Source organism: Anabas testudineus, chromosome 10 (genome assembly GCF_900324465.2).
Source record: "Anabas testudineus chromosome 10, fAnaTes1.2, whole genome shotgun sequence".
Taxonomy (NCBI): domain Eukaryota; kingdom Metazoa; phylum Chordata; class Actinopteri; order Anabantiformes; family Anabantidae; genus Anabas; species Anabas testudineus.
Window position 1 is genome coordinate 17591139 of NC_046619.1, and position 63360 is coordinate 17654498.

The 63360-nt window shown below is 39.2% G+C and overlaps 8 protein-coding genes and 3 pseudogenes across 9 annotated transcripts in view; 3 read left to right on the plus strand and 8 right to left on the minus strand.

Moving 5' to 3' along the window:
- Positions 1 to 3073: 3073 nt before the first annotated feature.
- Positions 3074 to 6096, minus strand: LOC113160955. The gene is made up of 5 exons (XM_026358421.1): positions 6048 to 6096; positions 4181 to 4510; positions 3646 to 4002; positions 3361 to 3492; positions 3074 to 3265 (listed from the first exon to the last, which is right to left on the minus strand). Exons 1-5 carry the CDS (start codon positions 6094 to 6096, stop codon positions 3165 to 3167), a joined length of 969 nt encoding a protein of 322 aa, XP_026214206.1. The 3' UTR covers positions 3074 to 3164.
- An 8623-nt stretch (positions 6097 to 14719) lies between these two features.
- LOC113160098 lies at positions 14720 to 16767 on the plus strand. The gene is made up of 6 exons (XM_026357161.1): positions 14720 to 14796; positions 14902 to 15234; positions 15332 to 15676; positions 15916 to 16044; positions 16212 to 16285; positions 16424 to 16767. Exons 1-6 carry the CDS (start codon positions 14754 to 14756, stop codon positions 16559 to 16561), a joined length of 1062 nt encoding a protein of 353 aa, XP_026212946.1. The 5' UTR covers positions 14720 to 14753; the 3' UTR covers positions 16562 to 16767.
- A 1635-nt stretch (positions 16768 to 18402) lies between these two features.
- LOC113160956 (signal-regulatory protein beta-2-like) lies at positions 18403 to 20851 on the minus strand. The gene is made up of 6 exons (XM_026358422.1): positions 20816 to 20851; positions 19452 to 19668; positions 18987 to 19343; positions 18712 to 18825; positions 18572 to 18621; positions 18403 to 18489 (listed from the first exon to the last, which is right to left on the minus strand). The coding sequence occupies exons 1-6, from the start codon at positions 20849 to 20851 to the stop codon at positions 18403 to 18405; spliced, it is 861 nt and encodes a 286-aa protein (XP_026214207.1).
- A 941-nt stretch (positions 20852 to 21792) lies between these two features.
- LOC113160097 lies at positions 21793 to 23997 on the plus strand. Of its 2 annotated transcripts, none has more exons than XM_026357158.1 (6): positions 21793 to 21868; positions 21979 to 22311; positions 22409 to 22753; positions 23153 to 23281; positions 23449 to 23522; positions 23661 to 23997. In XM_026357158.1, the coding sequence occupies exons 1-6, from the start codon at positions 21826 to 21828 to the stop codon at positions 23796 to 23798; spliced, it is 1062 nt and encodes a 353-aa protein (XP_026212943.1). In that variant the 5' UTR covers positions 21793 to 21825; the 3' UTR covers positions 23799 to 23997. The 2 variants fall into 2 exon arrangements, with proteins under 2 accessions (XP_026212943.1, XP_026212944.1); XM_026357159.1 differs by having other exon boundaries at positions 23449 to 23567; positions 23661 to 23768.
- Positions 23998 to 29227: 5230 nt separating this feature from the next.
- On the plus strand, positions 29228 to 31961 carry LOC113160102 (annotated as a pseudogene).
- Positions 31962 to 32413: 452 nt separating this feature from the next.
- Positions 32414 to 39138, minus strand: LOC113160957. Its single transcript, XM_026358423.1, has 7 exons — positions 39096 to 39138; positions 38667 to 38979; positions 33745 to 33761; positions 33018 to 33380; positions 32768 to 32881; positions 32631 to 32677; positions 32414 to 32554 (listed from the first exon to the last, which is right to left on the minus strand). The coding sequence occupies exons 1-7, from the start codon at positions 39136 to 39138 to the stop codon at positions 32414 to 32416; spliced, it is 1038 nt and encodes a 345-aa protein (XP_026214208.1).
- Positions 39139 to 41204: 2066 nt separating this feature from the next.
- Positions 41205 to 47864, minus strand: LOC113160958 (annotated as a pseudogene).
- A 1910-nt stretch (positions 47865 to 49774) lies between these two features.
- LOC113160959 (signal-regulatory protein beta-2-like) lies at positions 49775 to 51404 on the minus strand. The gene is made up of 5 exons (XM_033326192.1): positions 51361 to 51404; positions 50908 to 51234; positions 50430 to 50783; positions 50159 to 50287; positions 49775 to 49881 (listed from the first exon to the last, which is right to left on the minus strand). Exons 1-5 carry the CDS (start codon positions 51401 to 51403, stop codon positions 49775 to 49777), a joined length of 960 nt encoding a protein of 319 aa, XP_033182083.1. The 5' UTR covers position 51404.
- Positions 51405 to 54039: 2635 nt separating this feature from the next.
- Positions 54040 to 56001, minus strand: LOC113160104. Its single transcript, XM_026357168.1, has 6 exons — positions 55944 to 56001; positions 55479 to 55802; positions 55001 to 55348; positions 54769 to 54879; positions 54588 to 54634; positions 54040 to 54506 (listed from the first exon to the last, which is right to left on the minus strand). The coding sequence occupies exons 1-6, from the start codon at positions 55984 to 55986 to the stop codon at positions 54375 to 54377; spliced, it is 1005 nt and encodes a 334-aa protein (XP_026212953.1). The 5' UTR covers positions 55987 to 56001; the 3' UTR covers positions 54040 to 54374.
- A 1902-nt stretch (positions 56002 to 57903) lies between these two features.
- LOC113160107 lies at positions 57904 to 59584 on the minus strand (annotated as a pseudogene).
- Positions 59585 to 62012: 2428 nt separating this feature from the next.
- The window catches only part of LOC113160960 (signal-regulatory protein beta-2-like), a 1452-nt gene continuing 104 nt past the window's right edge, over positions 62013 to 63360 (minus strand). Inside the window, exons 2-5 of the mRNA XM_026358425.1 lie at positions 62961 to 63284; positions 62460 to 62801; positions 62180 to 62290; positions 62013 to 62092 (exon numbers count right to left, since the gene is read on the minus strand). Coding sequence (XP_026214210.1) covers positions 62013 to 62092; positions 62180 to 62290; positions 62460 to 62801; positions 62961 to 63284 — 857 coding nt within the window. The remainder of the gene's footprint in view (positions 62093 to 62179; positions 62291 to 62459; positions 62802 to 62960; positions 63285 to 63360) is intronic.

Genomic DNA, 63360 nt, shown 5'->3' on the forward strand with positions numbered 1-63360 from the left:
TTCTGTATAGTTAAAAGGAACATTTAGTATATTTAAAAGATGATCAATGCAGCCATTTCTGTGAGTGATACACAGAGACACAGGAGCCATATTAAACACTGTGCTAGTCAACCAACTGAGAAGTTCCACAACATCAGTGAGGACACTCCTACTCTTTGTTCAAGTTCCCTTCAGCACGAAGAACAGGGTTTAGGACGTGGTTGTGGTCACACCTCCATCCTCTATACTCAGAGTGCTGGTGAAAGGCATCAGCAGAACATCGCTTACACAGAGACTTGTTATTGCAAAGGTGATGAAGAGTTTGTGATCTAACTGGAATGTACTTGTGTACAGTAAAGCAATAAAATGACCAAGGTGATTAATCTATAGAAATCTGGGTTTACTCAATGTACAGTGAAGCACAGACTCTTGATAACTCGACCAGTTGACAGAAAGAACAAGACACGACTATGATGGGTTCAAAGGTTTATCTTAAGAGATTAAGCTAGGAAAAAGCAGAAAACAGAAAACAAACAGGAAACAGGAACAAGACCTGTGAGCCGGGTATTCTGGGTAATGAGTGCAGGACCAGGAGTGAGGATTCTGGGAGATGTAGTACTGAGAAGTCCAAAACAATGGAGTAAACAATAGGAAGTCAGGAGAAAGGAAATTACAAGTGAGTGTAGAAAACAAGGTCACGGGATTGAGCAGGGGATGCTAAGAAATGTAGTCCAGGACACCTGAAGATCTTGAATGCAGGTCAGGGGGCTGGTAAATGGGGGACAGAAGTGTAAATGAGAAAAAGGGGAGACAGAGGGGTCTAGGGCAGGGGTATTGCAAATGAAATCCAAATCAGAGTTCAGGTCCAAAACTAGGTAAAAACCGAACAGAACGAACTACCTCTCCAGGTGGACAGATGACTGCCCCATCCCAGGCAGACGGCCCAAAGGTGGCATATGATGAGACAGTACTCACAGTCAAAGAAAGTCCAGCGTCCACAACCCAACAACCAGAGTCAGGGGGAAGATAGCAAAGGCCAGAATGGTAATCAGATCCACAGTCCACAATCCAAAAGGCTAGTCAGAGACAGGTCAGGGTCGGAGTCCAGGTTTCTGAGCAGACTTACAAATACAGAGTATGAGATAAAGTCAAAGGCCAGGTTCTGGTCCAGGGTCTGGTTTATGATGCAGACAAGTTGGAAACAATAACTGGAAAGTGGTTTCTCAGGGATTGTGACATATGTACATGAGGTCAAAGTGACTTTGACCTTTGGCCACCAAAAACTACAACAACACAGAGACATTAAGTTAAACACAAGCTAAACATGTTGATGTCAAATGTTGCTGCATCTGGTTTTAAACATACTTAAAGTCATGTACAGTTAAATGTACAGATAGGTGCATATATGTGAGAACACGGAAGTGCTAGTTATTCGCTTGTCCCAGAGTGATCTTCTTGGTAAAAGCAGGAGTCTCAATTGTGATTATTAAGAAATATTTTTTACAGCCTGTGTTGTAACGGAAACCAGTTGAAATGAATGGTAAATAAATCAATACAATAAATACATGTATATGAAAATTACTACAACCATGACATAATATGAAGGTTTTATTTATTATTTTAAGAATGTAGATGCACATGGTTGTAGTATGTACATAGTTGATTTTCTTTAAATCTTTAAAAACAGGTTAAAATGTTTACTTAAATTACTTTAAACATGCACATTAACCTGAAAGTAAAATGGAAACAATCATATCAAAGATAGAATTAAACTGTTGAGCCTCATACAACTCTTCATTACAAATCTTGTCGAAGCCCCTAGCAATGTCTGTTTCGAGTAAGAAGATGAGGAGATGTCACACAACAACTTTTGTGTCCCAGTCTAGCTTTTTTATGTATTTGTTGATTGTTCTTTTAACAGACCTGCAGCAATGTTCAGCATAAGTTTATATTCTATTATGCAGTTTACTGTCCAAACGACTAAATGCTCATGTGTCTCACTTTATGTTTCACATGGCAGAATAGTGGTGAGAAACCACAGCTAAAGATAACTTCTTTAAAATGGTAAATAAAAACACAGGTTTTACATTTATTATTACTAATTTCTGAACAACAAGACATTACATCACCTGTGCTTTTCCTAGTATGACAAACAAAAGGTCTGTCAAAAGGTCAGGGATCGAATTGTGATCATAGACTAGTTTTTCAAAAAGACAGTTCACATTAGCAACAAGTTTGACACAAATACATTTTATTTACATGATCAGAAATCACAGCACAAGAGTATACAGTACATCTAATTAGAACAGTTTTATTAACATGTGGCCTCTATATCTAAACATAACATCCACTGTAGTACTGATCTGAAATCAGTGCTCATTTTCTCCATATATATAAAATCTATGAACTCAAGTCAAACACAAAGATTGTATATGTGGTGAGGTTATCCACTCTGTCATACTATTGTGCAATTTGACAATATGGCACAAAATACAGTGGGGTGATACATCTCCAGTCTCCTCTATAATCTAAGCTGACAAACTTTGTGAAAAATCTAGTAAATTCTATAGCAATAAATGCACAGAATTAAGGGAATTATACTTAATGTGCAAAGCACTCACTTTTATTACATGTACAGTAACAAATGAAGTATAACATAACATAATAAAATCTAAAATCTCTGCTCACCTGGGCTTCCTCTGTTTCCTCACTGTAGCTTGGCTTTCACACAGCTCCCTACCCTGTGTGGTTAGGTTCAGGGCAAGATAGGGTTCAGGGTAAAGTAAGGGGATGCAAGTCTCTGTAGGTATGCAGAACTCTGCATAACACTGGCATGAGTGTAAACACCAGTCACTGCTGTTTAATTAGACCGCTAATAACAACATATTATAGAACAAACTCTGACTCGTAACAGACATCAACTACATCTTACAGCACTAACTGCTGCCAAACAGACCTGTTAATTCACTAATCCAATCCAAAAGCCTTCACAGAAGCACGCTGCTTCTCTCTTTTTACAGCATTTACGTCCTTTATTACACCATTGTCAGTATTAATCACGGTAAAGATGACAGTAGTATAAGCCCATGTGTTCTCTTCTCTCTGAGGAAAAGAGAATACAAAGTTAAAAAGGAAAATGAACTTTTGTCAATTCAAACTTTTAATTGCTACCTGTTCTATGTATACTATATGCAAGTATCTTTTTCTATCTCCATTTGTTCCCTTACCTGCTGACTTTTCTGATTACCACCAAATGTTGCAGCATATGTTTGGAGAGTAAGTGCAGCTGAATTGTAAAAATAGCACATTTTAGGTAAAGGCTGATTAATTTACATAGAGCAGTTATAGTTGGGAAATTGATTGATGATAAAACTCTGTTACCATTGCGGCTATCACACGTTTTCTTCTTGATGGCATAAATCAGGAAGGCAATAATAATTAGACTTATTGCCAAAATAGTGCATAACAGAAGCAGAACTGTACTTGTTGTCTGCACATCCCACATGCTGAGTGCTAAAAAATAAAACAAAACAGTAAACAAACAAAATGATTAAAATTAATTATTTAGATTTTTTATTACACAAAATTTTATAAATTTAAACAGATCCATAATTAAACAGACACATATGCAAATTTTAACACAATATAGAAGTTTTCTGTACTTACATTCAGTGTCCAGTTTTGTTCCATTTCCAAATAATATCTGTCCACATGTGGCCACAGCACAGTAATAAGTCCCAACATCAGAGGAGCTGACGGTCTTAGAGAAGTGATAAACACAGCTCTGTGAAGAAAGAGGCTCAGGACTCTTTTCACATTGATAATTACTGTTTCCATGAGAGTAAATGAGACTGGGATGAGATTCATCTGATCCAGCTCTGAACCAGTACACACTGTGATCTGTTGGACATGATTTGCTGTCAGGGTCAGAGAGAACTGAACACTGGAGAGTCACTGAGTCTTCAGGACGGACTGGATCAGAGATGGGGTCTTGAATAACAGCAGTAACATCTGGTTCTGGACCTAAAAAATACAAAGATTAACCATAATTGATCTAAAAGAAGCTTGTTCAAATACTAATGGATAGACACTTTTCTGTAAATTGTGGAAATGTGTAATTTTATATTTATACTATACATTTGTAATTAAAGTAAACTAATGTGGAAGAAGACAAATTATTTGCTTGCTCTCTTTTACTTACCTTTAATTTTCAGAAATATTGCTTTCATAATTTCCATATGAAGGTGCTTTACTTTCATACAGTAGTAAAGTCCAGTATCACTTAGCTCTGTTTTACTGATTTTCAGAATAAAGGTTCCAGGTTCTTGTTTTGCTGTAATGCGAGTAGTTTCATTACCATCAGTATAATTAAAGGAAAATGTTCCTCCCAGGAATTCAGGCAGGTTTCCAGACATGAGCCTGATCCAGTACAGTTTAGAAGCAGTATCAGAGCTCTGCCGAGGACATGTGAGTTTGACATTTTCTCCAACACTGACTGTCTTTGTCTCAAAGGTCTGATCACCTGTGCATCCTGAAAAATAAAAAACATCAAATTATCAAATCACTGATTATTAAAAAGCATCATGTCTTTTGTATTAGGTTAATATTTAGATTTTTACAAAGAAAATCAAGGCCATGACAGTACTTACAAATACTAAATATATATCTGCAGTAATTCTGAATTTTCTGCAAATACTTACGTCCCACACTGAGCATCAGCAGTACAAAGAACCTGACCAGCATTTTATTTATTTATTTTTTTTCTTTTTTGATGAATCACCTGACGACTGAGTTCAATTTGAAGGATATTAGAAGATGATTCACCTTAATGTAACTTTATGAAGTGGGAGGGAACAATGTCAGAACAATCTGATTGGCCCGTCATGACGTTGGCCTTTAACTGTACTACCACAGTGGAAATAATATCAAGCTTCTTTCCAACACGAATATATGAAACAACAGTAACTCGCAAGTGTTTGTTTCATGTTTCATGGTGGGTTTCCATAACTGACACTAAGAGTAAATGCAACATTCACGGGTACCATAATAATAATTGATACTTTATTGATCCCTTTGGGGTAAATTTTTTGTGGACAGACTGCCCCCTTGAGGAGCCAATGTTTTGGGGTTCAGTGTCTGGTCCAGGGAATCAGGGGAAATCGGCAATCAAACCACCAACCCTGGGGTTCACAGACAACTGCCCTACTAACTGTACCACTGTCAATGTCTCCTTTACTTTACTGATGTTATTGTTTGGTCCATCGACTTTTTCAGCATCTGTTTCAAGACTAACTGCAGCTGGATTATGAAGAAGGTAAAGGGTGATTATCTACATAGAGCAGTAATGTCAATTCTTCAGGGTTAGAATGTGTCAAAAATACACAAAACTCTATAAATTCGGAGAGATCCTTAATTAAACAGACTTTGCAAATTTTAACACAATATATCAGTAAACCAGTAAAACTCAAATAAAAAGTTGAAACATTTTTTCCTTGATAATTCCTATGAATGATTTGTCAAGTGTCTAATTTTAGTATAGTTAAGGTTCTCACTTCATGTTTTTAACACTGTCAGAGGACGATGTATCCACCCTTCTCTCTGGATCCGATCCCCTCTAATCTTCTTCAGGCTATTGCACCAACACTAATACCAGCCATTACACAGATCATCAACACTTCTCTCACAACAGGCACCTTTCCCACCTCGTTCAAGCAGGCCCAGATTACTCGACTGTTGAAGAAGCCTTCCCTGGATCCCTCCCTTGTGGAGAACTACAGACCAGACTCTCTTCTTCCATTTCTGGCCAAGACCCTGGAACGTGCAGCCTCCAATCAACTCTCTGACTTTCTTTCCCGGAACTACCTCCTCGATGTCAATCAGTCTGGCTTCAAGAGTGGTCACTCCACAGAAACAGCACTTCTGACTGTTGTGGAATCCCTACGCGTGGCAAAGGCTGCAGGTAACTCTTCTGTCCTTATTCTATTAGACCCATCATCCCATCATTCATTCACATGGCTTTTCTTATCACTGCTATGCAGATGACACACAGCTCTTCCTGTCCTTTTTACCTAATGACTCTACAGTCTCGTCTCGCATCTCTGCCTGTCTCTCTGACATTTCTGCTTGAATGAGAGAAATACACCTTCAACTTAACATTTCCATGCTGAAGTTATAGTCGTCCCTGGAACACCTTCAACACAACAAAACATCAGCAAGACAGCCAGAAACCAGCCACCTCACTTTCAATATTTTAAAAACGGCTGAAAACAGAACTCTTCCTCATCTTCCTTTGCACTTAAAAAAAAATAAAAACAACTTTTCTACTCTTTTGTTCTCACATCTCTTGAAACAGAAACACTTTTCTGATAACACTTTGCTCTGATGTTTTTTCTCCTTGACTTAGATTTGTTTGCTTGCCTTGTTCCTCGGTTTGGATAAAAGCGTCTGCTAAAGGACTAAATGTAAATGTAAAGGTTAGAAAAAAAATCATGGTGATGAAAAATTTAACTCCTTCATACTAAAAGTCTCTTCTCTGAACTACGTAGGCATGTACAAACTACATACCTCACCTAACCTTCATTTGACTTGAGATGTACTCAGGCATAGATAAATACATTCACAGTATTATGACTACGAAGGGCATCAAGTCAAGATCAAGTTTTTTTTATCATCCTACATGAATTACACACTACAGTTGCTCCTACATGGCCTCCAAACTTCAGGTCTTACTATCAACGATGGCTCTCAGAATCATCTCTCTTCCTAGAATCATTGAACTGCATCTCTGTAATATATTGATGAAGACAGTATGTTGGTCTACTAGTTGTCTTCAAATCAGAATTAAAAACATCTACAATGTCATTATTACTATACAGTTAAACTGGAATGTTTTGTGTATTTAAAAGATGATCAGTGCAGCCATTTCCGTGAGTGCTACACAGAGACAGAGGAGCCATATTAGATGCTGTGCTAGTCAACCAACTGAGAAGTTCCACGTCATCAGTGAGATCCCTCCTACTCTTGGTTTAAGTTACCTCACCAGGAAGAACATGGTTTAGTAAGGGAAGTAGTTGTGAAAGCCATAAGCAGAACATCACTCTCGACTCGTTACTGCAAAAAGCTGATATAACTAGTGTGAGTGAATAAATTCAAGTGAAACTGGAAGAAAACAAGTAAAATAACCCAGCCGAGGCATGAACCCAAGACTTTGTTGTGAGGCAGCACAAGATAACTTTCCAAATAGTAATAGAAATGTAGTTTTACTGCAATAAAAAGTAAAAGGCGATCAATAAAAACAACCACTGTTGATGTGTTTAAATGGTTCTGGAACAATCTCTCCCACTGTGTACTACTAAGATCAGAAATAGACACAGAACCAACAGGGTTAAATATGAAGAGACATTTATCTGACTGATACATTCTGGTTTGTGGCCTTCATTGAGGTAAAAACATTTTTGACCACAAGCTGAAAATAAAATTGTTCTTAATACTAAGCTCTCACACACAAACAGTTTAATGTACATAAAGGCGGAAATAGATAAAATAACAACTAAAAGGTGCAGTTTAAACCAAAAGTCCTGCAGTAAATACTTTGATGTACTTTGTGTCCTGTTTTGTACATTCACACACAGACACAAACAAACACACTATTTAACAAATAATGCATGGAAAGCAGTGCATGCATCATTCAGCCATGTTGTGGTTGGGCTTTAAGACAAAGGTGTGAATACAGATCTTTGTTTGTACTTTTAGACCCAGGAAGCTGTTTTATGTTTTCACAACGATGAGACTCATTTAAAATGAATGGCGAATCAATACAAATACCTCAAATATAAACTAAAATAACAATGATCTAATATAGAAATACACATGAGCAATGAGATGAGTTAATCTAAAACAATCATTTCAAAGTCCTATATAAATCCGCCATTACAGAAACGGTTGAAGTCAGGTCTGTGCTCAGAACAAGGGGCACAGAAGTGGCTCACCACAACTTTTGAGTGTCAGTGTAGCTTCTGCCTGTGGCTGAGCTTGTTGTTCTCATGAGAGACTTGATGAATTGTTGTGAGACCAGAAAGGCAGAGTCGTTTCTTCATTTATGTGTCTCTGCCTTAATAGTTTCTTTACAGTGGGAGTAGAAACCAATGTGAAGACCTTTTGTACACATGTGAAAGAAAGTCAAAATGATGTTAAAGTGTAACATTATTAATTGCTGCAGTGCGTTACAACAACGAGGAATGACACATTATAAAAAAGAAACTGTTGACACTAATTAACTTAATCTGTTAAACCCCCAAAAACTTTATCATACTCTTGACTTTACAGTTAATATTTAATATAATAAGTAAATTCAGCAATTTAAGGTAAATTTATTTGCACAGCAGAAAGTATTAAAAACATAAGGAAGGAAATACAGTCATGCTATTTTTATGCCTTTCAAATTCTACTCGTAGCAATTCATCCTTGTGGTTTTGACCCTGCAGCGGTTTTTCTTGCTTTCTCGTGCAACTGTCCCTCAAACTCACAGACCCCACCTACAGTGTAGGTGGCTGTGACTTAGTGTATCTCGAGTCGCCTTTAGTGTTGATATGGATAAACAAGTGAAGGCAACATCATCACCTTTTAAGACTACATCTGCAGCCTTTCTGACACGTTTGATCTTTGATTTTTAAAAACAACAATGTTGTACTGTAAAGATGTGCACAGTACAGTTTGTATGTGTTTAAGAGAGGATGTGTATATAACATTTACATTTAGGTATTTGGCAGACGCTTTTATCCAAAGTGACTTACAGGTGAGGTACAAAACAAGCAAGACCGAGCCAAAGAGGAGGAACTTTAAAGTGAAGTCCTCTAAGAAGGCTCTTTCAGTTGCATGGGGTATATGTGCAAGATTTCTATTTTTATTGTTTTTAACTGCAGAAAAAGATTTAAGTGCAGAGAAAGATTCGGAAGAGTTCTTTTTTCAGCAAGTTTTTGAAAATTGAGAGTGAGGCAGCTGAGCGTGCAGAGGTGGGTAGGTCATCCCCCCAGCGTGGAACCACATAGCTGAAAAGTTTTGCCTGGGATCTTTTGAGGTGAGGTGAGGGAACCACAAGACGTCTTTTGCTTGCAGAGCGCAGTAGGCAAGAGGTGTTGTAGACCAGGATGAGGAAGTTCAGGTAAGCCAGTGCTGATGTGTTGACTCGTCTTTATGCAGGAAGCCAGTGCTTCCTGTAGCTGCTCGCATCAGGTTGAAAGCCCTGACCGTGGTGTAACGTGTCCTTTTTGGCTGATCAAAATGAGGCGTGGATTTCAGATCCTCTAGAGGGGTTTGACGGTGCATGCTGGTAACCTCGTAGGTACGACATTGCAGTACTCAAGCCAAGATATAACCAGAGCCTGCACAATGAGATGGACATGTGGCCAGGAATCAGGGGGAACCGGCATTTGAACCACCAACCCTGGGCGTCAACGACAACTTCCCTACTAACTGCACCACTGTCGCTATCTCTTTTACTTTACTGATGTGTAAGTTTGGTCTATAGTTTGGACCATTAAACCAGTAAAACTCAAATAAAAAGCTGAAACACGTTTTGAGAGATAACTCTCATGTTGAATAGCGATGATTTCAAATGTCTAATTTCAGTGTAGTTTAGGTTAGAAAAACAATCATAGTGGTGGAAAATGACCTGCACATGAAACCCGACTAGAGATGTACTCAGGCATAGTAGATGAAAGAAGGACATCAAGTCAAGATTATGTTTTTTATCATCCTACATGAATTACACACTGCAGTAGCTCCTACATGGCCTCTAAACTTTACCTCTTACTATCTGGCTCTTATTTCTAGAATCATTTCACTGCATCTCTGTAATATATTAATGAAGACAGTATGTTGGTCTACTAGTTGTCTTCAAATCAGAATTAAAAACATCTATAATGTCATTATTACTATACAGTTAAACTGGAAGGTTTCGTGTATTTAGAAGATGATTAATGCAGCCATTTCCGTGAGTGCTACACAGAGACAGAGGGGCCATATTAGATGCTGTGCTAGTCAACCAACTGAGAAGTTCCACGTCATCAGTGAGGACCCTCCTACTCTTGGTTTAAGTTACCTCACCAGGAAGAACATGGTTTAGTAAGGGAAGTAGTTGTAGTCACACCTCCATCCTCTATACTCAGAGTGCTGGTGAAAGCCATCAGCAGAACATCGCTCTCGACTCGTTACTGCAAAAAGCTGATATAACTAGTGTGAGCGAATAAATTCAAGTGAAACTGGAAGAAAACAAGTAAAATAACCCAGCCGAGGCATGAACCCAAGACTTTGTTGTGAGGCAGCACAAGATAATTTTCCAAATAGTAATAGAAATGTAGTTATACTGCAATAAAAAGTAAAAAGCGATCAATAAAAAGAACCACTGTTGATGTGTTTAAATGGTTCTGGGACAATATCTCCCACTGTGTACTACTAAGATCAGAAATAGACACAGAACCAACAGGGTTAAATATGAAGAGACATTTATCTGACTGATACATTCTGGTTTGTGGCCTTCATTGAGGTAAAAATATTTTTGACCACAAGCTGAAAATAAAATTGTTCTTAATACTAAGCTCTCACACACAAACAGTTTAATGTACATAAAGGCGGAAATAGATAAAATAACAACTAAAAGGAGCAGTTTAAACCAAAAGTCCTGCAGTAAATACTTTGATGTACTTTGTGTCCTGTTTTGTACATTCACACACAGACACAAACAAACACACTATTTAACAAATAATGCATGGAAAGCAGTGCATGCATCATTCAGCCATGTTGTGGTTGGGCTTTAAGACAAAGGTGCGAATACAGATCTTTTTTTGTACTTTTAGACCCAGGAAGCTGTTTTATGTTTTCACAACGATGAGACTCATTTGAAATCAATTTGGCGAATCAATACAAATACCTCAAATATAAACTAAAATAACAATGATCTAATATAGAAATACACATGAACAATGAGATGAGTGAATCTAAATCAATCATTTCAAAGTCCTATATAAATCCGCCATTACAGAAACGGTTGAAGTCAGGTCTGTGCTCAGAACAAGGGGCACAGAAGTGGCTCACCACAACTTTTGAGTGTCAGTGTAGCTTCTGCCTGTGGCTGAGCTTGTTGTTCTCATGAGAGACTTGATGAATTGTTGTGAGACCAGAAAGGCAGAGTCGTTTCTTCATTTGTGTGTCTCTGCCTTAATAGTTTCTTTACAGTGGGAGTAGAAACCAATGTGAAGACCTGTTGTACACAGGTGAAAGAAAGTCAAAATCATGTTAAAGTGTAACATTATTAATTGCTGCAGTGCGTTACAATAATGAGGAATGACACATTATAATAAAGAAACGGTTGAGGCTAACTAAATTAATCTGTTGAACCACCAAAACTTTATCATACTCTTGACTTCACAGTTGATATTTAATATAATAAGTAAATTCAGCAATTTAAGTTAAATTTATTTACATAGGAGAAAGCAATAAAACCATAAGGAAGGAAATACAATCATGCTATTTTTATGCCTTTTAAATTCCACTCGTAGCAATTCATCCTTGTGGTTTTGACCCTGTAGCGTATTTTCTTGCTTTCTCGTTCAACTGTCCCTTAAACTCGCAGGCCCCACCTACAGTGTAGGTGGCTGTGACTTAGTGTATCTCAAGACAAAGTTGTTTCAGTTTCATAGGGCAAGATGTGCAAGATATTTATTTAATTTTTTTAAGTCCAGAAAAATATTCATAAAAGTTATTTTTTTTTTGCACGTTTTTAAAAGTTGAGAGTGAGGCAGCTGAACGTGCAGAGGTGGGTAGGTCATCCCCCCAGCGTGGAACCACATAGCTGAAAAGTTTTGCCTGGGATCTTTTGAGGTGAGGTGAGGGAACCACAAGACGTCTTTTGCTTGCAGAGCGCAGTAGGCAGGAGGTGTTGTAGACCAGGATGAGAGAGTTCAGGTAAGCCAGTGCTGATGTGTTGACTCGTCTTTATGCAGGAAGCCAGTGCTTCCTGTAGCTGCTCGCATCAGGTTGAAAGCCCTGACCGTGGTGTAACTTGTCCTTTTTGGCTGATCAAAATGAGGCGTGGATTTCGGATCCTCTAGAGGGGCATTTGAACCACCAACCCTGGGCTTTAATGACGACTGCCCTACTAACTGCACCACTATCTCCTTTGCTTTACTGAAGTGATTGTGCAGTTAGTACTGCCCTACTAACTGCACCACTATCTCCTTTGCTTTACTGAAGTGATTGTTTGGTCTATAGTTTGGACCATTAAAGCAGTAAAACTCAAATAAAAAGCTGAAACATGTTTTGCTAGATAACTCTCATGTTGAATAGCGATGATTTCAAATGTCTAATTTCAGTATAGTTAAGGTTAGAAAAAAAATCATGGTCATGCAAAATGACCTGCACACTAAACCTGACTAGAGATGTACTCAGGCATAGTAGATGGAAACATTAACAGTATTGTGAGTGTAAAGGACATCAAGTCAAGATTATGTTTTTTTTTATCATCCTACATCTTTTGCACACTACAGTATCTCCTACATGGCCTCTAAACTTTAGCTCTTACTGTCAACGATGACTCTCATTCCTAGAATCATTGAACTGCACCTCCGTAATATATTGATGAAGACAGTATGTTGGTCTACTAGTTGTCTTCAAATCAGAATTAAAAACATCTACAATGTCAGTGTTACTGTACAGTTAAACAGGAATGTTTTGTGTATTTAGAAGATGATTAATGCAGCCATTTCCGTGAGTGATACACAGAGATAGAGGAGCCATATTAAATACTGTGCTAGCCAATCAACTGAGAAGTTCCACGTCATCAGTGAGAACCCTCCTACTCTTGGTTCAAGTCATATTACCAGGAAGAACATGGTTTAGTAGGGGATGTGGTTGTAGTCACACCTCCTTCTTCTTTACTTAGAGTGCGGGTGAAAACCATCAGCAGAACATCGTTCCCACATGCAAAAGACTCGTTATTGCAAAGGTGATAAAGAGTTTGTGATATAACTAGTGTGTGGGAAAAAATCCAAGTGAATCGGGTTATTTTACTTGTGAAAACAAGTAATGCATGGAAAGCAGTGCATGCATCATTCAGCCCTGTTGTGGTTGGGCTTTAAGACAAAGGTGTGAATACAGATCTTTTTTTGTACTTTTAGACCGAGGAAGCTGTTTTATGTTTTTTCTTAAACTCACAATGATGAGACTCAGATTAAACCAATACAAATACATCCCAAAATATAATAATCAATAAACTAAGTGAATCTAAAACAATCATTTCAAAGTCCTATATAAATCCGCCATTACAGAAACGGTTGAAGTCAGGTCTGTGCTCAGAACAAGGGGCACAGAAGTGGCTCACCACAACTTTTGAGTGTCAGTGTAGCTTCTGCCTGTGGCTGAGCTTGTTGTTCTCATGAGAGACTTGATGAATTGTTGTGAGACCAGAAAGGCAGAGTCGTTTCTTCATTTGTGTGTCTCTGCCTTAATAGTTTCTTTACAGTGGGAGTAGAAACCAATGTGAAGACCTGTTGTACACAGGTGAAAGAAAGTCAAAATCATGTTAAAGTGTAACATTATTAATTGCTGCAGTGCGTTACAACAATGAGGAATGACACATTATAATAAAGAAACGGTTGACGCTAACCAAATTAATCTTTTAAACTCCCAAAACTTTTCATGCTCTTGACTTCACAGTGGATATATACAGTGTCTATACAAGGTATCTACCGCCTTGGATGTTTCATCCTTTTACTGACATTATAAATCAATCATGGTCCATAAAAGATGCCGACTTTGAAAAAGAAAAATACCTCATTAATATAAAAGTGAAAACAGGTTTCTACAAAGTAATGTCAATTAAATTAAAATACATAAGGTGAAATCAGTGTTTGCATTAATATTGACCTCCTTCAGGTTAGTATTGAGTAGATGCACCTTTGGCTGCAATCACATCATGGAGTCCGTGTGGATAGGTCTCAGTTAGACTTGCACATCTGGACACAGGAAATTTATGCCAAATTTATGTTTCTTTGCAAAACTGCTCAAGCTCTGTCAAGTTGTGTGGGGATCGAGCGTAACCAGCCCTTCTGAAGTCCATCAACAAATTCTCTATTGGAATGAGGTCTGGGCTTTGACTCTGTCACCCCAGAACATTCACCTTGTTGTCGGTAAACCATTTCTGTGTAGCATTCGCTGTATGCTTCAGGTCATTTTCTTACTGGAAAATAAATGTTCTCCCAAGCCGTAGTTGTCTTGCCGACCAAATAAGATTGTCTTTCAGGATTGTTCTATATTTTGCCTAATTATTCTTACCGTCTACATTAACAAGCCTTACTTAGACGTTATTGTCACAAAGTGTCTACCAGTAAAATAGCATTAAGCTATAGGTAGATTATGTCTGTGAAGCTATCTGGAATTTGTCAACTGTGTACATTTGCAATTCCAGTACTGTATATTTGCATAATAATCCGAATTCCAATACATTTCCAAAGCACACCTTCAAATAATCACAAGGTGTTTCAGTAAAATGTTTGAGTGCTTTCAAAAGACTTTCAGAGTACATAAGTTCAGAGGAAAGACACATTTCTCATCAAATGTAAATGGATGACAAGTTTTCTAAATATAGAGGCTATAGAAGTTCATTTTCTGCATTTTAGCCAATCAGTCAGCCAGTTTGCAAACACTGACCACCATGTGACTAAACCTGCCATTAAGGTGCAAAGATATCAGTAGTGCAAGGCAAAGGGTGTTGCACCACAATGATCGTAAGACTAGCTGCTCTGATTCTTCTTGGTACAGTGTGTAAGTGCTGTTCTTAACCAGTGTGAGTACTTCTACCAGTTATTGTTTGTACTTTGTTGTACTGTAATATATTACTGAAACCTAAAACTTGTTTCCTTTCTTTAGTTGCAGAGATTCCTCAGCAGATCTCTTTGACTGTGGCAGACGCTGGTGATAATATTACTTTTCAATGTCCAGTCACCGATAAGGAAAGCAAATTCTTCTACTGGAATAAGGAGAGACTTGGACACACGACTCAAACTGTTGCAACTGTGACTCTTGGCAAAGTAACAGTTAGTGAAGAATTCAAAGACTCACGTTTCACAGTCAGACAAGAGGGGGCTCAGTATTTTCTTACCATCAGAAATGTCACTAAAGAGGATGAAGCAACATATTTTTGTCAAAACTGGCCAACGTATTCACGGACTTCCCTTAATGGCACCTTCCTGGCTGTAAACGGTAAAGTATCTTTTACCATGCACTCGACTACAACTATGATCTTTGTATGTTTTATTAATAATTTACATTATCAAAGAATATTGATGTCTTTTCACAGATCATAATCAGCAGAAACATGTCTACGTGAAACAAAGTCCAGAGACTGAGTCAGTCCAGCTGGGAAACACGGTGACTCTTAACTGTTCACTTCTCTCCAAGAACAAAGAAAAAAGAGTCCAATGTCCAGATGAACACAGTGTGTACTGGTTCAGAGCTGGATCAGAAGGATTTAATCCAGGTCTCATTTACACAAACAGGAAAAAGAGTCATAGACAAGGGCAAAGGAGCTGTTCTTACAGTTTGTCCAAAACTATACAGGACTCTTCTGACACTGGGACTCATTACTGTGCTGTGGTTACATGTGGAGAGATCCTGTTTGGTGAAGGAACAAAAGTGGAGACAAGTATGTATTTACAGTTTCATTTAGCCAAATAAAAAAAATGCTCGAAAATACAAAGATTATTAGTATTTCTTTAGTTAAGTAAGTTGATTTAGTACTATACTGGTTATATACAGATCAGTGTGAACACTGACTTCTTGATTGTGCTTATTTACAAAACATTAGTTTAATAAATGCCAATATGGCTTTAAAGAATGGTTATTATGTCCAAGAGTTTATAATAAATGGTTTTCATTACTTAGGAAATGATTCAGACTCACAACCAGAGCTGATCGTGGTTGTCCTTGTTTTTGGGATACTCTTGGCCTGCTGTGTGACTGTGATTGCCATCCTTATTTTGAGTCAAAGTGACATTTGTGAACATTGCAAAGGTAGGTTGTCCATATTTTACTTATCATTTGAAACTGTAAGAGTAAAGCAGGTTAACCCTGAGAGCTCAAAGCTCTAGCTGTTCGCATGTTATCATCAGAGGACTGAAGCATGAGCACATCACAGGTGAATTTATTGATAGATAACAAAAACACATCTTTTTAAACAGGAATGATGAGTGCTTTGGATCATCTGGGACTCGACAAGCCAGCTGTGGACCAATCAAGTCATCAAGTGGTTCTAGTAAATATGCTTCTAGTAAATAGTGGTGTGACTGTGGTGTATTAAGTATGAAGGTGCTAGATAGAGATGAATGTTCTTTCTATACTTACACTTTTTACATTTGTCATTAAACCATAATCAACAATGTATTCTCAACAGGATGGCAAAGCAAAGACAACAAACTACATGACACCATATTTCTCCACAAGGAGAAGAATGAAGATCTCGTACATGCAAGAGTGTGTGTACTCTGTTGTGAGAGCAGATTACCACAACCAGCACCATCCCTGTTTATAGGCAGAGCAGGATCTGAGCATCACTCCCCAGATCCCTACAAAGCTGCTCAGTTTGAGAATGATTTATTTGCAGCAAACATCACAAGACATAAGAAGAAACAGTGGTTCATTGTAAAGATTTGTGCATAAATCAGAATGATGAGTTTCCTGTTGTTTTATTAATTTGTCATATGCAGTATATGATAGTCCCAGTATTACAGTATGTGATTATGGGTTTTGTTGAGATTGAAATGTAGCTTATATAATTTATCTACCTAATATAACTACGCACATGGAATAATTCAATTTTAACATGTAAATTGTAAAAATCAATGTTAACAAATTGTAAGACAGTTGAATGAACTATATCTATTTAATGTGTGTGCAGTAGTCAAAGGTTGTGAGAGTTTGTCTTGATCGTAGTCCTTGAAAAGAAGTTTTCATATGAAATATATATGTAAAATATGTGAACTTATTTCTCTAACACTTAATGAACATTTTCAAACACCAACTGTTACGAACTAACAAACGAGCGAGGGAGAACAAGCATAAGGACAGGGGACGCAAGGAACTACCAAAACTAACTAAATATCAACTTAAAGAGACCCGAAAACATGGTGGGAGAATACAAACAAAATCATAACCTGACACATAAAGTAACAACTTAAAACACTGTGGTAACACAGGCAAAAATACCAACTAGAAACTAACAAAACAAGACATGGCACAAACGCTAATGGAACAACAAACAAACTCATGAATAAGAAACACAAAGTACCAACGAAAAACACACTGCAAGAGGCAGGCAACTCACAAACGAAACCAAGGTCCAACAAACTGAAGTGCAGCTCGGGTTGAAACAAACGGAAAGTCCAGAGTTATCAAAAAAGACTGTGTGACAAAGACCAACTAACAAACAAACGAACGAACGAACAAGAGGAGAAGATCCACGTGCAATGTGACAAACCAGCAATTAACCAGAGGACTGAGGGGTGATTATAAAGCAAAGGGACGTACAGGTGAAACGAGTCAGTAATTGGTCCGGTGAGTGGAGAGTGGAGGAAGAGGAAGTCCATATATGGGTGTGGCAGGAGCGTGAGCAACCAAAACAAAACAAAACAAAACCCACAGACAGGGGCAAAGGGAGGAATCGTAACACAAACACTTGTAAACTTGTTTAGATTGTTTAGATTTTGACCTTTAAATGAAGCAGACACCAATTGCATCAACAGTATATTTCAATTTACAAAGGGCACAGACAAAAAACTAACAGTAACAATAACCTTGATTAAAACTTGACCAAAACAAAATGAGCTGACTTCATTGAAGTGATGTGGTGTTCACACACGTTACCTGAGCCAGGTGGAACCTTTCTGGGTTCATGTGTTTTGTGTGCCTGCATGAGTTTCACAGTCTTTTAAATTTGTTAAAATTTTCATGTAAGACTGAATGTGAATATTTGTATTTAAATTTACATTTAGTCAATTTACAGGCACTTTTATTCAAAGCAACTTACAAGTGAGACCAGGGGTAGGCAGCGTAAGTAGATCTTGACTAAACACTCCTACCCTGAAGATAGACCACAGCTGGGATTCGTTGTCTGTATAAGACCCGTACATAGTGTACAGTATCACACCTCATGCACAGTTTGATCTGAGACACAGAATAACAGGAGGGAAAATTTAATTCATTATCACTTGGTTCTTTAATACCAAACAGGATTTATTATGTGCAGTATTAATAGCCACAGACCGAACGAACAAACTGTCTCCAGTCTGTAGCTACATCAGATTTTATAAACTGATGCCCATTAACTCAGTTATCAAATTTAAAAGCTTTGTTGACTGCAGAGTAAAGATTCGCTCATTCAGTTCCATTTGAATCCTTCATTCCAACTTCAGCTTTGATCACAGTAAAGACGACGGCAGAATAAACTGTGTCCTCATCCCTCTGTAAAAATATATGACAAAGCTGACAAAGAAAAGCTGAATGACACTTTGGATAAAGTTAATCCAACCTTTAAATTCTTTACCTTTTTCCTTTTTTGAGGCCCACAGCTGTTTTGCAGAGTAGTCTTATATTCTGAAATAGAAAATATGTAGATTACAGTCAATACAGATGCAGTCAAGTGAATATTCTGGTATACTCTGAAAACTGAGTAACTCCTGTTACCGCTGTAATAATCACCATTGTTGTTCTTCATTGCGTGAACGAGGAAGGCTATACCAATCAGGCTTAGAGCCAAAAGGACAAAGAGCTGCAACAATTTCACATTGACTTTTTTTCCTAAAAAAAAAAAAGTAAATGTGATTTATTTTTTACCTCCTTTTAAGATACGTTTGCACGTAAAAAAAAATAAAATATGAAATACTAGACATATTCTTTTTTTTATTCGTTTGTTACTGACCTGTAACACATTTCCCAATTAAGATGATTAATATAGTTACCTTCAGTGTCCATTTTTGTTCCATTTCCAAATAAAATCTGTCCACATGTGGCCACAGCACAGTAATAAGTCCCAGAATCAGAGGAGCTGATGTTTTTGGAGAAGCTGTAAACACATTTCTGTGGAGAACGAGCCTCAGAACTCTTTTCACATTGATCACCACTGTTTTCCTGAGTGTAAATGAGACTTGGATGAGATGAGTCTGATCCAGCTCTGAACCAGTACACATTGTGATTTAATGAACATGTCTTGTTGTTGGAGTCAGAGAAGACTGAACACTGGAGAGTCACTGAGTCTCCTGGACGGACTGGATCAGAAACAGAGTCTTGAATGACAGCAGTGATATCTGGTTCTGGTCCTAGAAAATACAAAAACAAAAGTAAGCATATTTTACATAGTTTAACAAAATAGGAGTTAAAGCATTTGTATATATATTTCCAACTTTACTGTACTTGGTAATTATTACCTTTAACTCTTAGAAATATTCCTTTTAAAAATCTCATGTCAAGTTGTTCCACTTTTATACAGTAGTAAAGTCCAGTATCACTTAGCTCTGTTTTACTAATTATCAGGACAAAGGTTCCATGCTCTTGTTTTGCTGTAATGCGAGGAGTCTGGTGTTGAGGAGTCTCATTAACACCAGCAAAGTCAAAGGAAAATATTCCTCCCAGGAATTCGGGCAACTTAACACAGACATCACCTATTTCATTTTATCGTGTGCTCAACGTTGATTAATTAGAAAATTTTAGATGTTTATAAACCACATTTCACTGACGTATCCTCAAATTTCGTTAAGTTTAATGAAACCAGCAGCCAATGTATACTCCTTTATAACGTCACCCAACTTCCATTAGACAAAACAAACTATGCTGGCTGATTAGACCCAACGTGTAGGGCATTTCAAGTCAAACCTTTCTACATGTTACGAACCATTCAGTTTTAACAATTGTGGGATTTGTTGCATTCAATAAATAATAATTTCCAAAAAAATAAATAGCTTTGTGGCGATGTGGCATATGATTAAATTAATGGTTCCCCAAAAAATAAAAGAAAGAAATTTACAGGTTACAGGGCTAAAGTTGTAGCAAGATCATCAAACGTTGGTAGAGTTTTGATACAAAAAGGAAGAAGACCATTACGCATTCACACTGACTGTGCAGTACATGCACATTCAAAGTCTTCACTTTCAAACGATGCACGGAAACTTCAGCACCGCTGTGGTTAGGTGGTTTCAATATAACGTGAATACAAAGGGCCTTTTTTTCCAGTGTGAATCTCAGGACACTGAGCTTGAGCTACTGTTTTATTTTATAAAACAAATAAAGTATCAAAATTGCTTAGTCATTATATTTTTTACTTTTCTGCACTTTGACATGTTTCATTAAAAATATCCTGTAAAAAGTGAGTCCACATATCATTTGTACAAGACGGTTATTTATATTCTTCTATGGGTTATATGAGAAAGTACAGAAACAACGCATATGGTCAAATAAATTGGAAGACTTTGTTTGATTTGCAGTTGCTGTGAGAGTGGAGAAGTGCAAATCATTCCACTTCAAAATGGCTGCTGTAGACAGAAAGTGAAGTATAAGTATTTATTTATTCATTTTTTACATTACCTGCCTCCTCGTTTTTAAACCAGTCTGTCAAACATCTAAAACTGAAACTAAGTCAATGTTGCTGTTTGTTTTCCCTATCCATGTATGTAAGGCCATACTTTAGTCAGGTCTACTCTGAGTAAAGTGCCTCAGTATTTGGTCAAAGTGCAGAGAGGTGGCTGAACCACAGCTTTTGTCAGTCAGTGTGTTTACCACAGGTTAAGCAGGTTACTGGCTTTCTCAAGAAAGCTGAATCCTTGCGTGTCATGTAAACGAGATGGTTACTGTTATGGGGGTAGGGGATTAGAGAAACCTGACTTCCTGAGATTTCTCCCAAGGAACTCTGATTACTCTGCAATTATAAACACGTAATCGCCTTTCTGCAAGAGAGCATGTGCATAACAAAGCCTGCAGACACTCACTACTCTATTACTTTCAGCTGAGATGTGCATCTGCATAAAAGGAGAAATTCCCTGTGGATGTCTAAATAAGTGAATTTTCACCACACATTTGCACAGCAGAAAGTAAAAATAAATATTGTGCAATATTATATAATGGGAGGATAAAAATACACTGCTTTGAATTGTTGACACACTGCAGATATATCTCCCTCTGTTAATTTTTGTGTGGGCTTGGTCACATTTCCTCTTGCCCTTGTCTTGACACTCTCCCTGAAACACACAGGCCCCTCAACTAAACAGTAAATATTCCCACACACTCTATGAGAAAGCAGGACTGACATTTACAGTCAAATGTTCTCCATTTCTCAGTGTATGCAACGTCCCAGCCATATAACAAAGTCAAAATGCTTTGGTGTCTTTCTAAGAAAGGGACATGTTTCTCTGTCACGTTCCTCGTTGCACTTCCTGGCCTTACAAAAGGACCTAAGCGCGCACCAAAGAGTTTATTATTGTGTCTGACTAGAGCTACCAGTTTGGGCAGATTGATTCGTTTTTTAACCTAATTAAGAGCGATTCAGTGAGATTCAGTGAAATGTTTACGTACTGCCAAAGACCTTTAGAGTAAAAGAGGTCAGAGTAAAGACACGCCTCTATGGAAATATAACATCTCTCATCAAATGAAAATTGATGACAAGTTTTCTAAATATAGAGGCAAGTTCATTTTCTGCATTTCAGCCAATCAGGCTGATTTCTAGTTTGCAAACCTTGACCACCTTGTGACTAAACCTGCCATTTGGGTGGAAAGATGTCAGTAGTGCAAGACTAAGGGTGTTGCACCACAATGATCGGAAGACTAACTGCTTTGATTCTTCTTGGTACAGTGTGTAAGTGCTATTCTTAACCAGTGTGAGTACTTCTACCAGTTATTGTTTGTACTGTGCTGTATTGTACTATATTATATTACTGAAACCTGTAACTTGTTTCCTTTCTTTAGTTGGAGAGGGTCCTCAGCAGATCTCTTTGACTGTGGCAGACGCTGGTGATAATATTACTTTACAATGTCCAGTCACTGACAAGGAAAGCAAATTCTTCTACTGGAATAAGATGAGACTTGGACACATGCCCCAAACTGTTGCAACTGTGACTCTTGGCAAAGTAACAGATAGTGAACAATTCAGAGACTCACATTTCACAATCAGACAAGAGGGGGCTCAGTTTTTTCTTACCATCAGAAATGTCACGAAAGAGGATGAAGCAACATATTTTTGTCAAAACATGGCAACGTTTTCACAGGCTTTCCTCAATGGCACCTTCCTGGCTGTGAACGGTAAAGTATCTTTTACTATGCACTTGACTATAACCGTGATCTTTGTATGTTTTCTTAATAATTTACATTATCAAATAATATTGATGTCTTTTCACAGATCATAATCAGCAGAAACATGTCTACGTGAAACAAAGTCCAGAGACTGAGTCAGTCCAGCTGGGAAACACGGTGACTCTTAACTGTTCACTTCTCTCCAAGAAGACAGAAAAAAGAGTCCAGTGTCCAGATGAACACAGTGTGTACTGGTTCAGAGCTGGATCAGAAGGATTTAATCCAGGTCTCATTTACACAAACAGGAAAAAGAGTCATAGACAAGGGCAAAGGAGCTGTTCTTACAGTTTGTCCAAAACTATACAGGACTCTTCTGATTCTGGGACTTATTACTGTGCTGTGGTCACATGTGGAGAGATCTTGTTTGGTGAAGGAACGAAAGTGGAGACACGTATGTATTTACAGTTTCATTTAGCCAAGTAAAAAAAAAAAATGCTCGAAAATACAAAGATTATTAGTATTGTTTTAGTTGATTTAGTATTTACAAGTTTTAAATATATTCTCTTTAGATATTTGAAAAGAACAACATAGACAAAAAGCATATCCACAACAACCACACTAATGTTTTATTTTTAGCCTTATTTATAACTTTCTGGTTGAGTTTCTAAATCTGTGTTCTCTGTTATTTAGTACAGACCTCAAACATAGCAATGGTTATATACAGATCAGTGTGAACACTGACTACTTGATTGTGCTTATTTACAAAACATTAGTTTAATAAATGCCAATATGGCTTTAAAGAATGTTTATTATGTCCAAGAGTTTATAATAAATGGTTTTCATTACTTAGGAAATGATTCAGACTCACAACCAGGACTGATCGTGGTTGTCCTTGTTCTTGGGATACTCTTGGCCTGCTGTGTGACTGTGATTGCCATCCTTATTTTGAGTCAAAGTGACGTTTGTGAACATTGCAAAGGTAGGTTGTCCATATTTTACTTATCATTGGAAACTGTAAGAGTAAAGCAGGTTAACCCTGAGTGCACAAAGCTCTAGCTGTTCGCATGTTATCATCAGAGGACTGAAGCATGAGCACATCACAGGTGAATTTATTGATAGATAACAAAAACACATCTTTTTAAACAGGAATGATGAGTGCTTTGGATCATCTGGGACTTGACAAGCCAGCTGTGGACCAATCAAGTCATCAAGTGGTTCTAGTAAATATGCTTCTAGTAAATAGTGGTGTGACTGTGGTGTATTAGGTATGAAGGTGCTAGATAGAGATGAATGTTCTTTCTATACTTACACTTTTTACATTTGTCATTAAACCATAATCAACAATGTATTCTCAACAGGATGGCAAAGCAAAGACAACAAACTACATGACACCATATTTCTCCACAAGGAGAAGAATGAAGAGCAGGTACATGCAAGAGTGTGTGTACTCTGTTGTGAGAGCAGATAACCACAACCAGCACCACCCCTGTTTATAGGCAGAGCAGGATCTGAGCATCACTCCCCAGATCCCTACAAAGCTGCTCAGTTTGAGAATGATTTATTGTCAGCTGACAAGAAACAGTGGTTCATTGTAAAAATTTGTGCATTAATCAGAATGATGAGTTTCCTGTTGTTTTATTTAAATTAAAGGAGTCTTGGATGAGATGAGTCTGATCCAGCTCTGAACCAGTACACATTGTGATTTGCTGAACATGTCTTGTTGTTGGAGTCAGACAGGACTGAACACTGGAGAGTCACTGAGTCTCCTGGAAGGACTGGATCAGATACAGAGTCTTGAATGACAGCAGTGATATCTGGTTCTGGCCTTAGAAAATACAAACAAAAAAATAAGGATATTTTACAGAGTTTAACAAAAGAAAAGTTAAAGCATTTGTATATAAATTTCCAACTTTACTGTACTTGATGATGATTACCTTTAACTCTTTTTACACATTCACTGTTCTTGTACCGTTCTTTGGTTGTGTAAAGCTGCTTTGTGACAATGTCAATTGTAAAAAGCACTCTACAAATAAAATTGTATAGAATTAAATTGAACTCTTAGAAATATTCCTTTTAAAAATCTCATGTCAAGATGGTCCACTTTTACACAGTAGTAAAGTCCAGTATCACTATAATTCTACTTCATAATTAGTTGTCCTGCAGGTACATGTCAAATTCACAGGATCTCCAACAACAACAGTGTTTGTCTCAAAGATCGGGTCTTCTGTGCACCCTGACAATAAACAGAACCGTGATTAAAAACCAACATAGATCCTGTGTGACATTAATGAAAGAAGGTGAAACAGGTTTAAAACACATATTCCAAATGATACAAGGAACAAAGCTAACAAACTTACCCCCCACTGTGAACAGCAGCAGTAAATGAAATATGAGCATTTTCCTGTTACTTAAGACAGCGGTTCACTCAGACTGTGTTATAAGATGTATAGTACCTTAATGTATTCATATCCAGTGGGAGAGAACAGTTTCAGAACAATCTGATTGGCTTCTTCATAGGTTGCATTTCACAGTATAACGACAGTGGAAATACACCACCCATCTTTTCAACCTAAACACATGAAACATCGTTGCTTAGAAAATTGTTGGTGTTTATAAACCACATTTCACTGATGTACCTCAAATTTCTGTTTTTTTTGCACCTGTTAACATGAGACAAAATACATTTTTATCCATAGTAGTACATTAAGGTCAATGACACCAGCAGCCCACAAATACTCCTTTATAACTTCACCCAACTTCCTTTAGACCAAACAAACTATGCTGGTTGATTAGACCCAACGTTTAGGGCCTTTCCAGTCAAACCTTTCTACAAGTTACAGACGTAAATCAAGAAAAGTTCCTACATAACTACATCACAACACACTGCAGAAAGGTTCACATCATTCCTACAGGCTTATTTCTATCACAAACAATTTAATTTTGACCATTGTGGGATTTGTTGCAATCTAGCCACAGGGGTTGCAGGCCAGTGACTTCTGTGCCGGTCCCAAGCCCAGATAAATAGAGAGGATTGCGTCAGGAAGGGCAGAAGGGTTCATGGACAGAGAGAGAAGAGGAAAGGCAGGAGCATAGATCTGAGAATAGGGACTCTAAATGTTGGCACAATGACAGGGAAAGGTACAGACCTGGCAGACATGATGGAGAGAAGGAAGGTAGACATACTGTGTGTGCAGGAGACAAGGTGGAAGGACAGCAAAGCACGTAGTATTGGAGGAGGATACAAACTGTTCTACAATGGTGTGGATATAAAGAGAAACGGGGTTGGAGTGATACTGAAGGGGGGTTTGTGAACAATGTTCTAGAGGTGAAAAGAGTCTCAGACAGGGTGATGAGCCTAAAGCTAGAAATTGAAGGGGTGATGATGAATGTAGTCAGTGGGTATGCTCCACAAGTTGGCTGTGAGTTAGAAGAGAAGGAGAGATTCTGAAGTAAAGTTTGATGAGGTCATAGAGAGTATCCCCAGAGGAGAGAGAGTACTTGTTGGAGCAGACTTTAATGGGCATGTTGGTGAGGGCAACAGAGGTGATGAGGAGGTGATGGGCAGGTTTGGTGAAAAGGAAAGGAATCTGGAAGGACAGATGGTGGTGGACTTTGCTAAGAGGATGGAAATTGCTCTGGTCAACACTTACTTCCAGAAGAGAGAGGAACACAGAGCGACATACAAGAGTGGAGGTAGGAGTACTCAGGTGGACTACATCCTATGTAGACGAGGTCATTTGAGAGAGGTTAGTGACTGCAAAGTGGTGTTAGGAGAGAGTGTAGCCAGACAGTACCGCATGGTGGTGTGTAAGATGACTCTGGAGGTCAGGAAGAAGAAGAGAGGGAAGACAGAAAAGAAGACCAAGTGGTGGAAGTTAAAGAATGAAGAAACTTGTGAGGAATTCAGACAGAAGTTGAGACAGGTTCTGGGTGGTCAGGATGAGCTTCCAGATGACTGGGAAACCACAGCAGAAGTTATCAGGGAAACAGGTAGGAAGGTGCTAGGTGTGTCATCTGGAAAGAGGAAAGAAGGTAAAGACACTTGGTGATGGAATGAGGAAGTACATGGTGCCGAGGGAGGAGATGTGGTACTGTATGAGGTTGTTGGGAGTATGTCAGAGTAGTTCAGGTATGAGAGAAGTATGACGGTGGTAATATGTGCTAAAGGTCAGACAGAAGAATTCAAGGTGGAGGTGGGACTACACCAAAGATCAGCTCCCTTCTTGTTTGCTATGCTGATGGACAGGCTGACAGATTAGGTCAGACAGGAATCTCCCTGGACAATGATATGTGCAGATGACATTGTGATTTGCAGTGAGAGTAGAGAGCAGGTGGAGGAACAGCTGGAGAGGTGGAGGTTTGCTCTGGAAAGAAGAGGCATGAAGCTCAGTCGTAGTAAGACAGAATACATGTGTCTCAACGAGAGGGATCAAGGTAGAAGCGTTAGGTTACAGGGGGCTGAGGTGAAAAAGGTGCAGGAGCTTAAGTACTTGGGGTCAACAGTTCAGTATGATGGGGAGTGTGGAAAAGAGGTGAAGAGGCAAGTGCAGGCGGGTTGGAGCGGGTGGAGCAAAGTATCATGAGTGTTGTGTGACAGAAGAGTGTCAGCAAGACTCAAAGGAAAGGTCTACAAGACAGTGGTGAGACCAGCTCTGCTCTATGGGTTAGAGACGGTAGCAGTGAGAAAGAGACAAGAGGCTGAGATGGAGGTAGCAGAGATGAGGTTCTCCTTAGGAGTGACCAGGTTAGACAGAATAAGGAACGAGTACATCAGAGGGTTGGCTCATGTTGCATGTGTTAGCGACAAAGTCAGAGAGGCCAGACTGAGATGGTTTGGACATGTGCAGAGGAGGGATAGTGAATATATTGGTAGAAGGATGTTGGAGATGGAGCTGCCAGGCAGGAGGGCAAGAGGACGACCAAAGAGGAGATATATGGACGTGTTAACAGAGGACATGAGGTTGGCTAATGTTAGGGTAGAAGATGTTCATGATAGAGTGAGGTGGAGAAGGATGATTTGCTGTGGCGACCCCTGATGGGAAAAGCCGAAAGAGAAGCGGGAGAATGGTGGGATTTGTTGCATTCAATAAATAATAACTTACTATAAAATAAATAACTTTGTGGCGATGTGGCATATGATTAACTTAATGGTCCCCCCCCCCGAAAAAAAAGGATGAAATAACGTTACAGGGTTAAAGTTGTAGCAGCATCATCAAACGTTGGTAGAGTTTTGACACAAAAGGAAGAAGACCATTACGCATTCACACTGACTGTGCAGTACATGCACATTCAAAGTCTTCACTTTCAAACGATGCACGGAAACTTCAGCACCATTGTGGTTAGGTGGTTTCAAAATAACATGAGTGCAAAGAACCTTTTTTTTCCTGTTTGAATCTCAGGACACTGAGGTTGAGCTACTGTTTTATTTTATAAAACAAACAACATATCAAAATTGCTTAGTCATTATATTTTTTACTTTTCTGCACTTTGACATGTTTCATTAAAACTATCCTGTAAAAAGTGAGTCCACATATCATTTGTACAAGACGGTTATTTATATTCTTCTATGGGTTGTATGAGAACGTACAGAAACAATGCATATGGTCAAATAAATTGGAATATTTGTAGTTGCTGTGAGAGTGGAGAGGTGCAAATCATTCCACTTCAAAATGGCTGCTGTAGACAGAAAATGAATTATAAGTATTTATTTATTCATTTTTTACATTACCTGCCTCCTCGTTTTTAAACCAGTCTGTCAAACAACCGACTAAAACTGAAACTTTTTGCTGTTTGTTTTCCCTATCCATGTATGTAAGGCCATACTTTAGTCAGGTCTACTCTGAGTAAAGTGCCTCAGTATTTGGTCAAAGTGCAGAGAGGTGGCTGAACCACAGCTTTTGTCAGTCAGTGTGTTTACCACAGGTTAAGCAGGTTACTGGCTTTCTCAAGAAAGCTGACTCCTTAAGTCTCATGTAAATGGGCAAACCTGGTTACTGTAATGGGGGTGGGGGATTAGAGAAACCTGATTTCCTGAGATTTCTCCCAAAGAATTCTGATTACTCTGCAATTATAAACACGTAATCGCCTTTCTGCAAGAGAGCATGTGCATAACAAAGCCTGCAGACACTCACTACTCTACTACTATCAGCTGGGATGTGCATCTGGATAAAAGGAGAGATTCCCTGTGGATGTCTAAATAAGTGAATTTTCACCACACATTTGCACAGCAGAAAGTAAAAATAAATATTGTGCAATATTATATAATGGGAGGATAAAAATACACTGCTTTGAATTGTTGACACACTGCAGCTATATCTCCCTCTGTTAATTTTCTGTGTGGGCTTGGCCACATTTCCTCTTGCCGTTGTCTTGACACTCTCCCTGAAACACACAGGCCCCTCAACTAAACAGTAAATATTCCCACACACTCTATGAGAAAGCAGGACTGACATTTACAATCAAAATTTCTCCATTTCTCAGTGTATGCAACGTCCCAGCCGTATAACAAAGTCAAAATGCTTTGGTGTCTTTCTAAGAAAGGGACATGTTTCTCTGTCACATACCTCGTTGCACTTCCTGGCCTTGCAAAAGGACCTAAGCACTAATGAACCTAAGGGTTCATTGTTGTGTCCTGAGTAGAGCTACCAGTTTGGGCAGATTGATTCGTTTTTATAACCTAATTAAGAGTGATTCAATGAGATTCAGTGAAATGTTTACGTGCTGCCAAAGACCTTTAGAGTAAAAGAGGTCAGAGTAAAGACACGCCTCTATGGAAATATAACATCTCTCATCAAATGAAAATTGATGACAAGTTTTCTAAATATAGAGGCAAGTTCATTTTCTGCATTTCAGCCAATCAGGCTGATTTCTAGTTTGCAAACCTTGACCACCTTGTGACTAAACCTGCCATTTGGGTGGAAAGATGTCAGTAGTGCAAGACTAAGGGTGTTGCACCACAATGATCGGAAGACTAACTGCTTTGATTCTTCTTGGTACAGTGTGTAAGTGCTATTCTTAACCAGTGTGAGTACTTCTACCAGTTATTGTTTGTACTGTGCTGTACTGTACTATATTATATTACTGAAACCTAATAACTTGTTTCCTTTCTTTAGTTGGAGAGGGTCCTCAGCAGATCTCTTTGACTGTGGCAGACGCTGGTGATAATATTACTTTACAATGTCTAGTCACTGACAAAGGAAGTCAAATTCTTCTACTGGAATAAGATGAGACTTGGACACATGCCCCAAACTGTTGCAACTGTGACTCTTGGCAAAGTAACAGATAGTGAACAATTCAGAGACTCACATTTCACAATCAGACAAGAGGGGTCTCAGTATTTTCTTACCATCAGAAATGTCACTAAAGAGGATGAAGCAACATATTTTTGTCAAAACATGGCAACGTTTTCACAGGCTTTCCTCAATGGCACATTCCTGGCTGTGAACGGTAAAGTATCTTTTACTATCAGTGGTTGTGTCTTATGCTTTTGTTTATAAGTTGTACAAATATAGTTTTTTTTTCATTTAAATCACACAGATCATAATCAGCAGAAACATGTCTACGTGAAACAAAGTCCAGAGACTGAGTCAGTCCAACTGGGAAACACTGTGACTCTTAACTGTTCACTTCTCTCCAAGAACAAAGAAAACAGAGTCCAGTGTCCAGATGAACACAGTGTGTACTGGTTCAGAGCTGGATCAGAAGGATTTAATCAAGGTGTCATTTACACAAACAGGAACAAGAGTCATACACAAGAGCAAAGGAGCTGTTCTTACAGTTTGTCCAAAACTATACAGGACTCTTCTGATTCTGGGACTTATTACTGTGCTGTGGTCACATGTGGAGAGATCTTGTTTGGTGAAGGAACCAAAGTGGAGACACGTATGTATTTATAGTTATAGCTAAGTCATTACTTAGTCTTGCAGATGTATTTATTGTGGTTAAGATCAAAGTATCTACTTCTAGCATGTCTTTGTCTGTTGGCTTGTTTTTTCCGTTTAAGAAGATGATAAAAACATGAAGTCAAATGTCATTGTGGTTCCTAAAATGTGTGATAGCTCCTAATAATCCATAATTAATCTATGTTTAATATCTCCTAGGTAACTGTTCTGAATCAGATCCTGTTGTCCTTGTTCTGGGTGTGCTGTTGAGCTGCTGTGGGATTGTGATTGCTGTCCTTTTATTTTACATACATCAAAAGAAAGTCTGTGAATGCTGCAAAGGTACTTCTACCTTCCTCTAGTTTTCATTTCACACACTAAACCATAAAGGTCTGAATGTTTGGAATTACATCATTGTTACAACAGAACAAATCTGCATTTCCACATTCTGTGGAACTTTGCATTTACATTTTCCATCAACTGAATTTTGGAAAGGAAACACAATATTTCCGACCACAATGTTGCATTGCAGCAGGAAATATTGTACATGTGCTATAATTTCATGAGTAACTTTTTATTACCAACTAGCTCCTCAGAACTGGTAATATAATGCTATTCTGTGTGTGTACACATATTCTGAAAAGTTAAAAGAATGTCTTTTGATAGGATCGAGGAGTGTGTCCCATCATGAATGCCATGAGAAGACAGCTGTGGATTTATCAAATGATCTGGTAAACATGCAGCAATGTGTTGTCATATTAGTACTAGTTGTAGTGATATTCTGTACGTGTGTACATTTGATTTGATTCACTTATAACAAGACACTAAACATTACGTGTATCATACATTTGATCAGACTAGTTCTTCTGGACAGGACAGAAATAAAATCCAGATCTTGACAAAACTGTCATATTTTTGCAGGAAGGTGAGGCCCCGGCCGTGAACTATGCACCACTGGATTTCTCCTTAAGTAGAGTGATAAAAGGAAAGAAGAATAAAGAGTTTCCACAAGAGTCTGTGTACACTGCTGTTAGAGCAGATGATCAAAACCAGTGATCACTCTCTCCATTTACAGTTTTTAAGAGACAGCCCACCCTTATAGGACCACCCACCTGAACAGCAAAAACAAAAGGCTGCTGTCACTTTCTTACTCACTTCTGTCACAGGCGTCTTTAGTGCATTCAATGACACTCAGCTTGTTTATAAATCTATGTGTGAACACACTTCTCGTAATGTTGCTACTCAAAAACTGTCAATGTTAAGTCATTTAAGCCGTGGAGAGGTTTTCAAAGGCTGTGATTATATTTATTTCATAAGATATTTTGTTGACTTGACCAAAATATTACTGCCTTTTCACTGTGGTCAACAACTGTTTTGTGCTTTCACAGTTCACAACTGCAGCGACACTTTGCTGAAGAAGTACCTTTGTTTTTAATGAAATTTTTTTTTTTTCAATTTTTAAATCAAGATAATAAACAGTTTACAAGTTCACACAATAAAAACAGTCAAGAAAAAACAACATAGAGTATATAAATTCCCAAATTCCCCCCAGTACATGATGTTTGTCTAGGTGGTGTCTAAGCAAGATTCATGCAAGGTGTAGCACATGGTGTTGCATTGAATTGAACTGATTGTAGTTTTCCTGATGTCAGCTGGAACTGGCTGACACCACATACAAATTGTTATGCTATTATTATGTAAAATCTGAAAATCTCTCTGACAGTTCATCCCTCTAACATATTGTTGAAAATATTAAATTATTTCATGTTTTAATTGTGACTGTAGTAGTTTTTCCTCTAATCGATTTCACCTATCACTCTTCAAAATGGCCTTAAACTATAAGAATGAAGAAAATCACGGCAAATGGCACACTGACTATTAATCTAACTATATTTAGTCCTGTATTCTTCTGTAAAAATAGTCTCTAGTTGACCACTATGTTTCTCATTGAAAATTATTCTTTAGCGCTTTTATTTCACTTTTATTTTGAAAAACAAGAAAAAAAAATGCATGTAAAGTACGACTTGACTGGTGGGCAGAGGGCACTGAGTTGGTCACAAGTCTGGTTTTGACTTTGAAATACTTCATTTATCATGAATTTTGCCACCTCAAATGCATCATTGTGGACTTGACAACATAAGGAAAACTCCATTTTATGGGTAGAAAATAAACAAATAGAACAATAATACACCATTATATGTGCAGTGAAAGCTAATAGCAGAGCTGTAACGTCACTGGTGTAATCCAAAAGCCCTCACAGCAGTGTAGATTCTTGCTCTGTCTTCTACTTTTGCAACATCTTTGTTTCCACCATTGTCAGATTTCATCATGGTAAAGATGACAGCAGTATAAGCCCACATGTCCTGAAGTCTCTAACAAAAGAAGACAAAATTAAATAAGTTACAAACCTTCATTTTCTGAAGTTAATCCTATGTTTAAATACTTTACCTGTTGACTTTTTTGACCACCACATTTTTTGTGCGGGTTAACATCAGCTGGAGCATGAAACAGAATATTTATCAGTAAAAAACACAGTGCAGTAGTTGTAATACTATTGAGGTATAAAGAAGTAAAATTCCTATTACCATTTCTACCACTGTTGATGAGATAAAAGACAAAGCCTGTAACAATCAGATCAACCAAGACAACACACAGCAGAAGAATTATGGTCTTTGTCGTCTGTGACCACATGTTGGTTTCTGAAACATAAAGGATGAAACAATGAGCAGAAGTAAATGATTTTATTATCACAACCTGTTGATTTTAAATGGAAAATAATAATTCAATCTGACAAAGGTTCAGATATCCTCATTGAAAGAAGAATGATGCATTTACCTTTAGTGTGGACTTCTGTTCCATCGACTTTCACTCCATCTCCAAATAAAATCTGTCCACATGTGGCCACAGCACAGTAATAAGTCCCAGCATCAGAGGAGCCGACGGTCTTAGAGAAGCGATAAGCACAGTTTTTCAGAGAGTCAGTTCTCCTCTTACATTTATTATTTCCACCAGTGTAGATGATGTTTGGATGAGATTGATCTGATCCAGCTCTGAACCAGTACACACTGGGATCTCTTGGACACATCTTCTTGTCAGAGTCAGAGAGGACTGAACACTGGAGAGTCACTGAGTGTCCTGGACGAACTGGATCAGAGACTGTCTGAACAACAGTATAGTTTGACGTCCTCTCATTGTTTCCTGTATAATAAAACACTTTGAATCCTCCACTACATTTTGAAATAAGTACAGTACACAACACATATACATTTGGCATGTGTTTCCTGAATCATGAAAAACTGTGTGAATAAAATGGGTTCTCAGCCCGTATCAGATGACCCATAATTTAACACATTATTTGACATTATGCTCTAGAAAATGTGGAGCTTTTTAATCTAGCAAAATAAAATGCTAGAATACTTATTGGAGCAAAAAATGATAAGATTTATTTGAAAATAAATAGATTAACTGAAAAAACACAAATATTACGTGATACAAAGTGGAACGGCTGGATTAATAATAAATAACAACTTCATAACTTAATAAAAGCAGATAATATTATTACCTTTAAGTAACAAATATGTGTCACAATTTAAGGAGGGGGACGAGGCAGGAATGAACTTAAACAGGATTTATTAACACACTACAAAAACCAGGGAAACTAAGGCGGGTGTCACCGACACTACAAAAACATGCAGAAACACGAAAACAAAGTCACAACTTAGGGATCAAAGGATGAAACAAAAACCACTGCACAAGGGCAGGAAAACACTCACGGGGAAAAAACAGGTAACACAGTCCAGAGTTCAGAGGGGGAACAAAGTCCAGGGAATCCAGGGGGGAAGCAGACAGGTCTGAGGAGGACAGGCAGGAACAGGCAGGTTTTGTAGGCACGGGAAACGGGTTGGGAGCGACGCTGAAGACAGGTTGGGAACGACGACGAACTGACAGAGGGGAAAAGGACTGAGGAGAGTTTTGTAGGGGAAAGTGGGCACAGGTGAGTCCAATGTTCAGCTGATTGCTGTGAGCAGAGGGAGAGAATGGGCTGGTGGGCGGAGTCCAGAGGGAGAGTGAGGTGGAGCAGTGAGGGAAATCCTCAGCTTGGCCTGATGCCAGGCCGAAACGGTGACAGAACCCCCTCCCCAAGGGCCGGATCCCAGACGGCCCAAGAGGGAACCAGGAAGGCGAGCACACCAAGACGGGCGGGAGGAGGGGGCCCGGAGGAGGGACCAGGCGCAGCAGACCAGGAGGCCCTCCGGCGGACGGCCGGGAGGCGGCAGACAGACCAGCAGGACCTCCGGCGGACGGCCGGGAGGCGGCAGACAGACCAGCAGGACCTCCGGCGGACGGCGGCAGACAGACCAGCAGGACCTCCGGCGGACGGCCGGGAGGCGGCGAACAGGACTGAAGAGGCGACGAACCAGAAAGCCGGGCCTCGGGTGGACGACCGGGAGGCGGCAGGAGAGACGGAGAACAGGACCGGAGAGCCCCGGGCGGACGGCCCGGAGGCGGCAGGAGGGCCGGCGAGCAGGACCGAAGAGCTACAGGACCACCAAGCGGACGCCGGGAGAGCCGGCTGCGGAGCGGACGCCTGGAGAGCCGGCTGCGGAGCGGACGCCTGGAGAGCCGGCTGCGGAGCGGACGCCTGGAGAGCCGGCTGCCAGGAGCGGACGCCTGGAGAGCCGGCTGCCAGGAGCGGACGCCTGGAGAGCCGGCTGCCAGGAGCGGACGCCTGGAGTGCCGGCTGAGGAGCGGACGCCTGGAGTGCCGGCTGAGGAGCGCCGGGCGGATGCTCCGGCGGCGGCGCCTGGAGTGCCGGCTGAGGAGCGCCGGGCAGATGCTCCGGCGGCGGCGTCTGGAGTGCCGGCTGAGGAGCGCCGGGCGGATGCTCCGGCGGCATGAACGGGACAGGCTGGAGAGACGGCATCGACGACCTCTGCATCGACCCGCCTGGAGACAGGACAGACTGGGGAGACAAAACAGACAGGAGAGACGGCGACGACGACCTCTGCGTCGACCCGCCTGGAGACTGAGGAGACGGCGGCGACGACCTCTGCGTCGACCCGCCTGGAGACTGAGGAGACGGCGGCGACGACCTCTGCGTCGACCCGCCTGGAGACTGAGGAGACGGCGGCGACGACCTCTGCGTCGACCCGCCTGGAGACTGAGGAGACGGCGACGACGACCTCTGCGTCGACCCGCCTGGAGACTGAGGAGACGGCGACGACGACCTCTGCGGCGACCCGCCTGGAGACTGAGGAGACGGCGACGACGACCTCTGCGTCGACCCGCCTGGAGACTGAGGAGACGGCGACGACGACCTCTGCGTCGACCCGCCTGGAGACAGGAGAGGCTGGGGAGACAAAACAGACAGGGGAGACGGCGACGACGACCTCTGCGCCGACCCGCCCGGAGACAGGGGAGACGGCGTCGACGACCTCTGCGCCGACCCGCCCGGAGACTGAGGAGACGGCGTCGACGACCTCTGCGCCGACCCGCCCGGAGACTGAGGAGACGGCGTCGACGACCTCTGCGCCGACCCGCCTGGAGACAGAACAGGACGGGGAGACAAAACAGGACGGGGAGACAAAACAGGACGGGGAGACAAAACAGGACGGGGAGACAAAACAGGACGGGGAGACAAAACAGGACGGGGAGACAAAACAGGACGGGGAGACAAAACAGGACGGGGAGACAAAACAGGAGCTGTTGTGGTGGTGGAGACCGGTGCTGGAGCTGGTGTGGATGTGGACTGAAGGACTGGAGCTGGTGTGGATGTGGACTGAAGGACTGGAGCTGGTGTGGATGTGGACTGAAGGACTGGAGCTGGTGTGGATGTGGACTGAAGGACTGGAGCTGGTGTGGATGTGGACTGAAGGACTGGAGCTGGTGTGGATGTGGACTGAAGGACTGGAGCTGTTGTGGTGGCGGTGGTGACAGGAACTGCAACTGTTGCTGGAGTAGCTGTTGTGGTGGAGACCGGAACTGTTGTGACTGTTGCTGGAGCAGCTGCGGTGGAGACTGGAACTGTGACTGTTGCTGGAGCAGCTGCGGTGACAGGAACTGTGGCTGTAGCTGGAGCAGCTGCGGAGGCTGAAGCTGGTGCAGCTGCTGAGGCAGGAACTGAAGCTGAAGCTGGTGCAGCTGCGGAGGAGACTGGAACTGTGACTGTTGCTGGAGCAGCTGCGGTGACAGGAACTGTGGCTGTAGCTGGTGCAGCTGCGGAGGCAGGAACTGAAGCTGAAGCTGGTGCAGCTGCGGAGGCAGGAGCTGAGGCTGGAACTGAAGCTGAAGCAGCTGCGGAGGCTGGAACTGAAGCTGAAGCAGCTGCGGAGGCTGGAACTGAAGCTGAAGCAGCTGCGGAGGCTGGAACTGAAGCTGAAGCAGCTGCGGAGGCAGGAACTGAAGCTGAAGCAGCTGCGGAGGCTGGAACTGAAGCTGAAGCTGGTGCAGCTGCTGAGGCAGGAACTGAAGCTGAAGCTGGAGCAGCTGCGGTGACAGGAACTGTGGCTGTAGCTGGTGCAGCTGCGGAGGCAGGAACTGAAGCTGAAGCTGGTGCAGCTGCGGAGGCAGGAGCTGAGGCTGGAACTGAAGCTGGTGCAGCTGCTGAGGCAGGAACTGAAGCTGAAGCTGGTGCAGCTGCTGAGGCAGGAGCTGAGGCTGGAACTGAAGCTGGTGCAGCTGCTGAGGCAGGAGCTGAGGCTGGAACTGAAGCTGGTGCAGCTGCTGAGGCAGGAGCTGAGGCAGGAACTGAAGCTGGTGCTGAAGCTGGTGCAGCTGCGGAGGCAGGAACTGAAGCTGGAGCTGAAGCAGGTGCAGCTGCGGAGGCAGGAACTGAAGCTGAAGCTGGAGCTGAAGCAGGTGCAGCTGCGGAGGCAGGAACTGAAGCTGAAGCTGGAGCTGAAGCAGGTGCAGCTGCGGAGGCAGGAACTGAAGCTGAAGCTGAAGCTGAAGCTGAAGCAGGTGCAGCTGCGGAGGCAGGAACTGAAGCTGAAGCTGGTGCAGCTGCCGTGACTGGAACTGTAGCAGAAGCTGGTGCAGCTGCGGAGGCAGGAGCTGAGGCAGAAGCTGAAGCTGGAGCAGCTGCCGTGACAGGAACTGAAGCAGAAGCTGAAGCTGTGATGACCGGAGCAGGAGCTGAAGCCGTGATGATCGTGATGACTGGAGCGGAAGCCGGAGCGGCCGTGATGACTTGAGCGGAAGCCGGAGCGGCCGTGATGACTGGAGAGGAGACTGGAACAGGAGCCGAGGACGATGCAGAGCCGGGGGCCGGTGAAGCTCTCGGTCTCCGACGTGAGCGGCGGCGTTTAGCAGGGCCGTCCTCGGGAGCGCTAACCCGCAGAGCAAGGCGGGTTCCCCAGTATGGCGAGTTCTCGGGTTCGCTGGAGGCCCAGAGGTCCGGTCCTGGGGCCGACTGAGCTTTCAGCTGGGTGTAGATGTCCCGAGCCTCTGCAGGACTCAGGGCAACGGGCGTCAGGGGAGAAGGTGAGGTGTGTGTGTTGAGTGGAGCTGGCTGAGTGGGGAGGTCGTGACTGGGAGGAGGTGAAGCTAATGGAGTAACAGGCCGGCTAACAGCAGGGGAGGCCAGGGAGTCTGGATTGGATTGTTCATGGTGGAAGGATTTCTGGGATTTGAAGGTTTTGAGGTGAGACAGGATAAGGTCCTTGAGTTTTCTGAATTCTGTGTATGACATGAGGAAGTCCTTTTCTGTCAGGGTTTTAACGGCTAATCTGATGATGGTTGTGGTGTGTTCCAGGTTTCCAGGTGTGTTCAGGCATTTGAACAGATAGTCAGCTGCACTGTGCAGGTCCAGGTATTCTGCCCGCAGGGCATCAGAAAAAAGCCCGTAGTGCTCAAAACAAGGGCAGGGGGGAAGTATTATTTGGCCATTTAAGGGATCACGGGGATCCATGGCCGCGGTTGGTCAGTTCGTACTGTCACAATTTAAGGAGGGGGACGAGGCAGGAATGAACTTAAACAGGATTTATTAACACACTACAAAAACCAGGGAAACTAAGGCGGGTGTCACCGACACTACAAAAACATGCAGAAACACGAAAACAAAGTCACAACTTAGGGATCAAAGGATGAAACAAAAACCACTGCACAAGGGCAGGAAAACACTCACGGGGAAAAAACAGGTAACACAGTCCAGAGTTCAGAGGGGGAACAAAGTCCAGGGAATCCAGGGGGGAAGCAGACAGGTCTGAGGAGGACAGGCAGGAACAGGCAGGTTTTGTAGGCACGGGAAACGGGTTGGGAGCGACGCTGAAGACAGGTTGGGAACGACGACGAACTGACAGAGGGGAAAAGGACTGAGGAGAGTTTTGTAGGGGAAAGTGGGCACAGGTGAGTCCAATGTTCAGCTGATTGCTGTGAGCAGAGGGAGAGAATGGGCTGGTGGGCGGAGTCCAGAGGGAGAGTGAGGTGGAGCAGTGAGGGAAATCCTCAGCTTGGCCTGATGCCAGGCCGAAACGGTGACAATATGTTCCTGTCCATTCAGGAGTTGTGGCCCAGTCTGATATTTCACAGAGATACATTCCTTCATCTTCGTAAGTTGTACTTAAAATGGTCAGGCTAATAAAATCCTTATTGTCATCTACCTTGAATCTGGATTCTGAAAACTCTTTTGAGTACTCAGATTTCTTTGAGCTCCTCAGCGTCACCATTAGTTTCAAAGTATCCCCAGCGCTCTGCCTGTACCAGTAAACTTCTCTACGGGTGATCACAGATTGAGGCAGAACACAGGTGAATGTTACAGGTTCACCAAGTTGAACAGAGACCACCGGAGCCAGTGCATCTGAATTAAAAGAAAACATACAGGACAAATTCATGAAATATCAACTAATGTGGAAAAGCGACGATTTGTTAATTTGTTATTGAGAAAATCCTTGTTCTAAATAAAATATCACTTACATGCTTCTTGGAGCGTAAGCAGTGTCACCCACAAAACGATCATCTTGACATTGTCTCTCGGTGGCAGAGTTTTTGGTATTTCAGAGAGAGAGGGCGGTGAGATAGTCATCATAGGTCAGATTGTCAAATGCGTCTCATTGGATGTCTCAGAAGACAGATTCTGAAGAGTGCTTCCTGTTTCAGACAGTCCATTTTGTGTCCACGTTCGCTCGCTCACTTACACTCACACTGCATTTAAAAGACTAAATACATGCCACAGTTTTACGAAACACAAGTACAGAACAGCACAGATCCTACTGACAGACTACAGTCAGTGTCCTCTCTGACATGTTTTGACAGCACCATTAGGACCAGAATACAGAGCTAATATACCCAGCGTTAGATGAAAAATTGGACAATAACCAACATTAATATAGGTGACAACATAAATGTCTGGAGTAAACTTCCAATCCATTCAACTTAGTCGCCACGAAATTTCACACAGCAGCATTAAAAGAGTAAAGATTGTGTTTGATGCAAGATAAGCAAGAACACAAAAAATCTGAAACCGTGTCTTAACATCAGGCATCGCATGCTCGTCATGAGACAGTGGATGGTGTCCTGGGGCATCTCCTCCCAGACCTGGATTAAAGCATCAGTGAGATCCATGACAGTCTGTTGTGGTAATTAATGTTGAATGCACTGACACATCATGTCCAGTAGGTGCTCAGTTGGATTTAGGACAAGGTAACACGAGTATGTGCTCTTTATCCTTTGTGAAGACAAATGGAAGGGGCTACCAATTCCTGTTTTCTCTGATGAAGGTTAATCGGGCTGCATGGTGCTAGGCTGGGAGCACAGGTTAGTCCAACCTGTTCTCTCAGCCTAGCACCGTGGCTGGACCCTCTACTTACCACCAATGTGACTGAAATAGAGCTCATAGTTAGCTCCTGGAACAGCTAACAATATTTTAGTGACCAATTGTAAAAGATTTAAAAGGCAATTTCGCTTTATAACGTATCAAATCTTTCAATGTGTCTGTCTATTGTTTACCACCGATTGTACCGTTTCCCTTCCTGTAATACTTTAATACATTCAGTTCACACATTAACCTAAAGAATACAAACACCTCTCTTTCAAACAACAGCAAGTACACACACAGCTTTTCACTACACTCTGCATCACCTGCTCACAGTGACCTTTTCTTACAGCTTATTTAATGATGTTTTTAAAATAAATTAAGAAATGACTAGGTTTTATTTTGGTCACACACTGCTTTATAGTGTCGTCAGTGGCGGATCCAGCTGATATGCTGCCCTGGTCGAGGTACTACTTTTTTTTCTTGCTTTCCTTGATAAAAATCAACTACATTATCAAATGAAATCTACCCAGCAATTATATGAAATGGCAATATGACAATTTCAGTGTGACTGATTTTATTAGTGTACAAAGTAAGCAGTGTCTTTCGATAAGGGACCCCTGAAGTGACATGCCCTTACCCCTCCCACCTACCCATGTAGCACAGTACTGTAGAGTGGGAGACCTCTCCAGAACGGAGAGGGGGTATCCACTGTTGTGTTGCCCACCCATGTCTAAATCTGCCACCTGTATCTGAAATAATTTTTAAATATTTGCTAAAACATACACTATTTCATGTGTAGACAATAAAATACATAGGTCTACAAGACAGTGGTGAGACCAGCTCTGCTCTATGGGTTAGAGACGGTAGCAGTGAGAAAGAGACAAGAGGCTGAGATGGAGGTAGCAGAGATGAAGATGTTGAGGTTCTCCTTAGGAGTGACCAGGTTAGACAGAATAAGGAATGAGTACATCAGAGGGACGGCTCACGTTGCCTGAGTTAGCAACAAAGTCAGAGAGGCCAGACTGAGATGGTTCGGACATGTTCAGAGGAGGGATAGTGAGTATGTTGGTAGAAGGATGTTGGAGATGGAGCTGCCAGGCAGGAGGGCAAGAGGAGGAGATATATGGATGTGTTAACAGAGGACATGAAGTTGGCTAATGATAGGGTAGAAGATGTTCATGATAGATTTAGGGGGAAAAGGATGATTCACTGTGGCGACCCCTGATGGGAAAAGCAGAAAGAGAAGAAGAAGAAGACAATAAAATACATAAACTGAAGTGTTTTATTTCGTTCTGTCTATTGGTGTATTGTGTTTGTTTTTTTCTATTCTAATTTGGTCTGTACAGTAAAATGCTTGTTTTTCTGTTTGTTACGGGACATTCACATAGTAATCAAAACAGTAATGAGGAACAGGATCTTCAGGTAGAAAATTAGCATATATTGTAAAACTTTACAATGGATGTAACAACAACAAGTAAATTATTTGAACATCCTGTTAGTTTCAGAATGTTGCAGTTGCTATATAATATTCAGTTACTCAAGACTTTTTGTGCTAGACAGCAGTGATTGCAACTTTTGTTCAAAAGAAAGCCATGCATGCATATATACATAGTGTACATAGCAAACTCAAATAAATCCAGATTAAGTAACTAAAGTCCTGACATCAGTGTAGACCGTCTGTTCCTTGGCTTCTGCATTTCTTCTTCCTGCTTTGCCAGCTGTTCTCCTGGTGAATACTGGTGTAGAATAAACCAAAGATCCCTTATTTCTCTGAGAAAATGAGATTGAAAATGACATTAAATTAAAATGCAAATCTAAACAAACTGCTGATAAGGTTTCTAAGGGGGAAAGTAACATTTCTTACCTGCTGACTTTGCTGGTCATGAAAATCAACAGCAGCTATGTAATATCAAAAATGTTCTATTAAATTATTTAATAGATATTACATCTACAGAAGATGAATGATATTATAGATTGAATACAGCATAAATGTTAATTTAATGATGGTGATTTGGAAAAACTGCAATAGAACTCTTCTTACCTTTGCAACAACCACAAGATTTTTTCATGATGGCATAAACAAGGAAGGTTATAACTATCAGACATAAAGCCAGAGCAGCACAGAGCAGCAAAAATAAGTCATCGGTTGTCTGTGACAACACACGTGTCTCTAAAAAAAGGAGGAAAGAGAATTGTATTGTAATAAAATATGAAATAAAAAATAAAGTAAGCAAAAAGAAAAACACTTTTAAACACATTATATTTCAGCTAATGTTGATTATACTAATCAAACAATAATAAGGGTGAGTTACCTTCAATGTGGACTTGTGTTCCATTTCCAAATAAAATCTGTCCACATGTGGCCACAGCACAGTAATAAGTCCCAGCATCAGAGGAGCTGACGTTTTTGGAGAAGCTGTAAACACATGTCTGTAAAGAACGAGCCTCAGGACTCTTTTCACATTGGTCACTGGTGTTTCCATCAACATACATCAAACTGTGAGGAGATTCATCTGATCTGGCTCTGAACCAGTACATACTGTGATCTGGACATGTCCTGTCCTCAGATTTAGAAAGAAGTGAACACTGGAGAGTCATAGATTCTCCTGGACGGAGAGGATCAGATGAAAATTCTTGGGTCACGGCAACAACATCAGGTTCTGGTCCTAGAAAAACACACAACCGAAAAATATTAAATTGATTTCTGGCGGGAACATTACAGGGTGGGCATATTACAAATGACTACTGACTTTTAAATCTGTGCTGCTGTTTTTACTATAATTACCTTTGACTCTCAGAAATGTTCCACTCAGAAATGTCATGTTGAGTCTTTTCACCTTTATACAGTAGTACACTGCAGTATCGGTTAAGCTGTGCTTTTTTAATATTCAGAACATATTCTCCAGGCTCTTGTTTTGCTGTAATGTGACGAGTCACATCAACACTGCCATAATCATAAGACAGAGTTTTCCCTAAAATTTCAGGAAATGTTCCAGAGACAAGCCTGATCCAAAATAAATATCCTTGAGATATCTGGCGGGTACATTTGAGAGTCACATCATCTCCGACATCAACAGTCTTTGTGTCAAAGATGTGATCTGTGTCTGTGCAACCTGAAAATAAAATGAAAACAGAGCAGTGACTCAATATTATGGATTTTCTATGTTAATGAAAAAGGAAAATGTATTCTTAATATAGCTGGAGTAAATCTCATATTAATACTTACACACAATTTGCAGCACATGAAGTAAAAGTATTGCAACCAGCATCTTCTAGCACTGGAGACTGCAGTGAGTTTACATCGTATCGTAAGATAGATAAGAATTTCCTTAATGCGATCAAATGGGCGGGAACAATTTTAAAGCAATCTGATTGGTTTTTCACTTCTGTATGTCAGTGTCTAACTTACCCCAGTGGAAATATGTCAACCAAAAGTTTCCAACATTAGCTCATGAAAGCACAACAAACAAACTTACAGTAAACACAGAGACTGTCAACAGAGGCGGTGCTGCATTTACAATATCTCTTACAGTGGGTTTTGTTGTAGGACTCAACTTAAGCTATGGGTTTATTATTCAAAACACAATATCCAGTGCCCATGCATGGGAACGTCAGTGTAACGAAGATTAGCCTAAGGTTACAAAAAACAAAGGCGATAAGGTTTTAAAAAATGGACATGATGATTGGTCTGAGAGGGGATACATTCACTGCCTCTCACATATTGGCAGTGAACATTAGAAATGGACATAAGTGACCTATTACATATGTTACACTATATAAATATATTATTTAGCTATTTTCAACATTTGTGTTGATCGCTTGTTACATAATTAATGAGCTAACCTAATTTGAAATATATAAAATTTCAACCAGCACCTTTAAGCAGCTTTCATTATAATTTTATCAGGACAGGAGGCAAATGAACACCATGAACTATAAACTCTGTTTAACTATCTGCAAAACTGGACACCGACATTCAAGGAGGGCAGAATACGCAGAACAGCAAAGGAGGAAAATGACAGACAGGGGGCTTTAGCCCGCCTGTAAAAAGGGTCTAAAACCGCCTCTGGTCTTATCAAATAATAAAGATAATTTTGTTAATGCGATGTGGATGTTGTAGATTTAACACAGGTCATCGGCCATGCTAGTGGCTCTGTAAGGGTCAGTGCTAACGTGCAGTCCTGACAGTGGTTTCCTCTCTCAGTCTAAAACAGTCAATGTGAAACTAAAAGACATCAACTGGTGTCATTGTGACCTTGAATGTGTTGAAGTGTGAACTTACCCACTAACGGATGAGCAACCTTTTCAAATCTTTAATAAAATGTATATTCATTGTTAAACACATGTGAGCATCTATAAACAATGAATGACAAAACCTTAGCTATCTTGCAGCTACATGCTCCTCACCACTTTACCCTCTTTGTATATCTTGTGCTTAAAGTCAGGCTGGTTCTGAGTCATAAAACTTCAGTAGTTGGACAGAGAATGGCCTGAGACGCCGTCTGCCGTATGTGGCTTTGTTTATTGTTTAGTTACTGTACAGAAATGCAGAATTTGTTTACAAAGTGCTGTGAGACAGCAGAGACAGAGGAAAAGTTGCTAATTCATTTAGGTTGTGGCCTTCAGACAATCTTCCTTAATGGTCTTGTTTCACATTTCCAGTTGAATTGACTGAATGTACCAAAGAAGTCACATCTATTAGCTGTGTTTCCATGTACTTGGACAAAGTTTCAATGCTATGATTGTCAATGGGGATATTTCTCTGACTGTCCAGCCCCTATATTACAGAGGAGAGACGAGAGGGCAGGTCTTTTGTGTGGCTAGAGCATAATGAATTCTCTTGATGTTATTTATGACTTAATTACCATGAAGTAAAGTTAATTATGAACTGTACGATGTGAAAATAGTTTTTACATGTGCGACTGTTTGGTTGCTCCTATTCGGGCAACATTTCGCGTTCATTTCCTGCTCCCTTTACAGGATAATAAAATCCCGTAAATTTAAAACTAAACTAAGATCCACCTGAGGGTGCTGAATGGGTTTTGTTAGCAGATCAGTCTTGTCCCTGGAAACAGAACTAGGTCAAACTAAAACAGACTGTGAAAAACATGGTCAACACTGTAGTCAGCTGCAGCAAATAGTTTTGGGTTAGAGGGAAAGTGACGGGTACAAAGATGGGTTAATGCAGAAGTTGTAATCTTGACTTAAAATGCTTTAATCACATGTACGATCTGTGGCTTGGTGAGACCAGGTAGCTGAGGACCAGACCGGTTTGTTTGATGGAAAAAAATATGAACAAAAAGAATTCAAAAACAGAAATGATTCTAGAGTCCCTCATAACCACTGGTGCTCTGGGAGATTAAAATATGTCAGTTGTAATACAGGGCAAAGATAACTACATATGTGAGGTAATGTACCAGTATAAATTAGACCTCATTCACCAACTCATCTTAAGACAGTTGTTCTTAAAACTCAGTTTATGCAGTTTTTATATAGATTCTGACATTCAACATATATTTTTTACTTGGGTGAGAACAGAATCTAGGCACATTTCAGTGCTGACATGCTTGTTTCTAATGTCTGATCATTGTATTTGCATGTAATAGAATTTGAATTGCAACAATATTCAATCATAATGAAAATATGATTTATTGTCCTCTGTAAGTAAAAATCGCTTCAAGAACAAAAACAGCAAAAAAAGTTTTTTCAACATTACTAAATACTTCACAGAACATCACTATAAAACATCACGTGCCAACTTTATCCAAGTTTATAAATTTCGTCATTAAACATTTTATGATAAAATTACCATGTTACATTGAAGACAGTCCTCACACTTTGTGGGAGTTTCTTTATTCAGCATAGTTTAATGCAGTTCCAAAACCATCTACTAACTTAGTCAAACTCAAGTTTATACATTTGCACAAAGACAAATGATTATTTATACACTACTACATAAAAACTACATATTACAAACCCTTTAGCTCTAAGCAGACTAACATCAACTACATCACACAGCACTAACTGATGCCACACGGACCTTTCTCACTTATCCAATCCAAAAGCCTTCACAGCAGCGTAAATCCTCGCTCTCTCTGCTGCTTTTGTGTCCTTTATTCTACCACCAGTTTTCATCATGGAAAATATGACAGCAGAATAAATCCTCATGTCCTCTTCTCTCTGAAAAAATAAATGAGGAAAAAGTTAAATAAGCTTTATAACTCTTTTATTATCTGAGAATAATGATGATGATTATTTTACCTGTTGAATCCTTGTACGGTTTTGTTGTAGCACAACAGCAGTTGGATCTAGAAACAGAAAATATTTAGAAAACAAGAAATTATTAGATTTAAAGATAGATATAGATAAATAAAATAATTAGAAAAAATTAAGTAGTTTTACTGTAAATGTGTCAAATATGTGAAATAAAAAGAAACTTCTATTACCACTGCAAGAATCACATTTGCTTTTCTCTATGGTGCAAATGAGGACAGTTAGAGCCAAGAAAGCACAGAACAAAAAAATTATTGTACTGGTCATCTGTGAACACATGGTTCCTGAAATAAGAGGAACAAAGAACATGTTTGAATTCACTTCCTAATAGGATAATTTGAAACATTATATAAAATGTCAGTAGAACATACATGTTCAATTGTAGAAACAATAATATATTTACCTCCAATTTGCAGGTTTGTTCCATCTCCAAATAAAATCTGTCCACATGTGGCCACAGCACAGTAATAAGTCCCAACATCAGAGGAGCTGACGTTCTTAGAGAAGCGATGAACACAGCTCTTCACAGAGTCAGATCTCTTCTCACATTCATTATTTTCACCAGTGTAGATGATTTCTGGATGAGATTGATCTGATCCAGCTCTGAACCAGTACACACTGGGATCTCCTGGACACGTCTTCTTGTCAGAGTCAGAGAGGACTGAACACTGGAGAGTCACTGAGTGTCCTGGACGAACTGGATCAGAGACTGTCTGAACAACAGTATAGTCTGATGTCCTCTCACTGTTTCCTGTATAATAAAACACTTTGAATCCTTCACTACATTTTGAAATAAGTACAGTACACAACACATATACATTTGGCATGTGTTTCCTGAATCATGAAAAACTGTGTGAATAAAATGGGTTCTCAGCCCGTATCAGATGACCCATAATTTAACACATTATTTGACATTATGCTCTAGAAAATGTGGAGCTTTTTAATCTAGCAAAATAAAATGCTAGAATACTTATTGGAGCAAAATAAGATTCAGTGCATGTGAAATTGATTTTGAAACAGTTTTTATATCACTGGCTGGAAAAAATGGAAACATTTGGAAATAAATAGATCAACTGAAAAAACACAAATATTACGTGATACAAAGTGAAACGGCTGGATTAAAAATAAATTACAACTTCATAACTTAATAAAAGTAGATAATATTATTACCTTTAAGTAACAAATATGTTCCCGTCCATTCAGGAGTTGTGGCCCAGTCTGATATTTCACAGTGATACATTCCTTCATCTTCGTAAGTTGTACTTAAAATGGTCAGGCTAATAAAATCCTTATTGTCATCTACCTTGAATCTGGATTCTGAAAACTCTTTTGAGTACTCCTTATTTGAGCTCCGCAGGGTCACCATTAGTTTCAAAGTATCCCCAGCGCTCTGCCTGTACCAGTAAACTTCTCTACGGGTGATCACAGATTGAGGCAGAACACAGGTGAATGTTACAGGTTCACCAAGTTGAACAGAGACCACCGGAGCCAGTGCATCTGAATTAAAAGAAAACATACAGTACAATCCATGAAATATCAACTAATGTGGAAAAGCTATGATTTGTTAATTTGTTATTGAGAAAATCCTTGTTTTAAATAAAATATCACTTACATGCTTCTTGGAGCGTAAGCAGTGTCACCCACAAAACGATCATCTTGACATTGTCTCTCGCTGGCAGAGTTTTTGGTATTTCAGAGAGAGAGGGCGGTGAGATAGTCATCATAGGTCAGATTGTCAAATGCGTCTGATTGGTTGTCTCAGAATACAGATTCTGAAGTGTGCTTCCTGTTACAGACAGTCCATTTTGTGTCCACGTTCGCTCGCTCACTCACTCACACTCACACTGCATTTAAAAGACTAAATACATGCCACAGTTTTACGAAACACAAGTACAGAACAGCACAGATCCTACTGACAGACTACAGTCAGTGTCCTCTCTTAAATGTTTTGACAGCACCATTAGGACCAGAATACAGAGCTAATATACCCAGCGTTAGTAAATTAGATGAAGAATTAGGCGATAACCAACATTGATATAGGTGACAACATAAATGTCTGGAGTAAACTTCCAATCCATAGGACAAGGATAAGCAAGAACACATCAATCTGAAACTGTCTCTTAACATCAGGCATCACATGCTTGTCATGAGACAGTGGATGGTGTCTTGAGGCATCTCCTCCCAGACCTGAATTAGAGCATCAGTGAGATCCATGACAGTCTGTTGTGGTACATAATGTTGAATGCACTGACACATCATGTCCAGTAGGTGCTCAGTTGGATTTAGGACACGGGAACATGAGTATGTGCTCTTTATCCTTTGTGAAGGCAAATGGACGGGGCTACCAATTCCTCTGTTCTCTGATGAAGGTTAATCGGGCTGCATGGTTCTAGGCTGGGAGAACAGGTTGTACTAGAAGATCCTGAAATTGCAATATTTTAGTAACTAATTGTAAATTAGTAATTGTAAAAGATTTGAAGGGCAATTTCGCTTTATTATGTGCCAAATTTTTCAATGTGTCTATGTTCAGGAACAACCCAGTTTTTGTTTACTACTGATTGTACCCTTTTCCTTCCTGTAATACTTTAATACTTTCAGTTCACACATTAACCTATGAAATACAAACACCTTTCTTTCACACAACAGCAAGTACACACACAGTTTTTCACTACACTGCTCACAGTGACCTTTCTTACACCTTATTTATACCGTAACTCATAGAATTACTCTGTTTGCAAAATAAATTAGGAAATGATTAGGTTTAATTTTCTACACACTGTGCCTGATAGTGTTTGCAGTGGCGGATCCAGCAGATATGCTGCCCTGGTCGAAATATAGTAAAGTTTTTCTTGCTTTCCTTGATGAAAAGTCATCAACTACATTATCAAATGAAATCTGCCGAGCAATTAAATGTCATGGCAATATGACAATTTCAGTGTGACTGATTTTATTAGTGTACAAAGTAAGCATGATATTGGACCCCTGATGAACCCCATCCTCCTACTCATGTAGACCTCTCCAGAATAGAGTTGGGGTATCCACTCTACAAAGTTTAATTATGTGTTGTGTTGCCCACCCATATCTAAATTTGTCACCTGTACCTGATATAATTAAAAAATATTTGCTAAAACATACACTGTTTCATGTGTAGAAAATAAAATACATACATCAAAGTGTTTTATTTCATTTTGTTTATTGGTGTATTGTGTGATGTGTTTTGTTTTTTTTCATTCTAATTTGATCTGTACAGTAAGATGCTTGTTTTTCTGTTTGTTGCGGGATGTTCACATAGTAATCAAAAAAGAAATGAGGATTTTCAGTTAGAAAATTTGCATATAATGTAAAACTTTACAATGGATGTATCATAAGACAAGTAAATTATTTGAACATCCTGTTAGTTTCAGAATGTTGCAGTTGCTATATAATATTCAGTTACTCAAGACTTTTTGTGCTAGACAGCAGTGATTGCAACTTTTGTTCAAAAGAAACCCATATATGCATGCATACATAGTGTACATAGCAAACTCAAATTGTAAATCCAAATTAAGTAACAAAAGTCCTGACATCAGCGTTGCCTGTCTGTTCCTTGGCTTCTGCATTTCTTCTTCCTGCTTTGCCAGCTGTTCTCCTGGTGAATAGTACTGTAGAATAAACCAAAGATTCCTTGTTTCTCTGAGAAAATGAGATTGAAAATGACAGTAGATTATGCAAATCTAAACAAACTCCTGATAAGGTTTCTAGGGAGATTGTTAAATTTCTTACCTGCTGACTTTGCTGATCATGAAAATCAAAACAGCAGCTATGTAATATAAAAAATGTTCTATTAAATTATTTAATAGATATTACATCTACAGAAGATGAATGATATTATAGATTGAACCATACAATACAGCATAAATGTTAATTTAATGATGATGATTTGGAAAAACTGCAATAGAACTCTTCTTACCTTTGCAACAACCACAAGATTTTTTCATGATGGCATAAACAAGTAAAGTTATAACTATCAGACATAAAGCCAGAGCAGCACAGAGCAGCAAAAATAAGTCATCGGTTGTCTGTGACAACACACGTGTCTCTAAAAAAAGGAGGAAAGAGAATTGTATAGTAATAAAATATGAAATAAAAAATAAAGTAAGCAAAAAGAAAAACACTTTAAAACACATTATATTTCAGCTAATATTGGTTATACTAATTAAACAATAATAAGGGTCAGTTACCTTCAATGTGGACTTGTGTTCCATTTCCAAATAAAATCTGTCCACATGTGGCCACAGCACAGTAATAAGTCCCAGCATCAGAGGAGCTGACGTTTTTGGAGAAGCTGTAAACACATGTCTGTAAAGAACGAGCCTCAGGACTCTTTTCACACTGGTCACTGGTGTTTCCATCGACATACATCAAAGTGTGAGGAGATTCATCTGATCCAGCTCTGAACCAGTACATACTGTGATCTGGACATGTCCTGTTCTCAGATTCAGAAAGAACTGAACACTGGAGAGTCATAGATTCTCCTGGACGGAGAGGATCAGATGAAAATTCTTGGGTCACGGCAACAACATCAGGTTCTGGTCCTAGAAAAACACACAACCGAAAAATATTTAATTGCCAAGATTTCTGGCGGAAACGTTACAGGGTGGGCATATTACAAATGACTACTGACTTTTAAATCTGTGTAGATGTTTTTACTATAATTACCTTTGACTCTCAGAAATGTTCCTTTCAGAAATGACATGTTAAGTATTGTCACCTTTACACAGTAGTACACTGCAGTATCGGTAAGCTGTGCTTTGTTAATATTCAGAACATATTCTCCAGGCTCTTGTTTTGCTGTAATGTGACGAGTCACATCAACACCGCCATAATCAGAAGACAGAGTTTTCCCTAAAATTTCAGGAAATGTTCCAGAGACAAGCCTGATCCAAAATAAGTATTCTTGAGATATCTGGCGGGTACATTTGAGAGTCACATCATCTCCGACATCAACAGTCTTTGTGTCAAAGATGTGATCTGTGTCTGTGCAACCTGAAAATAAAATGAAACCAGAGCAGTGATGAACAACAAAGACACAAGATTATGGATTTTCTATGTTAATGAAAAAGGAAAATGTATTCTTAATATAGCTGGAGCAAATCTCATATTAATACTTACACACAATTTGTAGCACAAGAAGTATAAGTATTGCAACCAGCATCTTCTAGCACTGGAGACTGCAGTGAGCTGATATCGTATCGTAAGATCATATAAATTTCCTTAATGCAATCAAATGGGCGGGAACACTTTTAAAGCAATCTGATTGGTTTTTCACTTCTGTTTGTCAGTGTCTAACTTCCCCAGTGGAAATATCTCAACCAAAAGTTTCCAACATTAGAAAGAACACAACAAACAAACTTAGAGTAAACACAGAAGAAACATTTTTTCAAGAGGACACTGTCAACAGAGGCGGTGCTGCATTTACAATATCTCTTCATGTTGTAGGACTCAACTTAAGCTGTGGGTTTATTATTCAAAACACAATATCCAATACCCATGCATAGGAATGTCAGTGTGACAAAGACTACACTACGGTTACAAGAACAAAGACGATAAGATTATAAAAAATGGACATGATGATTAGTCTGAGAGGGGATACATTCACTGCCTCTCACATATTGGCAGTGAACATTAGAAATGGACATAAGTGACCTATTACATATATTACACTATATATGTATATTATTTAGCTATTTTCAACATTTGTGTTGATCGCTTGTTACATAATCAATATTAATGAGCTACAGATTTGAAATATATAAAACTTCAACCAGCACCTTTAAGCAGCTTTTATTATAATTCACTGGGACAGGAAACAAATAAACAACCTGAACTATAAACTCTGTTTCACTATCTGCAAAACCAGACACCGACATTCAAGAAGGGCAGAATACGCAGAACAGCAAAGGAGGAAAATGACAGACAGGGGGCTTCAGCCCGCCTGTAAAAAGGGTCTAAAACCGCCTCTGGTCTTATCAAATAAGACAATCCAGAAACAGTGTTTTCATTGATCATTTTGTGAATAAGATGTTGATGTTGTAGATTTAACACAGGTCATCGGCCATGCTAGTGGCTCTGTGAGGCTCAGTGCTAACGTGCAGTCCTGACAGTGGTTTCCTCTCTCAGTCTAAAACAGTCAATGTGAAACTAAAAAACATCAACTGGTGTCATTGTGACCTTGAATGTTTCTCAAGTGTGAACTTACCCACTAACGGATGAGCAACCTTTTCAAATCTTTATGTTTTTTTTCAGCAGAGTTTTATCAGTTTACTTTATCAGGATACTAATAAAATGACTGTATATTCATTGTTAAACACATGTGAGCATCTATAAACAATGAATGACAAAACCTTAGCTATCTTGCAGCTACATGCTCCTCACCACTTTACCCTCTTTGTATATCCTGTGATAGCTTAAAGTCAGGCGGGTTCTGAGTCATACCACTTCAGTAGTTGGACAGAGAATGGCCTGAGACGCCGTCTGCCGTATGTGGCTTTGCTTATTGTTTAGTTACTGTACAGAAATGCAACATTTGTTTACAAAGTGCTGTGAGACAGCAGAGACAGAGGAAAAGTTGCAAATTCATTTAGGTTGTGGCCTTCAGACAATCTTCCTTAATGGTCTTGTTTCACATTTCCAGTTGAATTGACTGAATGTACCAAACATGTCACATCTATTAGAGATGTTTCCATCTACTTGAACAAAGTTACAATGCTATGATAGACAATGGGGATATTTCTCTGACTGTCCAGCCCCTATATTACAGAGGAGAGGTGAGAGGGCAGGTCTTTTGTGTGGCTAGAGCATAATGAATTCTCTTGATGTTATTTATGACTTAATTACCATGAAGTAAAGTTAACATGTATGAACTGTACGATGTGAAAATAGTTTTTACATGTGCGACTGTTTGGTTGCTCCTATTTGGCAACATTTCGCGTTCATTTCCTGCTCCCTTTACAGGAAAGAAATGTCCCGTAAATTTAAAAATAGAATAAGATCCACCTGAGGGTGCTGAATGGGGTTTGTTGGCAGATCAGTCCTGTCCCTGGGAACAGAACTGGGTCAAACCAAAGCAGACTGTGAAAAACATGGTCAACACTGCAGCCAGCTGCAGCAAATAGTTGTGGGTTAGAGGGAAAGTGACGGGGACAAAGAAGGGTTAATGCAGAAGTTGTAATCTTGACTTAAAATGCTTTAATCACGTGTACGATCTGTGGCTTGGTGAGACCAGGTAGCCGAGGACCAGACTGGTTTGTTTGGTGGAAAAAATATTGTATTATCAAAAAGAATTCAAAACAGAAATGATTCTAGAGTCCCTCATAACCACTGGTGCTCTGGGAGATTAAAATATGTCAGTTGTAATACAGGGCAAAGATAACTACATATGTGAGGTAATGTACGAGGCTAAATTAGACCTTATTCACCAACAGATGTTATGTTCTTAAAACTCATTTATGCAGTTTTTATATAGATTCTGACATTCAATATATATTTTTTTCTTGGGTGAGAACAGAATCTAGGCACATTTCATTCTGATCATTGTATTTGCATGTAATAGAATTTAAATTACAATAATATTTATTAATAATAAAAATATGATTTATTGTCCCCTGGAAGTAAAAAATCGCTTCAAGAACAAAAACAGCAAAACAAGTTTTTTCGACATTACTAAATACTTCACAGGATATCACGATAAAACATAACGTGCCAACTTTATCCAAGTTTATTAATTTTGTTATTAAACCCTTTATGATAAAATGAAATAATTATTGTTACATTGGAGACAGTACTCACACTTTGTGGGAGTTTCTTTATTCAGCATAGTTTAATACAGTTCCAAAACATGTTCAGAAATAGTTTGCATCCAACAGAAACAATAAAGAACATAAACATGTCTGATATCTGGTCCACCTAATCTGTTTTTTGGTTTCAGTACTGACTCAGTCAACTAGGTCAGTTTAAAACCCTCGGCTAACTTAGTTAAACTCAAGTTTATACATTTGCACAACAAAGACAAATGATTATTTATACACTACTACATAAAAACTAAATATTACAAACCCTTCAGCTCTAAGCAGACTAACATTAACTACATCACACAGCACTAACTGATGCCACACGGACCTTTCTCACTAATCCAATCCAAAAGCCTTCACAGCAGCGTAAATCCTCGCTCTCTCTGCTGCTTTTGTGTCCTTTATTCTACCACCAGTTTTCATCATGGAAAATATGACAGCAGAATAAATCCTCATGTCCTCTTCTCTCTGAAAAAATAAATGAGGAAAAAGTTAAATAAGCTTTATAACTCTTTTATTATCTGAGAATAATGATGATGATTATTTTACCTGTTGAGTCTTTTGACAGTTTTGTTGTAGCACAACAGCAGCTGGATCTAGAAACAGAAAATATTTAGAAAACAATAAATGATTAGATTTATAGATATAGATAAATAAAATAATTAGAAAGAATTCAGTAGTTTTACTGTAAATGTGTCAAATATGTGAAGTAAAAAGAAACTTCTGTTACCATTGCAACAATCACATTTGCTTTTCTCTATGGTGCAAATGAGGACAGTTAGAGCCAAGAAAGCACAGAACAAAAAAATAATTGTACCGGTCATCTGTGAACACATGGTTCCTGAAATAAGAGGAACAAAGAACATGTTTGAATTCACCTCCTGTTAAGATCATTTCAAACATTATATAAAATGTCAATAGAACATACATGTTCAAATGCAGAGAAACAATAACATATTTACCTCCAATTTGCAGGTTTGTTCCATTTCCAAATAAAATCTGTCCACATGTGGCCACAGCACAGTAATAAGTCCCAACATCAGAGGAGCTGACGATCTTAGAGAAGTGATGAACACAGCTCTTCACAGAGTCAGATCTCTTCTCACATTCATTATTTCCACCAGTGTAGATGATGTTTGGATGAGATTGATCTGATCCAGCTCTGAACCAGTACACACTGTGATCTCCTGGACACGTCTTGTTGTCAGAGTCAGAGAGGACTGAACACTGGAGAGTCACTGAGTCTCCTGGACGGACTGGATCAGAGACTGTCTGAACAACAGTATAGTTTGACGTCCTCTCACTGTTTCCTGAATGATAAAATATTTAGATTAATGTTTGAGATTTACAAAAACGTTTTTCAAAGAAATTAATATGTAATTTGTTCATGTAGTTTCATGTTAAGAGCTTTTTTCAAATTATGTAAAATTACATCATTACCTTTCACTAACAAATACGTCCCACTCCATTTAGTTTTAATCCACTCTGTGATGCCACAGTGATACATCCCTTCATCTTCTGTGATGGTTCTTAAAATGGTCAGGTTGCTAAAATAGTTTTCAGTTTTTACCTCCAATCTTTCAGAAAACTCTGGTCCATACTCTGCTGATGTCTTTTTTGCCAGTGTCACAATTGACTTCAGAGTATCTCCAGCTCTCTGCTTGTACCAGTAAATATCTCTACTACTGAAGTCTTCATCAGATAAAACACATGTGATGGTCACAGGTTCACCAAACTGAACTGTGAGCACCGGAACCAACGAATCTGAATCAAAAGAAAAATTAGAAAGTATTTAAAATAAAACTCATTTAAAATGAGTGTATGCTGTGGTCCAGGTAACAATATATATTTTTTCAAGTTTGGATCAAACAATAAATAAGAAAACAATAATAAAATAACACTTACATCCTTGATGAAGAACAAGCAGTGTAATCCAAATCACAATCATCTTCACATTGTCTCTTGTTGCGAGAGTTGTTGGTATTTGAATTAAGGAGGAGACACAATAACCATAAGTCAGAGTTCAAAATGAATCTGATTGGTTGTCAGAGAATATGTTGAACAGTGCACCTCCTTTCACACTGGTCTTTGAAGACGTGTGAAGATATCACCTCTACTTTGGCTACTAATGTACAGATTCTTCTTCGCTTTTGAATCTTCTTCTTTGAAAACACGTTGTCTAAGTGATTTTCTTTTTTTGCGTTAACTTTAAGCTGCAGTTACGATGGTCATTACTGCTGCTTTTAGTATTTGTTGCTGTAAATGTTGTAAATGCATGAAATCATAAGAAAAGATTCACAGACTGGATCTGTCGAAGGAACCAAAGCCGAGGCTGTCGGTATATACCAAGAAGTCGTACAGACTGTGCAGAATTCATTTACAAAGTGCTGTTAAACAGCAAAGTCAATGGAAAAATTGTTAATTAATTTAGGTTGTGGCCTCCAGACAATCTTCCTTTGTGGTCTTGTTTCACATTCCCAGTTGAATTGACTAAATGAACCAAACAAGTCACATCTATTAGCGATGTTTCCATCTACTTGAACAAAGTTTCAATGCTATGATTTTCAATGGGGACATTTCTCTGACTGTCCAGCCCCTATATTACAGAGGAGAGGTGAGAGGGCAGGTCTTTTGTGTGGCTAGAGCATGAATAAATCTCTCGATATTATTTATGACTTAATTAAAATGAAGTAAAGTAAAGTATAAACTGTACAATGTGGAAATTGTTCTTAAATGTGGGGCTGTTTACCAACATTTCGCTTTCATTTTCGGCCTCCAATGTTTCCGGGAATAAAAATCTAAAACTAGACTAAGAGCCACCTGGGGGCGCTGTAGGGGGTTTGTTGGCAAATCAGTCATGTCCCATGGGAACAGAACTAGGTCAAACTAAAACAGATCGTGAAAAACATAGTCAACACTGCAGCCAGGTGCAGCAAATAGTTATGGGTTAGAAAGTAAGTGACTAGGACAAAGATGGGTTAATGCAGAAGTTGTAATCTTGACTTAAAATGCTTTAATCACGTGTACGATCTGTGGCTTGGTGAGACCAGGTAGCTGAGGACCAGACTGGTTTGTTTGGTGGAAAAAATATTGTAATAACGAAAATAATTAAAAACAGGAGCACTTCTAGAGTCCCTCATAACCACCGGTGCTCTGGGAGATTAAAATATATCATTTGTAATACAGGGCAAAGATTACTACATATGTGAGGTTAAACCAGTTTATGCAGTTTTTATATAGATCCTGACATTCACCAATATTTTCTTTATCTTGAGTGAGAACATAATCTAGGCACATTTCAGTGCTGACATGCTTGTTCCTAATGCCTGGTTATTGTATTTGCATGTTATAGAAATTTAATTACAATAATATTCATTACTAATAAAAATATAATTGATTGCCTTTTGGATATAAGGTGAAATCTCTTCAAGAACTTAAAGCAAGTCCAGTTGCAACTAAACAGCAAAAAATGTTTTTTGACATTAATAAATACTTTACATAACAGAACATCACTATAAAACATAACGTGTCAACTTTATCCAAGTTTATTAATTTCATCATTAAACCTTTAATGATAAAATTACCTTTTTACATTGAAGACAGTACTCACACCTTGTGGGAGTGTTTTTTTATTCAGCGTAGTTTGATACAGTTCCAAAACATGTTCAGAAATAGTTTGATACAGTTTGAAATCATGTTCATAAGTAGTTTGTATCCAACAGAAATACAAAGATATAAAAGAGATACATAAACATGTTTGATATCTGGTCCACCGTTTAGTACTGACTCAGTCAACTAGGTCAGTTTAAAACCCTCGACTAACTTAGTTAAACTCAAGTTTATACATTTGCACAACAAAGACAAATGATTATTTATACACTTCTACATAAAAGCTACATGTTACAAACCCTATTGCTCCTAGCAGACTAACATCAACTACATCACACAGCACTAACTGATGCCACACGGACCTTTCTCACTAATCCAATCCAAAAGCCTTCACAGCAGCATAAATCCTCGCTCTCTCTGCTGCTTTTGCGTCCTTTATTCTACCAACAGTTTTCATCATGGAAAATATGACAGCAGAATAAATGCACATGTCCTCTTCTCTCTGAAAAAATATATGAAAGGATAAAGTTAATTAACCTTTATAACTCTTTTATTATCAGATAATAACGATGATGATTATTTTACCTGTTGAGTCTTTTGACTGTTTTGTTGTAGCACAACAGCAGCTGGATCTAGAAAATATTTAGAAAACAAGAAATTATTAGATTTATAGATATAGATAAATAAAATAATTAGAAAGAATAAAAAAAAAGTAGTTTTACTATAAATGTGTCAAATATGTGAAGTAAAAAGAAACTTCTATTACCATTGCAACAATCACATTTGCTTTTCTCTATGGTGCAAATGAGGACAGTTAGAGCCAAGAAAGCACAGAACAAAAAAATAATTGTACCTGGTCATCTGTGAACACATGGTTCCTGAAATAAGAGGAACAAAGAACATGTTTGAATTCACTTCCTGTTCCTCATTTTAAATATTATATAAAATGTCAGCTGACTTACTGTATTGTTTCACACATAGATGTTCAAATGTAGAAACAATAATATATTTACCTCCAATTTGCAGGTTTGTTCCATTTCCAAATAAAATCTGTCCACATGTGGCCACAGCACAGTAATAAGTCCCAGCATCAGAGGAGCCGACGGTCTTAGAGAAGCGATAAACACAGCTCTTCGCAGAGTCAGATCTCTTCTCACATTCACTATTTCCACCAGTGTAGATGATGTCTGGATGAGATTTATCTGATCCAGCTCTGAACCAGTACACACTGTGATCTCCTGGACACGTCTTGTTGTCAGAGTCAGAGAGGACTGAACACTGGAGAGTCACTGAGTGTCCTGGACGGACTGGATCAGAGACTGTCTGAACAACTGTATAGTTTGACGTCCTCTCACTGTTTCCTGTTTAAGACATGTTTGACATATAAAGCTTAAAAAGCATTCAAGTTAATCTTAAATATAAATGTAAATTTATTTCTTTTAGATATTTTCTCAGATCCCAGTATTACCATTCACTAACAAATACGTCCCATTCCATTCAGTTTTAATCCACTCTGTGATTCCACAGTGATACATCCCTTCATCTTCTGTGATCGTCCTCAAAACAGTCAGGTTGCTGGAGTTCTTATCTATTGTTACCTTGAACCTTGATTCAGAGAACTCTGGTCCATTCTTAGTTTTAGACTGCCACAATGTCACAATCAATTTCAGATTCTCTCCTGCACTCTGTTTGTACCAGTGGAGCTCTTTACTGCCGAGGTCTTTACTAAAACATGTGAACGTCACAGATTCACCAAGTTCAACTGTGATCGTGGGAACAAGCGAATCTGAAAAGAAAACGTACATTTAAAATAAACAAGGGAAAGTTGAGATACAAAAAGATTCACTTGGTGTGGAAATGTTGGATAGAATAAAGTATCACTTACATCCACGATGAAGAAGAAGCAGTGTGACCCACAACGGTGTCATCTTGACGTTGTGTCTTGTTGGAACAGTGGTTTGTATTTCAGAGCGAAGGAAGTGAGATAATAGCCATAGGCTAGAACTTCAAATGCATTTGATTGGTTATGTTCAAGGGCACTTCCCTTCACAGTTAACCTCCCTCTGTTTTATTTGTGAAGATAATGATGCGTACTTGGATTACCTGTTCCTTACCTATTCACTTCTTAATTTATTTTTTAACAAAACATGTCTCTAGGTGAATAATTTTTTTTACTGCTTTACTGCAGTAAATGCATCACATCCTGTATCTCAGAGGACAGATTTACAGAGTGGTTTTGTCCAGCCCCTGTAACTGAAGGTCATACTGAACCAGTACTTCTTTCATACCAACAAAGATAAGAGCCAATGAGCATTTGCTGGTCGCACCATGACTTCCTGCTATGAGCTTAATGTTAACAACCAGAGGCTAACATAGAGTGAGAGAGCTGTTGTTCATCATCCCCACTGTCTGGTTGGTTTACACTCGCACTAAAATACTTCTTCTTTTACCCCCACCCCACCACTTCATATCATGACACCTCAGACCATCACTCTCAACAGTTTGCATCTATTCTGTCAGACATTCATGAGACGGACTGTTACTGTTACACTTCCTCACATCCAAAGAAAGAAATGTTTTCAACGTTGAATCTAATCAACAATAAGTCTCATAAATCTTCATTATCACACTGATTTTTATCACAGTTTTTAAACACTCTTTTGTTTGTATATAATAATAACAATTGACATTGTCTCTATTTCTGCTTGGAACTACCATTATCTGTGCTGCTAAGATAATATTTAAGACTTTCTTAAACTAGACACTTGACTTGAATGACTACAACTAATGGCATTTAAAATAAATACATAGTTGATATGCATACTGTACATGTTGAACTTTAAGTAAGTAAAGAGGTGTTCATTCTAGATGTGGACGTTCATTAACATAGAAACTACACACTGATACAGAGAGGGGGGATACTGAGAGGAAGTCCACACCTCTGAAACAGCAGCAGATAAAAGAGCCAGGAAGGTAACTCTTCACACTGCTCTTTGAAAAAGTTTGGTCAGCTGCATCATGAGCCCATTTAAACGCTAAAAAAATGCTTTGATAGTTACACACAGTACATCAAATTTCAAATTCACAACCACTTAGTAGAACATTACTTTTAAAAAACTATCAAAAGCATGGCTTGTTTCCTTTTGTAAATTAAAGAATTTAATGTGTTCAACAGTTTATAAAAATATCACAGTAAACAGACTGATATGTAGTTTTTACCTTAATTTTATGCTTAATTTCACTCTTAAAGTACAGTAGTTGTCTCAGGTCCTTTGTGTTTCTCCAGTGATCTACTCAATGACCAGCTCCCGAGTGCTCTTAGCACAGTCTTGATAGAAAAATTTTGCAATTTAAATAATTGAAAAATTAGGATATTAATTGTTGCAGTTTTGTAAGTAGAATATACAGTAGACAAACTATTCAAGCATAGGCACTCCATCTATAGAGGTCACGCTGGTTTTGCAGTCTTGCTTTGAGAAATATTTAACCGATTGTTAAGGCTCTCACCAAGTTTAGCACAGAGTGTACTGTGAACAGTACTTTTAGCACATTAATAAAGGTTCAAGTGAACTAAGAAATGACAGGTTTAAAAAAAAAAAAACACCTTTGTAGAAATAGCATTTATATGTAAGTCACAGAGTACAGAGGAAATGACCACAAAGACAAAAATAATAAAACAAGCGAAATTATAAATAATGGGGATTGATTTTCCATCTATTGCAGAAATTCGGCAGGATAACAAACATGCTTAGTCCTTTGATCTATCACAGCAGCAAAACCTCATTACAGAAAAAAAAAGAATTGAAAATATTTGAAATGAGTCTAAATGGTCAAACAACAAAAACAATAAAGGCAACATAAATAAATTATGATCAACATATTACAAGATAACGTGTTTCTAGTGCCGTGAATCAGTGTATTTCTAATAACTTATTTTGTTTTTAATTTTTACTACTGTATGATATTGACCACCACTGTAATTTAGCTTTTTACTTTTTGGCATAAAGACTCGACATTTACTGTTAGAGCACAAATTAAATTGCATATATCTACAATAATCCACCAACAATAGCTAAGAGTGTAACAAAGGCAAAACTCATGCTAAAAACACATTCAGTCTAAACAGTTTCAACATATGGAGAAAACTTAATTCTAACTTTTAAACTCTATACAGTATAGCGTGTATGATACAAACAGACGTGGTACCTTACTAATTTAATCCAAAAGCCTTCACAGCAGTGTAGACCTCGCGCTCTCGGCTGACTTTAAATCCGTTTTTTAATTATGGTAAAGACGACAGCAGTGTCCTCTTCTCTCTAAGAAAAAATATATAATGATGGAGATAAATAACCTTCATGTTTGTTTTCATAAAGTTATTCCTATACTTAAATACTTTACCTGTTGCGGGTTCTGATTAACACTGTTTGATTTCAGGGCTGCAGCAGCTGGAGAATGAAAAAAAAAAAAAATGCAAACAACAGACAGAGAAGAGTTCACAGAGTTTAACAGAGAAACGTAAAATATTCTATTACCATTCCTATCACTCTTGATGGTGCGAATGAGGATGACTATAGCGATCAGACTTATAACCAAGACCACACAAAGAAGAAAAATGATCGTCTTGGCCTGTGGTATACTGGTTCCTGAAACATTAACAAAAGGAAAAAAGTGAGTAAAGGATGTTTAAATTTACCTCGTGGTACAAGTTTAAACGTAAAGTAACAATGGCCAACGGTTTATTGTGGGTTTTATTTTATTTGCCGCATAATTTTCCTTTCTAATCATTTATAGATGGAACAATGACATATTTACCTTCAATTTGCAGGTTTGTTCCATCTCCAAATAAAATCTGTCCACATGTGGCCACAGCACAGTAATAAGTCCCAGCATCAGAGGAGCTGACGTTCTTAGAGAAGCGATAAACACAGCTCTTCACAGAGTCAGATCTCTTCTCACATTCATTATTTCCACCAGTGTAGATGATTTCTGGATGAGATTTATCTGATCCAGGTCTGAACCAGTACACACTGTGATCTCCTGGACACGTCTTGTTGTCAGAGTCAGAGAGGACTGAACACTGGAGAGTCACTGAGTCTCCTGGACGGACTGGATTAGAGACTGTCTGAACAACAGTTGATGTCCTCTCACTGTTTCCTGAGTAATAAAACACTGTATTAGAGGTCTGGGATTTCCATTCACAATTTTAAAGCTTGAACATATACTGTGTAGTTCAGTGTATTAACTTTTTAAGTTTTGTAATGAAATGAGAATTTAAAAAAACATTACATTTGCACTTACAGAACATATTTTTACCTTTTACTAATAAATATTTTGCTCTCCATTCAGACTTAAGGCCCTCTCTGTCAGCACAGTGATAAAGCCCCTCGTCTTCTTCAGTGGTCCTTAAAATGGTCAAGTTGCTCGAGCTCTTACTACTATTTACTTTCAGTTTTGAGTCAGAAAACCCTGGTGCAAACTGAGGTCTGGATTCCCACAATATCACAATTAATTTCATGTTGTCTCCAGCACTCTGCTTGTACCAGTAGAGCTCTCCACTGCTGCCGATTCTATTATGTAAAACACATATGATAGTTGCAGGTTCTCCAAGTTGAACTGTGACCACTGGAACCAGTGAATCTGAATGAAAGGAAAAATACAATAAATTTAAAACACTGTGAAAGAAATCACAAAATCTAAATCATCAAAATATGAT

Bases quoted from the DNA above. Each gene is read 5' to 3' on its own strand.
- LOC113160959 (XM_033326192.1), bottom strand. From the start codon at position 51,403: ATGCTGGTTGCAATACTTATACTTCTTGTGCTACAAATTGTGT. The intron at 51,235-51,360 runs GTAAGTATTAAT...TTTTATTTTCAG, and splicing joins TCTTGTGCTACAAATTGTGT to GTTGCACAGACACAGATCAC. The intron at 50,288-50,429 runs GTAACTGACCCT...TCCTTTTTTTAG, and splicing joins AACACAAGTCCACATTGAAG to AGACACGTGTGTTGTCACAG.
- LOC113160957 (XM_026358423.1), bottom strand. From the start codon at position 39,138: ATGATCGTTTTGTGGGTGACACTGCTTACGCTCCAAGAAGCAT. The intron at 38,980-39,095 runs GTAAGTGATATT...CTTTTAATTCAG, and splicing joins GCTTACGCTCCAAGAAGCAT to ATGCACTGGCTCCGGTGGTC. The intron at 32,555-32,630 runs GTAAAGTATTTA...TTCTTTTGTTAG, and splicing joins GTGGTCAAAAAAGTCAACAG to AGACTTCAGGACATGTGGGC.
- LOC113160097 (XM_026357158.1), top strand. From the start codon at position 21,826: ATGATCGGAAGACTAACTGCTTTGATTCTTCTTGGTACAGTGT. The intron at 22,312-22,408 runs GTAAAGTATCTT...GTCTTTTCACAG, and splicing joins CACCTTCCTGGCTGTGAACG to ATCATAATCAGCAGAAACAT. The intron at 23,523-23,660 runs GTAAATATGCTT...TATTCTCAACAG, and splicing joins CAAGTCATCAAGTGGTTCTA to GATGGCAAAGCAAAGACAAC.
- LOC113160956 (XM_026358422.1), bottom strand. From the start codon at position 20,851: ATGACACGCAAGGATTCAGCTTTCTTGAGAAAGCCA. The intron at 19,669-20,815 runs GTAACCTGCTTA...GTCTGTGTTAAG, and splicing joins CAGCTTTCTTGAGAAAGCCA to TTGCCCGAATTCCTGGGAGG. The intron at 19,344-19,451 runs GTAATAATTACC...TGTATTTTCTAG, and splicing joins AATATTTCTAAGAGTTAAAG to GACCAGAACCAGATATCACT.
- LOC113160104 (XM_026357168.1), bottom strand. From the start codon at position 55,986: ATGATTGTGATTTGGATTACACTGCTTGTTCTTCATCAAGGAT. The intron at 54,635-54,768 runs GTAACAGAAGTT...TTCTGTTTCTAG, and splicing joins CAAATGTGATTGTTGCAATG to ATCCAGCTGCTGTTGTGCTA. The intron at 54,507-54,587 runs GTAAAATAATCA...TTATTTTTTCAG, and splicing joins ACTGTCAAAAGACTCAACAG to AGAGAAGAGGACATGAGGAT.
- LOC113160955 (XM_026358421.1), bottom strand. From the start codon at position 6,096: ATGTCAGAGAGACAGGCAGAGATGCGAGACGAGACTGTAGAGTCATTA. The intron at 4,511-6,047 runs GTAAAAAGGACA...TTTATTTTTCAG, and splicing joins CGAGACTGTAGAGTCATTAG to GATGCACAGGTGATCAGACC. The intron at 3,266-3,360 runs GTAACAGAGTTT...TTTACAATTCAG, and splicing joins AACGTGTGATAGCCGCAATG to CTGCACTTACTCTCCAAACA.
- LOC113160098 (XM_026357161.1), top strand. From the start codon at position 14,754: ATGATCGTAAGACTAGCTGCTCTGATTCTTCTTGGTACAGTGT. The intron at 14,797-14,901 runs GTAAGTGCTGTT...TCCTTTCTTTAG, and splicing joins GATTCTTCTTGGTACAGTGT to TTGCAGAGATTCCTCAGCAG. The intron at 16,045-16,211 runs GTAGGTTGTCCA...CTTTTTAAACAG, and splicing joins CATTTGTGAACATTGCAAAG to GAATGATGAGTGCTTTGGAT.